A 72,089-nucleotide genomic window follows, 5' to 3' on the forward strand; every position below is an offset into this window, starting at 1 on the left:
GGGCCAATGAAATAAACAGTAATATAGTGACATCACACTATCAGCCCCTCCCCTAATCCCTCCCCCTTTATCATACAACTACAGCTGTAGGTGCGGCTTCAGTTCAGGTGGATCAGCACCCATCAACACCCACCAGGCAAACCAGGCATACTTAATGAACTGGTGGGCGTGCCCACATAAAAACAACCTTTTTAACAAATACTGTACACTTTTTTGAAAAAATGATACTTCCTTATATAACAATAAGACCTGATGGTCATGTTTTAGGGTGGAAAAAAATCACGGCACTCAATCTTTAAAAGTCCACAGATTTGGCTGCCATTCGATTTCTAAACAAACATTAACAGTTCATAGACTTCAAATTTGACGTAATTTCAAATGCCATGCAAAGGATAGGCTAGCGCCCCTCAAATATATTTTAAGTAGAGATCAAGTAACTAACTCTAACTAATAATAAGGAATGCAAGGCCAAATAGGAGTAAAATGCTGACTGAGCTAAAATTAAATAGTTTCACTATCAAGGACCACACCACCAAATGAGGACGTTTAACAGATTTTATTAACGGAAGATGCATGAAACGATGAAGGAACATAATGAACAGAACGAAGTTGACCCGCGACGGGTCTGGCCATCCAGCTGGACATCGGGTCATTTAAGCTGAGGTGGGGAGGCTCCCGGGCACAACGAACCCCCCTTAGGGACCTGTTTTTTTGTTATATTAGTTTGTTTTTTAAAAATGTAATGTTTTTTTTTTTGGCTTTCGCCTTTTGGACTTAACTTAAGACCTGGAGGTGTGGTCAATGCTGTTTGGCCACTCAGAATAGCCAAATGGCATTGATCACGCCTCCAGGTCTTAAGTTAAGTAATAAGACCTGGTACTTAAGACACGCATAATACTGCCCTTCATGTTTGAGTGATCCTGATCTTTCATGCTCTCCTGTCCTGTTGTCTGTCTAGATAGACTACTGGTGTCTGGATCCTATGACAGGACTGCCATTCTCTGGGATATGAACACGCACTGTCATACACTCACTCTGAAGGTATGTCACTATAACAGTATTTCCCAAATATTAGGCATTTTGTGTCACAGACCCATTCGAATTTGGTTGCGAGTAAAATCCTAAACATTGAAATCTTCACAAAATAATAAAAACGAGCTTATCAGCTATTTTCCACTATCGTTGAAATAGGGCACAAGTGATTAATTTAATAATTTGTAATATATTTTTCTGTGTTTGGATCCAGGGCGGATACCAAATGCCTCCTTTGGGTTTTTGGGAACCCCGACATGCACTACTCCAAAAGTTTAATTCCTGTGTCTACATACAGCCAATTGGCGCGATGCGAGCGAAGGGACTTTTTTTTACCAACGCTGACCTGCCAAAGTGAAGCGATTGAAGCGACTGGAAACATATATATACAATATATTTGCGCAAGTTTAGTATTCAAAATGTAACGCACTGGGCACCCGCTGGCCTTGTGGTCTGGGCGCATGCCACATATAGGCTCTGGCCTGACAGCACGTTGCGTGTTCGAGTCCCGTTCATGACGACCTTTCCTGCATGTCTCTCCCCATCTCTCTCTCTCTCCCTCTTTCCTGTCAGTCTCCACTTGTATCTATCAATAAAGGCAGAAAAGCCAAAAACAGCGGGGACACGGTGGCACAGTTGGTAGTGCTGTGGCCTCACAGCTAGAAGGTCCTGGGTTCAATTCCCGCTCGGGGCGCTGTGGGGGCTGGCGGCGTGTTTCCTCCTCCGCGTCATCAGTGCCCATACCCGAGGCGGGGTTGGCGAAAGGGCCTTTCTGTGTGGAGTTTGCATGTTCTCCCCGTGTCCCCTAGGGTAGGTACCCTCACAAAAAACATGCAGTAATCCTGGTCTCTAAACTGCCTCCCCCTGGCCAGCCGGGGCGCCTGATGGAGGGGAAAGGAACTGGTTGGAATAACGTGTTCCTTCCATGCGCTACGTCCAACCAGGGAAACTCCCCCCTGTCAAGTGTAAAGGAGCAACTTGGACACTCAGGCATGAAGGAAGCATGAGTTCAAGTCCGTTGCTCTCCCCATGTCCCCCATGCTGTATATGGGGACTAGGTTGGCGGAGGGTGTGTAGAGCCCAGGATCACATTAGATAATTGACACAGGGGTGAAAAATGGGTTACAAAATCGTGGGATAAAAGTTATTTAAAAAAAAAAGAAAAGCCAAAAACAAAAACAAAATCTAAAAAAAATAAGAAAAAAATGTAACGCACTATTAATAATATGAACACACTCTATACTCACTCACTTTCATTCCTACTTGCAATTCACAGGTGTTACAGAATAACATTGAATCTCAAGTATCGATTTTTGAATAAATAATACATTTGCATTAAAAATTGTCTTCATATTTTGCTTCCTTGGCGTTTCCCCAGGGCCATGGTGATTGGGTGACAGATGTGTCAATCAGCACTGACAGGAAATGGGTGGCCTCAGCCTCCAAGGTCCGGTACACTTCACTACGTCTTCAACTAACCTTTACTCACAGTCACAGCAATGACAATGAAGTTCTCTGTCTCTCTCCCTGTCTGTCTTGACTAATAAAGTATTCTGTCTGTCTGTCTGTCTGTCTGTCTGTCTGTCTGTCTGTCTGTCTGTCTGTCTGTCTGTCTGTCTGTCTGTCTGTCTGTCTGTCTGTCTGTCTGTCTGTCTGTCTGTCTGTCTGTAGGACTGTACAGTGAGGCTGTGGAACATAGAGTGCAGTGAAGAAATCCCAGAGATAATAGAGAAGAGAAGGGATCAGGGGATGGGATTTCACGTCATCAAGGTTGGACTTGTGTTTTTTTTTAACGACTGAAACCCTACACAGTATAACATATATACTCATTCATTGACATATATTGACTATATACTTGGTTAGTGGAAAAAAAACACTGGTAAAGAAACTCAGCTCTATTGGTTTATTATTGATTCAACGTTTGGATCACTAGGATCTTCTTCAGGAATACTAATACTACTCATAGTTAGTTAGTTAACTAACTTTCTGAATACTAGTAGTAATACTACTAGTATTTCCTCCTGTACCGTTTCTCCATTCACTACCTCTATCTGCTTGGTAAGCTCTATTTTCCCCCTGTTCAACAAAATGTATTTGCTGAAAATAGCCAACCAAAAGCTCACAGCGCAACACAACGTGCCGCGTTTTTAGTTTGTAGATCTGCTATTTTCGGTGGCTGCTATCCCCTTTTCACCAAATGTTCGCCTATTATGAGGGATGTGGTTGTCAGAGATTCTACTCGTTCTCCTGCGATATTACATGTATCTGCATACATTACATATAACATTGTGTGTTCTGTGACATGTGATTCCCGAGCGCGGCACGGCTGTGCAGCTCACCGCTCCTTGGCTGCGGCTCACCGAGCTCCAAGAGCCTGGTCAAATGCGGAGAACAAATTTCACTGCGGTAACGTGTGTGACAAATCGTACGACTTTGACTTTGACTTTGATGTGTGTGTGTTTCAGTGTGAGGAGTGTGGGAAGCCGTTCTCTGTGTCCAGACTGGAGACAACGGACCTGCTCACCAAGTGTGTGTTCTGTCGCCTCAAATCTCCCAACTCTTACAGACCAATCTGCTGATTGACTCGTGTTATTGGCAATGTACTGTGCATGTGTATATATATGTCTTATGAGAGTAAGAACTAGACATTTGTACAAGATGGAACAGAATATGAAAATGTATATATGCTCTAGTCTAGACAATAGAGTCATAGACTAGCTCACAATGTCACAAATTCTGTGTTGCCCACGAATACAGAGCCCATTTACTGGAATAACAACAATATGTATGTAAGACAATAGGAAGTGAAGTATTTCAAATACTTCACTTCCTGCATGCATGATCTGTATAAAGAGTTATTAACCCATTCTTGGCGAGAACCCCTTTTGGTGTTAGCATTATGTTATGCTTTAGCTATTGAGAAATAGCAGATCTACAAGCTCATAGCGCACCACCGAGTGGCGCGCTACGAGCTTGTAGGTCTGCTATTTTTGAAAAATCGAAGAACGACTGACATAGAAACATAGATTTTTCAGAAAACTGTCAGGATGTAGAAGACATTTTTAGAATCTGATCTCAGGTCAAAATGGGTTAATTACAAACAACCTGTTTACCTGTCACAGAAAACCATTATCTGCTGCAGTCAGCAGCGGATGCAGAATGTGTCTAATGCACCTGGAAAAATCTAGGTGGGACAATTTTGTTTTATTTTATTTTGTGGCATACATATTTCAATGAACGATGGATAGGAACACTTTTATTTTTTTGTACTCTTTTGAACCACAAGCAGGTGATGAGATCAATCAGAACATGTCATGGGTCCGTGTACCTTTAGGAAAAACCAACTGCCAGAAGGTACACAGACCTAGCCTCGCGTTGCGATGCTAATATACCACTGCGCTGGGCCGCCTCGGGGCATATGCATATGCAATAGGGGCGGGTGAAGTGTGGCTGCGCCAGGCTAACCAGTATTAGCCTGGCTAATAAGCCAGACTCAAATCACACTGTCGTGTGGTATTTGAGTCCTGAGATGCTGTGTATGGATCTTGTTTCCCGGGGGGGCGGGTTCAAACATTTTATCTTTGACGCAATTGGTCAGAGCTACTGTCAGTCAAAGGTCTCAAGCATTGGACGTCACTGTACCAAAGCCCGCCCATATTGCATACCGTGTCCCGATTGGCCAGGTGTAGGAAATGGGCGTACAATTGAGCCTCTCCAGACCGTAATCCGCCGGCAGGCAATTCTTTTTTGCCAACGGCTGATTCGGTCTGGCTTATTAGCCAGGCTAAACCAGTATGAGACTGACTGCCTTTCAGCTCGGACGACGACGTCGAAATCCTCAGTGGTCATGCACAAAAATTACATTTGGTAGCCCGGAACAATGGCTGATGAAGAAACAGTGGAGAGGCATGTTGTCTTCGGATGTTTTCAAGGACAATTTAATGGGGATTGTCGTGGACGAGGTTCACCTTGCATGGGGCATATGCATATGCAATAGGGGCGGGTGAAGTGTGGCTGCGCCAGGCTAACACAGACCGTCATGGCAGGCAATGCAAATTAAACTTGTTAACCCATTTAGGCCTGACCTCGAAATTTATAAAAAATCTTCTAAATCCTCCAGTTTTCTGAAATAAATATTTTCACGAAAAACAAACTTTGACTTTGACTACAGAGTGACGTAACAAACAACGTGGCGGCCGAGTTATGCCGCCGCCGGCCCGAATGTCATCCATCTCGTCACCTCGCTCTTTCCCTATACAAACTTGGTAGACTACATGTATAACATGGCTGGCAAGCATACAAAGTTACATTATTAACATGCAAAATAAAAAGCTTGTTTGAATTCTATTTGTTGCGGAGAAAAGTCTCTCAATGCTGCAGGATGTTAGTGGGAGGCTATGATGGCCCTCAATAGCCCTCATATTTGGAAAATAGTCTGCAGGGCAGCTGTCCAGTACTTCAATTAATGTGGGGAATTTCTCCTGATCCATGTTCCTTTTCATTTAGTGTGACCCGAGTATGGCAAAATATTGTGCAACAATGTGAAAACCTTGGGGCAGAGGTTCAGCTGTGGCATTCAGGGAGTGTGTGTGCAGAGTATGGCTGCGATCAAGCCAACGGTGCCGGAGATTAGCTGTCCACAGACGGACGGACGGACGGACACACGGACAGACACACACACACACACACACACACACACACACGGACAGACGGACGGAGTGCAAAATCCCCAGTTCCTCCTCAGTGTCCCCCCAGTGTCTTCCCAGTGCCTCCCCTCCTCAAATGATCTTGCCGTGGGAGGTCGGCAAGAGTACATTTAAAAAATATTTAGCAAATTCGACAATGTTAGCTTTGTGATTTATTCTTTTATATACATACCGTTATTATTGCCTACGATGTAAATTGTGAAATGACTTTACTGTTGAAATGTAAATGAATGTGATTGCTTTTGGAACCTGTAAATTACAACAAAACAGACTAAGGCACTGGTGTGGTACTTCTGGTTTTCCGGAACGGGGTTCAACTCCCTGTAGTGCCCTCAATTAGTTAATTTTACATTATTTATTTTTACTTTCTTCTCAGTGTGTTGCCTTTTCATAGATGATAACCCCCAGGTTCTTTACTGTGATTGTACTCCCTACAGTTAGGTTTAGGTTACCAAGTCTATTTATTAAGGAACCAAGCCTGAATTGACTTTGATCAAAATGACCGAAAATGTCTACACAGGAACTTTGGACCCATACCTCAGTTTCCCCGCCATTTTAAGCAGTTAAAAAAAACGCTTAAACCTGATTTCTGCCGGGATTTTTCAGCAATTTGCGTGAAATGTTTTACAATCTATGGGTCATTATCTAAAATCCCAGTTGAAGAGACGTTTATATGTGAAAATTTGTTTTAAAAAAAAGAAAAAAGAAGATAGCTGCAATGAGACAGAACATTGCCCATATGGTCAAAAACTACATATGTCGTTTTTTCCTGACTTCGATTTCGGAGGTTTTGAAAAAAAGGTGAAAATCACGGAAAAGCGACAGGCTATAGTCCATCGTCTCGGAGCGCATGCTATAGGGTTACATTTTTCTCGATTTCGGAGGTTTTGAAAAAAAGGTGAAAATCACAGAAAAGCGACAGGCTATAGTCCATCGTCTCGGAGCGCATGCTGAACCTAAATAGGTTTGAATGGTGTTTCTAGGTGTAAGTATGTAGGACTAGTAGTATGCCAAAGTTTGTACTATTGCCATTGAGAATGCATTGGGCATTTAAGTTAAATAACTCAGAAACTACAAAACATTTCAAAGTAAAAAGTTCCAACATGTGTGCCCACAGTAAGCTGAATTATAAAAAGTGTGAATGGAGTTTCTAGGTGAAAGTGACTTTTTGACGTGCCATAGAGCTGCCATTGAGCCCCATTATAAATGTCTCAAATTTGAAAGCACTATATTTCTAAAACGATGAAACATTTCAAAGATTCCTTTTCAGGCAAACATGTCCACCGTAAGATGAACCTAAATAGGTTTGAATGGGGTTTCTAGGTGTAAGTATGTGTATGACCAATAGCAGTGGCGTGCACAGATAGACACTAGGGGGTGCTAGAGCACCCCATGCCCTTTTGGCAATGTGCCCTTTTGAAAAAAAAATATTTTTCAAAAATAGCAGACCTACAAGTTCATAGCTATGAGCTTGTAGATCTGCTATTTTTCAATAGCTAAAGCATAACATAATGCTAACACCAAAAGGGGTTCCCGCCCAAAATGGATTAAGGCAACCGGCCGGTTCCACGCGCTGCACAAGGTGCCCTTTTTTAACTTGAGCACCTGCCCCTCTAAATGTCTGTGCACGCCACTGTTGTTTACCCATGGTCTCCTACGGTTTCAAATGTACAGATTGGTATTTATGGCATCATGTCATAAATAGCTACACAACATACCGTCGGCAGTGTTCAGTGTTGACCTGGTGTCCTATAGTTTCTAAACTGTCTATAGTAAGGTGACTAATTATCTTGTTAAATATAAATGCCTAGAGTTCATGTTTTTTTTCCCCCATGTCGTACTTGTAAGTCGGTCTGGATAAGAGCTGGTATAGTCTGCTAAAAAATGCCTAAATACGCTGAATAATTTTTCAGCGTTTTTCAGCCCAAGAATCCCTTATAGATGAGAGAGAGAGAGAGAGAGAGAGAGAAAGAGAGAGAGATGTGCTGCAGATTAAACTTTCTCATAGATTTCACAGCTAAGCTTCATAGACTATATCAGTGTTCATTTCTAAACGTCTAAAATCGTAACATTTTCAGCAAGCTGTCCGGATCATCGGGGGTCTCCGGCGAGGACGCCCAGAGTGCCATGGAGAGGCTGGTGGACGCCAGGATGGGCGCGGCCCGCGCAGAGATCCTGGCCGGGTTGGAGAGGCGCGTGGAGAGCGCCGAGGAGCAGTGCGAGGACAAGACGGGCGAGCTGCGGCGCCAGTGCCAGAGGGAGCGTGGCGAGGGGCGGAGGAAGATGGAGGAGGAGCTTAGCGGAAGCACCTCCCACCTGAGGAGAGACCTGGCCAGCATGCAGGTATAGGGGGCGCTGCTGTGACGGTTTTCACGTTTTAGATGCCGATTAATTGTCGCACAAACGGATCGGTCTCAAAATTATTCACTTTTGTTATGTGTATTTCTAATGTTTGAAGGCAGCATAATCTGTATAATATCGGAATCGGTATCAGCAGATATGACCTTGCAAATAATCGGAGATCGGATAATAATAATAATAATAATAATTGTGTCGTGCAGGCTCAGATTCACGGCGTGGAGGCCGCGGACAGCTGCTGTGGACGGACGTCCGGCCTGGACGAGAGGGTCAGCCTCCTGGAGCAGTCTGTGTCTGGACTCAACCAGTCCCAGCTGCACCTGGCCAAAGAGCTGGGTGGACACAAGGTTAGTAGTGACCATGCTACAGTTACACACTTATTCCACCAGAGAGAGCAACACACGCACGCACGCACGCACGCACGCACGCACGCACGCACGCACACAAAATCAATCTTAAAAAAAGAAAAATCAATCAATCAATCAATCAATCAATCAATCAACCCATTTGGTTCCATTTGTACACTCTCAGAGTTACAGACCCATAATGGTCCATTTGGCTCCAAACTATCATTTAGCTGGGGACTCCCTCAAGGACCCCTGGGGGTCCCCGGATCCCACTTTGTGGAACTATACTGTGCTAAATGTCTGAATTGTGAATTGTAAACCCAGGACCACATGGATGGCATGGTGGCGGGCAGGCTGGAGTACATTGAGGCCATGCTCAACCTGACGGAGACGACGGAGACCAGCGGCGGCGCCCCCGGTGGCCTGGAGGCCCACCTGGACGGCAAGCTGCGGGTGCTGGAGAGCCGCATGCTGATGGCCGTGGAGGAGCTGGTGGCGGGCGGCGGCAACGCCACCACGCTGGAGGGCCACGCCGTGATGCCCACCGACCTGGAGAGCCTCCGGGGCCGACTGGAGATGGACGTGGAGCGCGTGCAGAAACACCTCAGCGACCTCGAGGCGCGCTGCCTGGCGCACTCTGCTTCTGATGTACAGGTGAATAAATAGTAATGTAACTAATAGTATAGAATCCTTCTGATGTACACAGGTGAATACATACTCATGTGATAAGTATAGAATCCTTCTGATGTACACAGGTGAATACATACTCATGTGATAAGTATAGAATCCTTCTGATGTACACAGGTGAATACATACTCATGTGATAAGTATAGAATCCTTCTGATGTACACAGGTGAATACATACTCATGTGATAAGTATAGAATCCTTCTGATGTACAGTTGAATACATAGTTATGTAACTAATAGTATAGAATCCTTCTGATGTACAGGTGAATAACACTAATGTGATAACGAGGGCGGTCAAACAATTACAATTTTTAATCAGCACAGTCTTAAAACAAGGAACCGAGTTGATCAACTAGAATAAATGATTGGTTATACTGCATCGTCTATTTCTCGCTTAAAATGTCACAAACATTTTTGAGAGCAACGTTTAGCTGCAAATGACATTGTGTGTTTGTTTACATGGCTGTCATGTTGACTACAGCAGTAAATCAAGCTGCGCAGCAGGTGCTCTGAGCCTTTGATTAGCCAGCGGTCCGTTATAGAGCGGATCGGTCTGTTATAAAGAAATAACACGCCGCTGAATTCAGCGACTGACCAATCAGAATCAAGCATTCAACAAAGCCGTGTAAAAAGCTTGTTTATAAACTGATAAAGTCTTAAAACCAAATGAAAAGTGGTAAACTCTAATGACCGTAACGCTGTGTCCATCCACCAGGGGGATGCGGGCGTGTCGGGCGAGGTGGATGAGAATGCCCGCATGGCGCTGGACGCCCATGCCGTGCGTCTCAACAGCCTCAACGCCACGCTGCAGGCTCTGCTGAACCAGCGGGCCCTCAGGGGCCTGCCGGAGGGCCAGGAGGGAGGCCCCTCGGTCCAGGGAGAGCTCACCATCCTCAGGTCAGTTCCAGGAAGAAGTATATACTCTTCTAGGTGCCACTCGGTGGCGCGCTATGAGCTTGTAGATCTGCTATTTTTCAATAGCTAAAGTATAACATAATGCTTAGTTAAAACACCAAAAGGGGTTCCCGTCCAGAATGGGTGTTTTGTAATAATATAAAATACGTAAGTAACTAGTAGTGATTAGAAGAGCCTTTCAAATCACTCCCCTCTGAGATGTTGTGAAACTTTCACTACTTTCACTTTCACTGTGAACGAGCAGGAAAACTGACAAGTACATCAACTCTACTCAATTACTGTCTGTAATCTAGTAAATGTACTTAGCTACTTCCTACCTCTGCCCAGGTTCATAGTAAATGTACTAAGCAACTCTCTCAGGTTCATAGTAAATGTACTTACAGTAGCTACTTACTCAGGTTCCTAGTAAATGTACTTAGCTACTTACTCAGGTTCAGAGTAAATGTACTTAGCTACTTACTCAGGTTCAGAGTAAATGTACTTAGCTACTTACTCAGGTTCAGAGTCAATGTACTTAGCTACTTACTCAGGTTCAGAGTCAATGTACTTAGCTACTTACTCAGGTTCAGAGTAAATGTACTTAGCTATACTTCCAACCTCTGCCCTCCTACAGGTTTGACCTCCAGAGCGTCAACACCAGCCTGACGGGGCTGGCGGGCTCGGTGGGGACGGTGGCTCAACATATGGACCGCGTGAACAACACGTGGACGGAGAGAGAGGGCCGTCTGGCCCACCAGATGAGAGGCGTGGTCCAGCTGGTGGGGCGCCAGGCGTCCATGCTGGGGGCCGGGGACCGCAGGTTGAACCGCCTGAAAGGTATACAGTCACCAACGTCATTTTTAGTTTGCTTTTTGTGTTGTAGATTTGGCTATTTGCATTACTTTTGAGTGATACTAAAAAAAACTTTTATTTACTAAAATGGAAATAAATATGGAGATAAAAAAACGGTTTCTATACCGAACATCAAGGATGAATACCAGGGGTGTAACTTTAGGGTTGTCCTGATCCGATCGCGTGATTGGAAATCGGGGGCCGATCATGTCATTTTCAAATGATCGCAATCGGATAGGGAATGAATGAATGAATGAATGAATGAATGAATGAATATCGCTGTAAAAATGTCACACCGCCTAAATTAATTTGTTTTGTTCATCCACATTATTTGAATATTATCCAGCGTTTTAAAAAAACTAATCTGTTGCCCCCGATGTCTTTTTGAAAACAGCCGAGCTCGCGGGCATGAAGCGGAGGCTGGCCGGGGAGCTGCAGGGCTGCCGGACCACCGCCCTGGGGGTCCTGCAGGAGGTGGAGGAGGTGGGGGGCCGCGTGTCCAGCGTGGAGGACCAGTGCAAGGGCCTGAAGGACATGGAGACCCACCTGGAGAGGGTGCGCGTGGAGCTGGAGGGCCAGGCGGACTCGCTGCTCTTGCTGGTCAACGGGACGCTCAGCAGCCACGCCCAGCAGCTCTCCGAGCTGAGGACCGGACTCCTGAGCTGTGGCGCCAACAACAACAACAACAACGACAACAACGACGACAACGGCACCACGACGAGGCCAGAGCCGGAGCCCATCCTGGACATCAGCGTCATACTCCCCACCTGTACCGACGGCGGGACCACCGGGCCAGCGCCGGAACCCTGCACCCAGGATACCGTCCTACCCCTCAACGGAACCACCGGTGGTACCTCCGGGCCAGAGCCCACCCAGGATACCGTCCTACCCCTCAACGGAACCACCGCTGGTACCTCCGGGCCAGAGCCCACCCAGGATACCGTCCTACCCCTCAACGGAACCACCGGTGGTACCTCCGGGCCAGAGCCCACCCAGGATACCGTCCTACCCCTCAACGGAACCACCGGTGGTACCTCCGGGCCAGAGCCCACCCAGGATACCGTCCTACCCCTCAACGGAACCACCGGTACCTCCGGGCCAGAGCCCACCCAGGATACCGTCCTACCCCTCAACGGAACCACCGGTGGTACCTCCGGGCCAGAGCCCACACAGGATACCGTCCTACCCCTCAACGGAACCACCGGTACCTCCGGGCCAGAGCCCACCCAGGATACCGTCCTACCCCTCAACGGAACCACCGGTACCTCCGGGCCAGAGCCCACACAGAATACCGTCCCACGCCTGAACGGAACCACCGGTACCACCGAGCCAGAGCCCATCCAGAACCCTGAGGTCTATGGGGTGCTAGATGGGTCCATAGTACAGCCGAACGGTACCATCCAGAACCCCGTAGTACCCCTGAACAGCACCACCAACGGGACCTCCGGGCAAGCTGAGCCAGAACCCATCCAGAAGAACCCGGCGGTGGTGTATGGGTTGCTGGATGGGTCCGTTGTACCCATGAACGGTACCACCACCACCGGGCCGGAGCCAGAGCTCACCCTGAACGGAACCACTGGCGGTACCACCACCACCACCGGGCCAGCTGAGCCTGCAGAGTCCATCCAGAACCCTGTGGTCTTATATGGGGTGCTGGATGGGTCCGTTGTACCCACCGGACAACCCACCCAGCAGGATACCGCCGTACCCCCACCGCCCCCGGAGACAAGAGGAGACACTTTCACCCTGATTTAATACACAAAATAACTACGTTCTGTTTCTCTCATGGGACGATCTATGGATATGGAGACGAAACAGTCCGTTTCCCAAAACCCCATTTGTGGGTTAGGCTCGCAGACCGACTTTTTTTTTTTAGGTTTTGTTTCCTTTAATACATATTTTGTTTGTACTCATTATTTCAAAACATTTTCCAAAAATTATCTTTCATAATTTAGGCCCTTATGAGAGATCTGCTATTTTTCTAGTTTGGGTTTTCAGGGAGACATAAAACTTCTCTTTTGGGTCTGGAGCTCAGGAGTTTTAGCTGCTGTGGAGTTCAGTAGAGTTTTTATTTATTTTTTAACTTAAAAGGAAAAGTAGAAATTTACCACAATGTAGAAATATTTAGTCAGGAGGAAAAGGCCTGTATTTAAAATGTGACTTTGAATAGAATCACAAAGGTATCGGCAACATAACATACTTAAAGTAAAAGTGCTCATTATGAATGGATGGATGGATGGATTTTTTTCACAAAAATAGCAGATCTACAAGCTTGTAGATCAGCCATTTTTTGAATAGCTGATCTATATAATAGGTATGTTTTGCAATAATAATCAAAACATTCTACAAAGTAACTAAAGTTTTCAATGAATTGTAGTGGTGTAGAAGTACAAACATGTAAATACTCAACTAAAGTCAAAGTACCTTTAGTATTTGAGTAAATGTACTTACTCTCCACCACTGTGAACTAGTAGAATGAACGACGAGTACATTATGAGAGGTGTGTGATTGACATGACAATATTATATTACAGTATATATGCTGTAAGGTTTAGAACCAGCACTGAAAAAAATTACAATGATTTTATACTTTACTCGTTTTATTTTGATTTATAGAATGAAAAATGAAACCACAAATGGCAGCTCCGATGCAGCGTGTCAAAAGTCAAAGTCGTGTCACACAAACGCCACCGCAGTGAAATTAGTTCTCCGCATTTGACCCAACTCTTGGAGCGGTGAGCCGCAGCCAAGGAGCGGTGAGCCGCAGCCAAGGAGCGGTGAGCCGCAGCCAAGGAGCGGTGAGCCGCAACCAAGGAGCGGTGAGCCGCAGCCAAGGAGCGGTGAGCCGCAGCCAAGGAGCGGTGAGCCGCAGCCAAGGAGCGGTGAGCCGCAGCCAAGGAGCGGTGAGCCGCAGCCAAGGAGCGGTGAGCCGCAGCCAAGGAGCGGTGAGCCGCAGCCAAGGAGCGGTGAGCCGCAGCCAAGGAGCGGTGAGCCGCAGCCAAGGAGCGGTGAGCCGCAACCAAGGAGCGGTGAGCTGCAGCCGTGCCGCGCTCGGGAATCATTTTGATTAGTTGATTTGACCCCCCAATCCAACCCATTGATGCCGAGTGCCAAGCAGGGAGGCATTGGGTCCTAGCCTGGTTTCCAGCCCACAGACCCCGCCCACTCGACTGAGCGCACTGGTTCAAGAGCTGGAGGCTCTCAGAGTCTGACAATCAGGCTAATTGGGTCCCATTTTCTCAGTCTTTGGTATGACCCGACTGGGGATCGAACCCCCGACCTCCCAGTTTCAGGGCAGACACTCTAACCACAAGGCCACTGTCTGGACAATGGTCATTATGGTGGGACCCCCGGGGACCGTGCAGTAAGGGTCCATGGGGTCTCCAGACAAAATGCCTGAAATTTCATCTTTATAATAATACTCTTTTTTGCCCCGAAGGATACTCATCTTCACAGGTCTGTTCAAATACCCACAGCAACACAGTACAGAAAGCACAACACCAAGACAATACAAAAACATGAGGTCCCCACTGTGTACAGAGCCGTCCTATCGGCGAGGCAGTTTGTTTAATGCCGTGATGGATGATGGGACAAAACTCCTCCTAAAACTGACCTTTTTTGACACTAACCCAGGAGGAGGAGGGGAGCTGCATGGGGGTCGAACCGGGAACGTTCCCCTTCCCCGAGCAGCCAGCCGCTAGCTTTGTCAATTTGGGGTTCCTGGAAATCACTGCAATGGTACTAGACCAAGTAGAAGCCAGGAGCATGGAGTCAGTGTTCTGAGCTTTATACTTGGTTGCACAGCATAGATAGGCTCATGAAATAGCCTGAAATTAATCATAATTAGACTATACGACTGACTTGTGTTTAGCAAAAATGTTTACATGTTTAGTTTTTGTGTACCATTTTCTTTCTTTTTCTTTTTTTTAGCACATAGTAAATGTGTAGAATAGCAGCTAGTGTCCAAGATACCGTTTTTGTTGTTGTTACTGTTTCCCGTCAAATAAACTTTTTGTATTTCTAATTATTTTTTAAATAATGTCATTCACATACATGTATTGTGCTGTCGTTTTTGTTGTTGTTACTGTTTCCCGTCAAATCAACTTTTTGTATTTCTAATTATTTTTTAAATAATGTCATTCACATGTATTGTGCTGTTTTAAATTGATATTCAAATAAAGCAGTAGTTTCTTTACCACTGACTATGTTGTCTGTCTGTCTGTGAGCACGAGGAGTCAGCTATGATGATGAGTCAAGTGGCTCACATCAAAACCAGGCCATCTTTCTAAAGTTAACCAACCTATAAGGGTGGAAAACCACACGAGGGCAGCAGAGATCTAATTTCGTTGTGTTGGTTTTGTGTTTTTGACTGGTCATGTGTCACGTGAATATCCATCCGACCAATCAGAGTGGACTATCACACCTGCTCTCCATTCTGCTAATCAGTATTTAAACCCTGCTTTGTAAGCCCTCTGTTTAATTTCCTGGTTTTAGTGTTTCTCTCTGTGCCAAACCTTTTTTTAGCTGGAGGTTTCCTCCCCCCTGCATGGACCTCATGGACTTGGTAAAGAGCTGTAGTTTGTATAATGTATGTATAATCATTGATTCTTACTTTGACTGAGAGGTGTTCTTGCAAATTCACTAGAGTTGCAATACATTCTTTGAGAAATGGAATGGATTAATGGATTAGTAAAAACAATAAATCACCTTCATCATACTTCATTGACTGGGTCTATATTAGGGATGAAAATGGCCAATCTACAAGCTCACATTGCTTGTGCTCTCACCAACCTGCTAGCTATACCAATACAACAAATCTTATCCCCAATCCCCATGATGGAGGTTCACAATGTGGCCAATTAAAGCTGGAATGCCCATGATGAAATGAAATGAAATGAAATGATTACTATATTTACCCAGGGTATCTGGGCTAAGCTCAAGAACTTGTTTCCAGCCAGGCCCTGCTCATAGAACACATTTCATCGTAGTGGTTCAATGCCTTGTTCAAGGGCACTTCAGCGGTGGTAATTTTAACGTGTCGGACCGCTGATTCGAACTGGCGACCTTCCGGTATCAAGACCGCTCTGCTATCCGTTCGGCCACCGCTGCCACTGATCCTATGAGTTCGAAAGATAATGTCTTGTTTGATTTTCTACATCACAAATAAATGGTAGCCGTTTCAGCTTGACAGCCATCAGTGCCACATAAGGCTGGATGGCTGAAATGTACCATTTAATTGTGATGTAGAAAATCAAAAAGTTAAAATCCATCATTTGATTTCCAAATGCTCTGCCAAACAATGAAATGTAGAAGACCTTGAACTGTGACCTTTGCACTAGTGACCTGAGACATTAACACACAAACTCTGCATGATGAACTGAACTGGTGACACATGAACTGTTTCTGTTTAATGCTGTTTTTTTTAGTCGTGCAATTGCTTTTTCCCCCTTTTTTTTGCACTTTAGGCTTTTATGAATTTTAGAGTCATTTTGATTTTAGCCACCAGGACCTGGGTGAACACATGTCCTTCTGTACTTTGTATGGAATGACAATAGCCTAAAACTCCTTGAACCTCAACAACCTGATGGTGTCAAACAGTACGCTAATAAAGAGACCACCTGATGTTCAGGTCAAACAATAAGCTAATAACGAGACCACCTGATGTTCAGGTCAAACGATAAGCTAATAACGAGACCACCTGATGTTCAGGTCAAACAATAAGCTAATAACGAGACCACCTGATGTTCAGGTCAAACAATAAGCTAATAACGAGACCACCTGATGTTCAGGTCAAACAGTAGGCTAATAACAGACCACCTGATGTTCAGGTCAAACAGTAAGCTAATAACGAGACCACCTGATGTTCAGGTAAAACGATAAGCTAATAACGAGACCACCTGATGTTCAGGTCAAACAATAAGCAAATAACGAGACCACCTGGTGTTCAGGTCAAACAATAAGCTAATAACGAGACCACCTGATGTTCAGGTCAAACAATAAGCTAATAACAGACCACCTGATGTTCAGGTCAAACAGTAAGCTAATTACAGACCCTCTGATGTGATGTACAGGTCAACGTCCAGATGCAGCTGCTCGTGGAGCAAGCTCAGCTCACCGACGCTGAGAAGAACGTGAGAGGGATGGTGAGGGAGCATCTGCAGGACTTCTTCAGTGTCTACCTGCCAGGTATATTCACTCACTGCCCAGCAAAACGCACACACACACACACGTGTGTGTGTGTGTGTGTGTGTGTGTGTGTGTGTGTGTGTGTGTGTGTGTGTGTGTGTGTGTGTGTGTGTGTGTGTGTGTGTGTGTGTGTGTGTGTGTGTGTGTGTGTGTGTGTGTGTGTGTGTGTGTGTGTGTGTGTGTGTGTGTGTGTGTGTGTGTGTGTGTGTGTGTGTGTGTGTGTGTGTGTGTGTGTGTGTGTGTGTGTGTGTGTGTGTGTGTGTGTGTGTGTGTGTGTGTGTGTGTGTGTGTGTGTGTGTGTGTGTGTGTGTGTGTGTGTGTGTGTGTGTGTGTGTGTGTGTGTGTGTGTGTGTGTGTGTGTGTGTGTGCATGCACAGTGGTGTAAAGTAACTTAACCCATTTAATTTAGACCTGAGCTTGATTCTACAAAATGTCTTCTAAATCATGACGGTTTTCTGAAAAACCTGTGTTTATATGACTAGAATTATATGTAGCCTATTTGGCCTCTGACACCCATCTCAATGTTGTTCCAGGGACCCGCTAGAAGCAAAGATTTGAGTTAAAAATGTTTGCTCTGAAATAATATATATTTTTCAATGGCTAAAGTATAACATAATGCTTAAAACGCCAAAATGGGTTAAGTACATAATACTCGAGTACTGTACACTTTTGAGGACTTTTTTTTTTACTTTACTGTAGTACAGATTCAATTTCCAATACTTTTTTTTTTTACTTCTACTTCTACTAAACATTACATTTGAAAATATCTGAGCTACAAGCTTGTGTAGATCTGCTATTTTCATCTGCATTTTTTTATACATTTTGAAACCTGTGACATGGACAATATTCTGCAAAATGACTAGGCTACTTTTACTTTCAGTGCTTAATATTGCAAATACCTTTGTACTTTTACCTGACTACATTTTGAATACCAGACTTTTATCATTTAATTGTAACAGTATTTCTACATTGTGGTATATACTTCCACCACTAACAAACACACAGAAGCTCACATCTAAATGAAACGTGTGCATGATAGTGTCTCATGTTCCTGATGTAGCTACAGTAATGCCCTTTTATTAAAAACAAGACCTGCAAGATGACGTTTATTTAAACCAAAACATTCAAGATGTTTATTTGAACTAATCTGCTTTTATACTTGGTTGACTGCAGTTCCCCATAGGGCTCTATGGTAAATGGTGCATTTATATAGCGCCTTTATCCAAGGCGCTTTACAGATTGTGCATTACATTCACCCATTCACACACACATTCATACACCGATTGCGGCAGAAGCCATGCAAGGTACCAACCAGCACATCGGGAGCAATTTGGGGATCAGTGTCTTGCACAAGGACACTTCGACATGTAGACAGGAGGAGCCGGGATTCGAACCGCCGACCCATGGATCATTGGACGACCTGCTCTACCTCTTGAGCCACAGTCGCCCCCTTACTAATACTAATACTAGGCCCTTCCATGCGTTCACTCTACACTTTATTATTGTTTCCAAAAAATGGTTGATCTACAAGCTCAACAATGCATCAGTGTGGTTTAAATGGCAGAGATGACGTTTGTCCTTGTCTTGGTTTGCCAGGCAGCCGGTTGGTGGCGTTGGGGTCTTCTGTCAACACCTTCGGGGTCCATTCCTGTGAGCTGGACATGACTCTGAACCTGGACCACACCCAGAACTACCAGGGCCAGAGACCCCCTGTACGGCTGTCTGACCCCACCCAGGGCCAAAGACCAACCAAGGTTCATGTTCTAGATTGTTATTAGAGAAAGTAAAATATGAGTGTTTTTATTTATATTTTCATTTTCATTTGCTGCTTTCTTTCACTTTAACGATTTTAGATGTTTTTGACAGGGGGTGGGGGCATTCGAACTAGTGGCTAAATAATAAATATGTATTTATTTTTTTTGCAAAATTATACAGCGATTTCTTTGTTATTATTTACTATGGTCCTACTAGACCCCAAGAAATTACATCTGGCCACAAAAGATCACAGGTTCTACTGAATGTGAAGGGGGAGGTGTCAAACTGACATATTGAGGCTATATGACACACAGTATGGCAGCACCCCAGTAGGCTACCTTCACATTCAGTAGATCCTGTGATCTTCTGTGGCCAGATGTCATTTCCTGGAGTCTATTACAGTAGGACTATAGTAAATAATAAAAAAGAAATTGCCATAATATTTTGTAAATAAATACTTAAACCCTCAATACTATAGGTAAACGTGATCTTTGGCTCTGTACTTGGTCTGCTCTTTTCCCCTCTAAAGCAAATCTTATCTCTTTTCCAAAAATTAGGTCAATCTAAGATTTTACCCAAAATAAATTGCAATAGGCCTAATCATTCAAGGTTTTCTATGATCCTCAGGGTCGTCCAAATAACATATAAAAATGTGATTATTATATAAATTGTGGATCAGGGTAAATTCAGGGGTTGAACGTACCATTGAAAACAAAAAAAAACATCTAATTTGAATTATGCTTTACGTAGCATGTGACATGTCAAACTAGGAGTTATTCATGATTCTGAATCAATTCCAAGCATTAGTTTTGCACGAAGAACATGCCATAGCCGTGTGATGAGGTCGTCACATTTGGGCTATGGCCGTTTTGTATCGTCCCTTAAAGGGATAGTTCAGATTTGTTTTAATTTAAGCTGTATGAAATACTTGCCATCAATATAGTGGTTGCAACTGTGGTGGGAGTTCTGCTCTAGTTTTGGTCACAAGTAGTTCCGGTCATTTTGTGGGGGGCACTGGGGCCACGCAGTAAAAGTAAATTAATTCACAAAACTAACATCATTTGTATTGTTGACCTATTTCTAAAATATTAGTGCAACTTTCGTTCAACTTTGACCCCTCTATCACATGGAACTATTTTTGGGCGTAGTGATATGGACACAAAACATAGTTCCGTGTGATAGAGGGGTAAAAAATGAACGAAAGTTGCACTAATATTTTAGAAATAGGTCAATAATGGAAATGGTGTTAGTTTTGTGGATTAATTTACTTTTAATGCATGGCCCCAAGTGCCCCCAAAAAAATGACCGGAACTACTTAATATTGACCAAAACCAGAGCAGAACTCCCACCATGGGACTCGGGCAATCAATTAATACAGTTGCAACCACTATATTAATGGCAAGTATTTCATGTTCAAAAGTTCAAAAAATCTGAACTATCCCTTTAATTCCTCCATCCATTATCTCACTGTATTGCTGAACATGCTCTCTGCTGCCCCCACCAGGCTGCGGGGGGCACGTCGGACGACTCCATCCTGCTGTCAGACGTAGACGTGTCGGCGGCCTCGGCGGCCGTGCTTCTTGACCTGGTGGCGGCCATCTTGAGGAGGCGTGTCCCCGGCGTGCACAGAGTCCAGGTGGTCTGCGTGGCTGGAACTTCCCCCCGCTTCCCCGCCATAAAGTTCCACCACCAGCAGCGCAACGTCCGGGGAGTCATCACCATCAATGACAGGTGAGTCATCGGCAGTGTTGTTCAAGTTACTTTTAAAAAGTAATTAGTTTCAGTTATAGTTACTAGTCTGAAAATAACTAATTACTTTACTAGTTCCTAAATTATGAAAGTTACTAGTTACTTTTTTTTACTTTTTTTACTTCGTTTGTTTTAAGCTCTACTCTAAGAAACAGGAATAGAACAAAGCTTATGCCAATAGTACAATATCCAAAGTCACAGACAATATCCAGTCTAATGATATGGATATAATACTGATGCCCTGCCCATGCATAGACAGGCCTAAAGTAATTACCCTATGTTGACCAATCATCATCATTATGATGACGTTATGCCCTGTGGAAGCCACGTTCTCCTTCTCATGTGGAATGTGTTTCACTCTGGGAGCACACTCGGCGCACCATGTCAGTTTACATGACAGACTCTGCACTGGCAGGAGAAGGAGACGGTTCTTTTGGATTACATTACGTAACGTGGGCAACTACTAACTCACCCATTGAAATCACAGTATTGTGATATATTATTGTGACAGTATTTATGTAAAATGTTATGTTATATTGATATTATATTGGTATTTAATTGTCTATATAATTCAAATAGACAACTTTTGATATGTATAATACTAGAATTTCGCGGGCCTTCGGCCCGCTCATCCCAGAGTTGCGTTGGCCCGCGTTGCGATACAGAAGTCCACAGATACAGAAGTGCACAGTGACACGCGTTGTATGCAGCTGTTTTGTGTTGCAGCGCGCGTGTAGTGTTGTTATCCATATATGCGCCTCGGTTCGTCCCGTTTGTTCCACGCCAGGTGTCGACGCAGTCGTTGGCGCAAATTTCTTATTATTTTAACTGTGTATGTAATTGCGGCTAGTAGCACACATGTTTTTTTAGGAGCACGATGAAAAGTTATGAAATAATGTGTTTGAGGGCCCTCCTATATACAGCTTTAGTCCCCACACGTCTCAATATTTGCCATTGACAAAGAACAGAGAAATTAGGTCGAAATGCCGCTAAATATGACGTAAATTAAAATGTATTATATATATATGTTTTTTTAATTGAATGTAAATACTTTACTTATAAAAAAACCTGGCAACCCGCACCCCGCGGTCATTTTCCGCTAACCGGAGCGGTGCTCCCTAGCCTGCTGGAGGGGTTCACATCATCCCATGCAGCCTCGAGAGGAAAAAGAAGGCAAATAAATGCAGCCTTGAGGCTACCTCCCAATGTGGTGTTGTGGAGCTTGATCACCTCCTCGTCCTCCTTTTCTCCCCAAATTGTCAATGCCACATTTTTTTTTAGGAGCACGATGAAAAGTTATGAACTAATGTGTTTGAGGGCCCTCCTATATACAGCTGTAGTCCCCACACGTCTCAATATTTGCCATTGACAAAGAACAGAGAAATTAGGTGGAAATGCCGCTAAATATGACGTAAATTAAAATGTATTATATATATATGTTTTTTTAATTGAATGTAAATACTTTACTTATAAAAAAACCTGGCAACCCGCACCCCGCGGTCATTTTCCGCTAACCGGAGCGGTGCTCCCTAGCCTGCTGGAGGGGTTCACATCATCCCATGCAGCCTCGAGAGGAAAAAGAAGGCAAATAAATGCAGCCTTGAGGCTACCTACCAATGTGGTGTTGTGGAGCTTGATCACCTCCTCGTCCTCCTTTTCTCCCCAAATTGGCAATGCCAATAAATGCAAAAGTTGCCTAGTGTGAATACTTCCACAGCCTAAGTAGTAAAGGAGAAACTATCAGTCTTCTCCGAAGTCGGTCAATGTTTGTCAACTCAGCACGTGTTGACAACGCATATTAGTAAACAGAAGCCGTATGTGTGTCACACCAAAAGTGGTGACCTATAGAATCCTGTACATAGAAGCATCACGCAATCGTCTCCCTCCCTGTGTGGGTCACGTGGTGGGCTCTGAGCAAATGGGAGAGAGAATGTAGTGTTGCCAGGTCCGCGTATTGTAAGCGAGTGGTAGTGTGTGTAAGTAGCGTGTTGAATGGCATTTTTTCTGTGCTTGTTTTCATAGACGTGGCAACAAATTAGGCGGGGGTGTCGGTGCTTGTGGCGTGTTTGTGTTTATTATTGATATTGATATTGTTTGCGAGTGTGGACGGGAGCCGGCTGTAGTGGCAGTGCGATGACAATTTTTACGCGGCTGGTGTCGAGTGTGGCCGTGCGGCGCGACATGAGGAGATAGGGAACCAACGACGCGGAGGGTAAGTGTGTGACGTGTTAGTGTGTTGTTGCAGTGTGTGTTGCAGCGTGTTGCAGCGTGTCAGTGACGTAGTAGCTGGTGCCTTTTGTTCCTGTGCGTGCTTTTGGGCACATGTTTTCAATTGTAATATAGGATGGATGTATGTGTGTAAGTATATGGGATAGCACAAAATCCAGCGAGTAATTTCAGTTATAGAGGGGTGGGAGTTTATACGTTTTTACTTCTTCTCACTCCTTTTCGGATGTGCTTAGATTTTCCTTTCTTTTTTTCCCCCTTTTTTTTCTTCTTTTCTCCTTTTTTAACTATTTATTTTAATTTGCTTTTCCTTGTGATGTGAAATACAAGGAATTGTTTCTGTTTTATTGGCATATTCGAAATAAACATGACAAACAAACAAACTGTCCATTATTCCCAGACTGGCAGTGAGGAACACCCGCTTCCTCCAGCTGTGTTCAGAGCTAGACGCCAGGCTCAGACCTCTGGTCTTCACCATCCACCACTGGGCCCAGAACAAAGGGCTGGCTGGTAAGAAACATACATTTTTGAGTGGTGCACCAACTCTCTTACGGAGCTGGGTGGGTGGGTGCGTCTGAGCACGAAAACAGCATGGTTGTTTTTCCCCACCAGTGGGTATTAACTGTATATATATATGGTGATTTCGGGTGTGCCAGTACAGTAGAGGGACCCCCACACGGTAACTTTGTCATTGCTCAACCGTTTCGGACGCGGGGCGGCTTGACAGAATCGGGCCGGCACCCTGGGTGCGTTCCTGTGGGTCTGGAACTCCTAGAAAAGGTAGTCGACAAACATTTTTTGTCTTAGTTTTAGTCGATGAAATCAACCTGCTCCATTCACCAGGCTGGTAAGAAACCTCCATTCACCACCTCACAGTCAACATGTTTTAGTAGTAAAAGTATCAATATTGTATTAATAGAACTACTTTTATTTGTCACAAGTAAAAGTCCGGAATTCAAGAACCGCCACCGCCGCCCACCCCTGAGCCACCTGGCATAAAGTCCACAGTGGGCTACTGTGGACTTTACGCCAGGAATGTGGAGATGAGAATACCATCGGTTTAAGATTTATGTCAAGGACTAATTTATTCCAGCCAGCAGAGGGCAGCAGTCACATTTTGATTTAGTCTTTGGTACCCGAGGAAAGCCTTTTTTTCTTTTTTACTTGAATGCTAAAATTTCAGCCTTTGTTTTAACTTGAATGCTATGATGATGAAATCAATTCTCCACCTGTTTAGTTGGTCCTGGAAGTGCTGGTGGTCGTGGAAGCGATGCTGCCGGTCTGCTGAACAGCTACGCTCTGAACCTGCTGGTCATCTTCTTCCTCCAGAACACGGACCCTCCTGTCATCCCCTCGCTGAACCAGCTGAAGGACATGTCCTGTAAGCAGAGCCGGACTTACCGTTGGGCTAGGGTGGGCTGAAGCCCGGGGGCTCCCGACTAGGGGGGGGGGGGGGGGGGCCCCCAAAAAATAATAATATATATATATATATATATATATATATATATATATATATATATATATATTTATTTTTTTTAATTATAAAATTGTAAAGTGAAATCCAATTCAAGTGAAATGTGTGTATTGTTACTGTATTTAGTTGTATTATGGTTAAACCATTGAGAGCTTCTGCCTGCCTGCCTCTCTTTTTAGGGGCCTGGGTACCCCAAAATGAAAACAAAATAGCCCAAAAAAAATTTGCGGGACCCGCGGCTCTGCCGCACGCCCCAAGGGGGGCCCTCAACTTTGCTCCAGCCCGGGGGCCCTCAGCAAGGTAAATCCGGCTCTGCCTGTAAGTCGCGGCACTGTGTGATGGAGTACTTTCTCATCTGCAATACCTGGCATGTCGTAATAATGGCCCAACATTCGGCGGAAATGGCCAATCTATACATTTGCGACGTAGCTTGTTGGCTATTTTCGGCAAAGGGATTTGTCGTAGTCAGAGAGAGAGGGGGGGGGGGCTGTAATCACACATTATACCAGATTTCTGTATAAAGATTTGCACACATGTTCAGGATTAAAGAAAATGGCGGATCTACAAGCTCATAGTGCGGTATATCTGCTATTTTGAATAGCTGAAGTATAAGGTCGGAGTTCAAATAAAAAATGTCACAGATGCTTTCCTGGTTAGAAATGGAGTGCCGTGATTTTTATAGTCTTTTCTGTTTTTGTATGAGTCTATGGAGTTACTCTAATAGACCCCCAGTTGTGTTTATTATAATCAAATATGTCTTCCCTGTGTTTTTGGTTTCTTCCTGAAAGCCTTTGAGTCAAAAGGCCCAATCGAAATGCGTTTAGTGATCACAATATCGTCCCCTCCCCCCCTAACCCCTCCGCCTTTATCATACAAGCTGTGGGTGCGTCCTTTGTTCACCACTCGCCTGAAAACCAGGCATACTTAATTAACTGGATGTGGCCACATAAAAAACATAATTTTAACACTTTCTGTACACTTTTGAGAATCTTCCTAGATGGTCATGTTTTAGGGGGGTTGGTGTGTGTGTGGGGGTGGATCACGGCACTCAATCTTTAAATATAACCTTTTTCACGCCCGTCTTCAGGTGAGGAAGAGCAGTGTGAGATCGAGGGCTGGGACTGCACCTTCCCCAGTCAGCCACTGGCCGTGCCTCCCAGCCAGAACGGACAAGACCTCTGTAAGTAAGTTAAAGTAACAATAACTGCATTCTATCAACTTGCTTAGTCAGGCAATTATTAATTATCAGAACAATATCCAATCTGGGAATAAATTCCTTACGAAGAAATGTGTTTGTAAAGGTGTCTACTAGTAACCCATCTCACAAAGACTGATTCAGTTTCCCTAGGACAATCTGTGACAGCTGTGCTGAAAGTTGGCGTACCATTGATAACCTTTATGCAGGAAAAATTTACAATTTTTCATTCTGCTTTAAGTAACGTGTGACGTGTCAAACTAGGAGTTTTTTTCATGATTCTGAATCCATTGCAAGACGCTTTTTTTTTTTTCCTTCTGAAAAGGGTAATATAACACGACTGCACCCATTTCACTTTCCCTCTATTCACCCTGAGAGAATCCAGTTTGTTGGTGAGCTGGTGAATTGAATCGCTATACTCTTGGTTCCTTGACCTCAGAGCACAGAATGAAGTGACACAAAGTAACAGAACATTTTGGAAGTTCAACATGTGCTCTTGGATTTTTTGCTGTCTCTATATCCATGCAGGCACTCTGCTGGCCGCCTTCTTCGCCTTCTACGGCCGGTTTGAGTTCCACAGCAGAGTCGTATCCCTGAGGGAGGGCCGTGCGCTCCCCATCGCCCCCTTCCTCGGTCGTCGGGAGACCCCAAAACGGGTGCCCTGCATGATTCTGCTGGATCCTCTTGAAGGCTCCCACAACGTGGCTGCGGACCTGACCTTCGGCACCCAGGCCGACTTCCAGCGAGAGTGCGTGACGGCAGACCTCAAGTATCTGCGGTCTGAGGAGCTTCCCTCCCCTCAGTCATGGGGCCTGGCCAGCCTCCTCACCTCAGTCGAGGTAGCCGGAAACAACGTTGTTGGTGACCCGGAAACCCCGACCCAATCGCCGTCTCTTAGTGTAACGTTTCGGCAGAGGAGAGGCAGTCAGGCTGAACCGGATTTGCCCGCATTTGGCGAGACTCGGGAGGAGGAGGCCGTCATCGCGCCGCCCGCGAGGCCCAGGAGAGGCGAGAGGAAGAGAAAGCGGGATGTCCTCCCGAGTCCAGCGCCTCCTGAATCTGCCGACGGCCAGGACGGAACTCGTCGGCACGCAGAAAGGCAAAGGAAGCGTGTCAAAGAGGTGGCGGAGGAAGGAGCGCGCGCCCGAGAGGAGAAATCGGCCGATGTTCCGGGTGCCAGTGCTTCTTCCACTGCCACGGAGATGCCGGTCCTGCCGAAAAAGAGAGGCAGAAAGGCCAACCGGCCTCTGCCCGAGGACGTTCAGATTCCAGAGGTGAGGCGATGCGAGGAGGCCTCCGTCGCCCCGGCTGCAAAGCGCGGCAGGAGGAAGGCGACGGGACAAATCGTGGCTCCAGTGCCCCCTGAGTCGCGGGTCCAGGACAAGGCGCTCGTCGCCACAGCGAAGCCCGAACGGGTGACCACCAGGGCCAAAGTGGGACGTGTCGTTGCGGAAGCGGAGACCCCGGACGTCGTCCACCCCGCTGCGAAGCCCAGAAGACGAGGGAGGAACTCGAAGGAGGACGTCGAGACTTCAGGGCCTCCCGACTCGTCCGAGGTTCCCCAAAAAACGCTCCCCAAACGAGGTGTGGCACTCGATGCTCAACCCGCTTGTTCGTCCACCACGATCTACACGTTCGAGGAGATGCAGTTGCCAGGTAGGCAACAATGTCACAATTATTACACAATCGCCTAATTGCAATTATTTTTGCATGATCGTCAATCGTTTCCATGTTAAAATGTCCATACGTGTTGTAAGCGTGTAGAATTGTAGATCCAACTATTTCTGCCAATTCTTTTAATTTTGGGGAAAATCTTTTTTTACCAGCTGATACGAAGTATCGGCAGGTCTACATTAGGATGGGAAACTTGCAACACTGCTTGCAACACCGTAGATCATTCTGCTGAGTGTTGCCAAGTCTGCATATTTCCAGCCAAGTCTGCATATATTTCCATCCAGCCTAACGTGGAGGCTGCTTAGCTTATTTCTGTCACGACATTTGGCAACACTGGCAACCACACTGCCGAGTACTTCTTGCTGAGTGTTGCCAAGTCTGCATATTTCCTGCCTGCATATTTCTAGCCTAACGTGGAGGCTGCTTAGCTTATTTCTGTCACGACAGTTGGCAACACTGGCAACCATACTGCCGACTACTTCTTGCTGAGTGTTGCCAAGTCTGCATATTTCAAAAGCCCACAAAAAACACCTTTCAACACACTACTTACACACACTCCAACTCGCTTATAATTCGCGGAGCTGGCAACACTGCCTCCCCTCGCGCCATTGGCTCAGACACACACGCACACGCACGCACACACACACACACTCACACACACACACACACACACACACACACACGCCTGGAAGCCACCGCCCACTGTGATCTCTCCTCAGGAGAAGAGAAACAGCGGAGGAGGAGGAGGAATTGTCGCCTCACCATTTCGCTTCTTCCTTCTAAATCTCTGTATACAAAATTTAGCTAACTCATCGAAACTCTTAGTTACATCAATATTGTTCTTCGCCAATAGTTGGTTTGTGCCAAAGTATTACGAGTATAGAGTTCGCATTGGCCAATTCCATTGCCACGCACATTCACAGCCATTTCCCAACGCGGTGGTTTGACCCAGAGCCAACTCATAGAAGAGTTACGACATTGAGGGGGCAGAAACCGAGCGCTCGAGCGCTGTTCATGCAGGCTGAACTGAACAGTTTCGGGAGACAAACACAGCAGTTACTTTTGCACCATGCTAATGCCTGCTAAAGCTAATGTTGACAGCCTGTGTGTGTGTGCGTGCTTGCAGCTATGGCTTGCAGGAGAGAGAGGCAGGCGGAGCGGAGGGGTCTCGTCTCGCGCAGCGTGTGTGTGGAGTTTATGCGTTGACAATTTCGGCCCTCTTCCATGGCATTTGCAACACAAACAACATTCTCCCATGTTGATAAGAGTATTTTGAAAAGCACTAAAGCAGTGGTTCTGAACCTGTGGTCTGGGGACCACAAGGTGGTCCCCAGCTACATGATGGAGACTTGGTAACCAAATGAACCCTTAGAGATCTTTAACTCTTGCGAGTACAATTCAACCAAGTGGGTCCTTTTGGTTCCATTTCACACTCTCAACAGTTGAAAAATTGTTAAACATCTGCATTACTTCTACACAATTTCAGAATGTAGCAAAATTATTTTGATCAACATTGGCCTGTTATCTCTCCTAATGGTACCAACATCAATACACTTCTTTAGTTTGGGTCTGGAAGGCTAAATGTCATCAAATGGTGGTCCGTGGCTCAAATGCAGAATAAATAATGGGCCTTGATATGACAAATCTTGACAACCACTGATTTAAGGTCTATTTAGAACGGATAAAAATATGCGATTAATTTGCGCTTAACTATGGACAATCATGTGATTAATCGCGATTACATATTTGAATCGATTGACAGCCCTATTATTATATAACACAGAGGCAACAATTGTGCAAATAGCCAATCCACAAGTTCACAACGACCTTGGACATCTGCTATTTCACAACATTTATCTGTGGAACCATTCTGTTGCTTGTCTGGGTGGGGGGGTCCCCAGTTCAAATATGATTACTTTGGCGGGTCACAGCCTGAAAAGGCTCCTAAAATTGCTAGCCTACCACCTTCATATTACCAAAACTAATGTTGTAACTTGTTGCCTTATCTAACTATTCATTGATTCACTCCCAAAATCCATTTGGCAAAACAAAAAAAAAACACACCTGTGTGGGGCGCTCACTTCGCATTCTCTCATGTTGGGCTAGTTGGTGTCAAGGTGATGTCTGTTTGCTCAGCAGTTGCTGATGTCTGCTCAGGAGGTTTGAGTGTTTACTCAGACCGAAAACAAATTAGAGGGAACATTGCCGCGGACCACCGCACCAACCTCTGCAGGGACCCCCCTTATATTAAACACACATCTATACGGAAGCTGCTGGTTTTTATTCATATTGAATCAATTCTTGAATTGAATTGATTGAATATAAGGGGGGGCCCTGCGGAGGTTGCTGCGGTGGTCCGCCGCAATGTTCCCTCTAATTTGTTTTCGGTCTGTTAAATCAAGCTACAGACATTCCAAATAACCTCCATTTCCTCTAATGACTTGATAGTCACCAATGTTTGGCTCCATTTTGTACTAGGCTACACTCACCTGGACAGATCCTGTTGTTGTTTACACACACACACACACACACACAAACAGACAGATATATACATTTCAGATAATAGCACAATTCTGAAGATTGTAATCAGCTGGTAATTAATTGATTTGAATCAATTGTTTACTATTAAATGTTCCAGTGATTTCTTTGTATTTAAGATATTTGTCATATCTGTCCTGTGCAATTGATTACGAAGCCTAAAAGGCAAACGGATATACAAATTGTAATGTTCCAATGTACAATGCAAAAAAAAAACACTCGTTTTTTTTTTTATCGTTAATCGCAATCATTTGTTGTTGTTAATGGTCAACTTAAATGTGTGATGGTGACAACAGCCCCGTTGCCAGCTCCGAGGAAGAGGGGGCGGCCCAGGAAGGCTGAGCTTCCACAGTCTCAGCAGGAGACGGCCGTCGTCCCGGCACCAACGCTCAGGAGAGGGCGGAAGAAGTAAGCCTGGCTGTCACATTATTGCAAAATCTCCCTACTGGCAATTATTTCAGCTGAAGAATGGTTTCCATTCATTTCCGTTTTCAAGTGAGCGTGTTGAAAAATGTGCTGACGTTTTTCAGAAACTGTGGAAATGGCTGATCTACAAGCTTCCGTGTCGAATTGTTCAAGCTTGTAGGTCAGCCTTTACTTAAATGTTGTACTTTTGAAAGTATTGTTTGTGGCCAATTTCAGTTTACATTGTAACTTATTGCCATAGATTATTTTTGTTTTATTATTATTGGTAGTGAACGTTGTCAGTGATTATCATGACTACCCTGTGTAATTGTTTACAAAGCCTGAGAGGCAAACGGAAATGTAATTTTTCGTTGCTGTCGGGAGGAAACCTCATAACTCAATTTGAGGTTTTTGATCACCCATTGAACCAATGGAAAGTAGTAAAAAGTGCTTTGGACAAAACCTCAACTCCATTGGACCCTCAAAATGTCTGCTAAAGCAACTAACTCCACCACCTCTCCCCCTCTCATGGAAGTAATTGACAATATATAGTTACAACATCAACTTTGAAAAAAAATAGGAAATATTCTTAATTTCCTGAAAAATGTACATTTTGGAGTTATGAGGTTTCCTCCCGACAGCAGAGATATACAGTCAGATATACAGTGTGAGGGAAAAAAACGCAATTAAATCTTCTTCCATTGCAATTATTTGTATGACAGTTAACGTCATCATCTATGATTTCCTCTCCAGGACTCTGGCGCCTCCTGAACCGACCCAGGTTCCGGCCGGACGGCTCGCTGTCGCCTCCGAGAAACCCCAAACGCGACCGGGCGGCAGAGCCAAGACGAGGGCGCTCGCCAAAGAGCCGGAGAAACCCAAACCGGACGAGCATGTTAGCCAAGATGCTCCGTCTCATGCCTCCGCCTGCTCTGCCGGTGAGAAGATGGACCCGCCAGTCGTCGGAGGCAGGAGCAGGAGGATGGGCAAACTGCCCGGGTCCGAGGTGGTCGCCACAGAGAAACCCCAAACGCGAGGCAGCAGGGCAAAGACGAGGGCGCTCGCCAAAGCACTGGACATACCGGAACCGGTCCCAGAGCATGCTGCTCCGTCTGCCTCCACCTCTTCCACACCCCTTGTGAAAACGACGGGACGAGGGCGCAAGGCTCGGCTGCCTCCTGCCAAGGAGGTGGTCACTGAACCACCGGCAGAGAAGCCCAGGAGAGGAGGGAGGAAGAAGGCTAATGCCTATGGCCTCATGAATCTAATGTAGAATATGCTCCCCAAATGCTTTTAACTTTTAACATATTGTTGTATTGAATAAAGATGTTGTTAAACTGTTTAACAATTGTAAAATGTATTTTCTTTTCCATGTTGCTGTCAGGATTAAAGTCATAGTGACTACAGACGTCAAGGGAATTGTAGTCCTAGATTTAGTGGACTACATGGACCATATACAAGTGTCCATACTGTCTGAGATAGGGAAACATCACATTAGATAAAATAATTAAAATTTAAGCTGACATGCAATGATGCAGATGTCAGGCAGTATAGCCATTGATGTATCTGAACCATGAGAGCCCCGGAGAAAAGTTGTGACACACGGCAGACAGCAGAAGCAGATCCGAGATGATGTTGTTTATTTCACAAGTACACAGCGCAGCAATGCATACAGGTTAAAGCTCACGCCAGCCAGAGATGGCCTGACGTGCATCCACAAGGCTCGCGCCCGACTGACAAAGAGTCCCATCTTGGTCAACCTTTTAAGCAGTTTACATGAGTGTAGGGTGTCAACAGAAATATGCATACATTTTAGTGACAAGTCCTTTGATCAATCAGTCTGTTCCTTCATGTCAACAAACTCCTTTGTCATACAAATAGCCACAGGAAGGCACATAGCAAATGGCCAGGCCCTCACCACATGGGACCGGGTGTGGGAGCCTGGCGTGGAAGACGGTCACAGACACCCTACAGACACCTCCAAATGAAAGTCAAGATGAGCAGAGTAGCACACATTACTAAGAATTATGAATTCCAGATTCATCATAACCCCCCTTATGACCGTCCAAAAGACTGTCATACTAAAATATGGAATCATAATTCTTACCACCCCCCTTGATCCTCAGCTGGACGGTACATTCAAGACACCTAGAAAATAGCAGCAGTACAGTAGGAATTTCCCCAAAATGGTTTACAGACATTTAAGATTACAGCTTGTCATAAATGATTATATTACATTACATTTCATCTTCGATGTGCTTTTAGGACTCTCTCTGTGTTACTTTAATCTTAGGCTAAAACATAAAAAAAATAAACACTTACAACATTCACTTCATGACCCCTTAGGTCATGGACGGACCAACGCGAGACCTGACCACCTCTTTGTGATTCACACCCACGGAAACAACATATAAAAAACTACATTTTAGCTTAAAAACCACAGTAAAAATCCCCTTTACACCTCGATAACTCAGCTGTCTGTAATTCAAATCATTTTTCTGACAAATACCTAATCCCAAACAAAGAATAATGGTCAAATGATTAGTACAAATAATAACTGACATTTAACAGACGTTGCCGCTTTCAGGAAATTTAGGACATGCAATAACATATACGTTAATGCTTTGAATAAAACTCTGCTCTACTAGGGTAGTACATAATAAATGACGCTGGACCCTTGTTAACCAGCTAAACAGTAATAAGAAAAGATAAAAATACATTAACAGGCCAGAGTTTAAGCAATATTCAACTTAATATTCTCTTCACGTCTCGAGGAAATTACCTAATTGTTTCATAAGTAGGCTACTCATGACTCAACTTATCTAATTATACGACAAAAACATACAATCAACACGAGGCCTATTAATTCATGTTGAAACAAACACGACGCACAATTTGTAATCAGAGAGAAGGGAAGTCCATCTTCGCCTCTGATATATGGACAAAGAAAAATCTTCTGTTGCTGCTCTCCTAGTTACCTCAATGTTCGCCAGGCCACGGATCAAGTTGTGAAAAAGTTCACACTGTTTTCGCTGTCCTCATCATCATCTCAACTCCCCCCTCCCAACTCAGAACTCATCAGAGTTGGGAAGAAAAAGGCCGTTGCGTAACTTCATCACAGACGCCGCGTATGACGACTGCAAGGCCCTCAGCTTGTGTTGGTCAGTCGGCCAAGGAAAGTGAAAACCACCGCCATGCCATGCGTCGAGTGGTCGCCTCTCCCCCGGGGAACCATGGGGTCCCCGCCGCCGTGCTGCGCTGCGTCCCATCACCTCGTCGTCCACCGCCAGCGCGCTGATGCAAAGACGATGGTCCCCGCCAACCGCAGCCGCACACCGCTCACCGTCTCCCCGCTGTCGATGCGACCGCTCCTGTCCATCCTCTCGCAGGGCAGGGTCGTGAGGCAGCCCGTAGCCGGTGAAGGCCTCCATCTCCATGTAGACGCACTGAACGCTGGATCACGCGTCCCCGTCGTTGCTCACAAAAACTCCCCACCTCGAATTAGACTGAATAAAAAAGCCGCCGGTTCTGTTTGTCTGGCACATAAAAATGTCCAATGACAACGGATTTCGGACACCATCTGATGTATCTGAACCATGAGAGCCCCGGAGAAAAGTTGTGACACACGGCAGACAGCAGAAGCAGATCCGAGATGATGTTGTTTATTTCACAAGTACACAGCGCAGCAATGCATACAGGTTAAAGCTCACGCCAGCCAGAGATGGCCTGACGTGCATCCACAAGGCTCGCGCCCGACTGACAAAGAGTCCCATCTTGGTCAACCTTTTAAGCAGTTTACATGAGTGTAGGGTGTCAACAGAAATATGCATACATTTTAGTGACAAGTCCTTTGATCAATCAGTCTGTTCCTTCATGTCAACAAACTCCTTTGTCATACAAATAGCCACAGGAAGGCACATAGCAAATGGCCAGGCCCTCACCACATGGGACCGGGTGTGGGAGCCTGGCGTGGAAGACGGTCACAGACACCCTACAGACACCTCCAAATGAAAGTCAAGATGAGCAGAGTAGCACACATTACTAAGAATTATGAATTCCAGATTCATCACCATCATCACTGTTTATGCCTGAAGGACTGCAGTAGCTTGAAATAAACAGAATTAAACAGAATTGAGAGTGCAGTTGCTGCTTTTCTCACGTACTGTATGATTAAATTCAGCTCCATCACCTCGCCTCAGTTTGTTAATGGATAAGTATTTTCACCTTCTTCATGCCCATGGTACTTAAAACGAGGCCGGGGGCACTGGTTGTACATGGGTTTTTGATCATTAAATTGGAAAGCTATACATTTTTATGTATAGGCCTACATTTGATTTGTAACCAGAAATTCCTAAAACAAGTCGAAACATGGGTTAATTATTATTTCAGTGGTGCTTTAGAACCTCCCGCTTATTATAAGAATGAATGTCATTTTTTATAGCGCTTTTCCAAGTGCTCAAAGCACTTTACAACGGTCCATTCATAAATTGGGAGGTGATGTGAAGCGGCGAAGTAGTGCGAACAGTCGACGCCACCTTCCTCACTTCCCACATTCACACACACCAATGGTGGCAAGCTCATACCGCGACCGACGCATTTAACAATATGTATTACTTGCATTTTAGGTGTCTAGTTAATTGTTCACTGCTCATTATGTTACGCACAGGTGGCGAAAGCACACAACGAGGTGGTCTGTATGCAGTACAGGAACATTTGAGGACATTTGTTCCTCCTTTGTGAACAACACTACAAAGCCCTCAACACGTTAGGGCATTAAGCAACTAGTCGACTAGTTTACTAGTCGACTAGTCGACCTAGTTGACCTTGTTTTTTTCCCCCTGATTTTGTAGGCCTCAAGATCAGGTAGATTATAGTTTATAGTCACCAATGTACAGTTTTTAAATGTACACTTTTTTTAATTCTTTTTTTTACATAATAGGTAGTTGAACAACTAGTCGACTAGTAAATTAGGCAACTAGTCAACTAGTAAAAATGACTAGAAGTGAATGCCCTACAACACGTCACAGCTTATTAGCTACCTTAAGATCAAAGGGTATTCGAAGTGGTCAAACTATAGCGATTGAATCGAGGAGTGTTTGAGTTGGTCAAAGTATAGCAGAATAGGATGTTCAGAAGCATCTTCCATAAAATCCTAATGGTCTTCTAGGACAGTGGTTTTCGACCAGTGGTCGCCGAGGGGCTTGGTGGTCGATCCCCAGCTAAATGATGGAGAGTTGGTAACTATGATGGATAATTTGGAATTATTAAGATTTAATTGTTTGTGGATTTGTTTACATGTTCCCAATGACTTAAATCTTATGCCCCATGCCCTGCAATAATTATGAATCGGTACATATGCCCTATGCCCACTGATTTCGGTTCTCACTTCTCCCAAGCCGGCGTGCTGATAAAGAATTGTTTTCTCCTGTTTGCCATAACACTATCGGCCCCTTTGTGACAAACATGTTTTTGCCCTTGGTATCTATGCGTCCAGAGCAGACAAGTTGAGACAATCTGTCTCCTAATGTTTACTAGTAGCCCGTAACTTGAATTATAAACTACAATTCACCCTTAAACTACATATCCCATGCATTATGCTTCCTGGTTTGGATAGGAAGTGACAGTGTGTACATCTCTTGGTTGTCTGACACGTTGCTCTATGTGCCTTCTCAAATCTTGATTAAAATGATATACTGTGTCCATTTTGTGACACGGTAGAGAGACATTTTGTAATTTGGCTGTATGTGGATCTGTTCTGTTCTCTCCGAACTAAAATTAATTGACAAAAAACATATCTGCTCCTGACTGGACCTCTTTCTTGTGGATTAATTTATTCTATTGGGTATTTAAAGGTATTTTTTCTAAAGAGTATTTCCTGCTTAAGGTAACATTTGGATATTGATCATTCTCCTTTAAAGTATTCCTGTTAAAGCTAATTCTTACCTTTATAATCTAAAAGGTTTTAAACCATTTTAAAGGCTCTCTGCCTAGATTTGTATTTTTTGTACTCCGATTACTTTAAAAAGTATTTTTATAGTTTTATAGTTTCAGCTCTGCTATCGAAGTAATACAATAATAGTCCTTTTTATTAGCATTATTAATTAGGGTAATTAAATGTATCTATTAAACCAAATGGAGCCTTATAGATCTTTAACTCTTGAGAGCGTTTTATTACGTTTGCCCGTTATCTCTCCACATTGCCACATGAATACAGCATGGAAATGTGGACAAAGTCTTATCCAATGATGAGAACAACATATTCTATGTTTTGGGTCTGAGAGGCTAAATTACATCAACTGGTGGTCCGTGGCTCAAATGCCGAATAAATATGGATATAGCCTATGGTTCATTTATATATTTATACATATGTTCCTCAATCTGTGATTTCTTCTACTGCTTGTCGTGAGATTTTACTTTATTTATACATTTAATGTGAACATAGGAGCTTTAATTAGAACATCAGAACAATACAAGAGCCGCACATAATATAAAATACATTAGGCCGCTTTAATGAGGCGACCATATGATGTAGAGAAAGGAATATATCTTGAGTATAGTTTCTTATGAACGTATTTATATTCAGCAACAAACCATATAATGTAACATTCATTAGACATAACCAATCATTAGCTTCATATATAATCTAAGATTCAGACAGCTTCATATAATCTAACATTCATTGAACAGCTTCATATATAAGATTCTGACAAATTCATATAATCTAAGATTCAGAGAACTTCATATACTCCTTGTGCTTCAACAGGATCTAACATTCATTGGTCAGCTTCAACGAGGTGTTGTGCTTCAACAGGATCTAACATTCATTGGTCAGCTTCAACGAGGTGACCTTGTGCTTCAGCAGGATGATCTGCAGGTGAAGTTTCTCTCGTTCCAACAGAAGGTTTCCCTTTTGAAGTTTCAGCACTTCCATCTGCAAGCTCTCTGCTGGAGATCACGCATGCACGCACGCACACACACACACACACACACACACACACACACAGTAATATAACAGAAGTATATTATTATTCAACCACTTTTTTTTCCTTTTTTTACTATTCAAAAAGTTCCAAAACCTGCGAAAAAATATCAGTTCTACACGTTTGTGAGCTTGTAGATCGACTATTTTTGCCATTCATTCGTCACATGACAAAGTATACAGTAGAGTATAGGGCTGAGGTGGTTCATCTCACGGGTATTATTATTTTACTCAATACTTTTACTTCATCTACATTTGACTGAGAGTATAATAGAACTAGCAGACAAAAAAAATCTATAGTCTTCAATGTTTTTCAGGCCACCCACAAAGGAAAGACGTGTTGAGCGTGACCCCACAAACAGAAATCAGATCCGGTTGCCACTCACACTATACACCCGAACACCCCCCAACAAAACCGATCCAGGGACGACGCCATCGCTACAGCACTGCACACCACCCACTCACACCTGGAGAGAGACGAGTCCTATGTGAGAATGCTGTTTATAGACCACTGGTTGCAGCCACGTGCAGAGAGTGTTACGCCAGGGCTCCACCGGACGCGTTGCGTCTCCGTTGCGTGCGTCAAAAAACGCACCGTTTCAATTTTAATAATGCACGCGTCACGCAACGCGGGCAGTGGAGCCACCCTTCATTGATTAAAAAGGGAACATTCCCTGACGGTGACGGAGACGCGACGCTGACGCGCCCGGTGGAGCCCTGGTGTTACGGCCGGGCTCCACCGGGCGCGTCAGCGTCGCGTCTCCGTCACCGTCAGGGAATGTTCCCTTTTTAATCAATGAAGGGTGGCTCCACTGCCCGCGTTGACGGAGACGCGACGCGTGCATTAAAATTGAACCGGTGCGTTTTTTGACGCGACGCGACGGAGACGCAACGCGTCCGGTGGAGCCCTGGCGTTAGAGAGGCAGGGGCTGAAATCCCATGAGAGGGCACTTTTGGCCCAAAATAGCGAAAATAGCAGATCTACAACCACAACGCGTCGCGCTGCGGCGCGTTGAGAGCTTGTAGATCAGCTATTTTCGGCACGCAACCCTGCACTCTTTATCTACTGGAGATGTGGTGTAACGACATGCATTTCGAAACAAATTAGTTCAATGCAAAATGCTGCGTTCAAGTTCAGGAGACTTTGGGGGAAAAAAAACTATTCTCCTGAATGCTGCCTTCCGGCATGGCATTGGAAAGGAGTGGCATTTGCATTTCTTTCACCATGTAGTAAATGCTGCATTCGTGGTCTGGAGAGGGCAGTTGTTTTACAGACGGGTAAAAGGGCAGGGGGCTCATGTCCCTTTTGACGTCTATGTGTGCATGACACGTCCCTGACTGGTTGTCAAAGTAGGTGTTGTGGCACCCTATAGCTCTGGTCCAGCAGTGCGTTAGCGAGTCTCTCTCACTAACACCCTGACTGGAAAGCCTCTGCGCACAAGGGTAAATTCCACTGCTGTGCGAGCGGTCCAACTTTTTACCGAAAATAAACAAAACTACTCCGCTAATCACCGAAACTATGCCTGTTTTGTGTTGGTGAAAGTCTGTTCTCCAGGCTGGGAATAAGTGTCTCAGGTCCACAGCTTCTCTCTAAAATGCACTTTGTGCCACTTTAATAAAGTAATGTCCCGGACAGAGTAACTTCTTCTACTACTACATTAATGAGAGAGACTCGCTAATGCACTGGGCCAGGGCTAGTGGCACCCTATATGGTGCTCATATTTGGAATTTATCAATATCACTTTAGTTTAACCACTTAGACCCCTCTATACTTCGTAAGACGGACCACCAAACCTCCTCGGCAAAACGTTGCCGATCTGCTATTTTGGGTGAATATACTGTACTCTCCCCAGAATAGGGATGCTGGGGTTCAAGTGGTTAAATGTATGAAGTTATGTCGTAATGGAAACTGCCATTCTCTCAAGTTTTCCTTATACACATTTACGTACCGCAATGTGACATAAATGTAAGGTTCTATAAAGTAACAATGTCATTCAGGGGTGCCTTTGATGAGAATCGTATTTGCAGGCGTGACCTAAGTCACATATATCAGTGTTTGACACCATAATCCCCCTGAAACTAGACGCCAAGCTCTCTAGAGCCTAAAGGCCAAACCCCAGCCATGAGTTCATGTCAGAACTATGCCATGTGGTGTGGATGGCAACACAGACTGACCGTCAGCACGTATATGGGAGCCCCACAGGGATGTGTTCTGAGCCCTCTTCTCTACTCCCTGTACAATACGACTGCGTGGTCATGCACATGTAGCCCCCAGCCAAGACCCAGCCCGCAACAGCCCAGCCAATCAGGCTCAGCCCTATTGGCACGACAGGTTGTGCGTTGGTCTGGCGAGTGGGAGGCCCGGGTTCAATCCCCGCTTCCGCGCAATGCTACACACAGTTCCAACCAAACCTAGTTTATGGACGACACCACAGCGATATATATATATAGGCCTGATCGCAATGATGAGACAGCCTTGAGGAGAGAAGTGGAGAACCTGCCACAATGCTGCCAGGAGAACAACCTATAGCCTTATTGCAATGATGAGACAGCCTTGAGGAGAGGAGTGGAGAACCTGCCACAATGCTGCCAGGAGAACAAATGAAATTAAATTAAATGATTACTATATTTACCCAGGGTATCTGGGCTATGCTCAAGAACTTGTTTCCAGCCAGGCCCTGCTCATAGAACATTTCATCGTAGTGGTTCAATGCCTTGTTCAAGGGCACTTCAGCGGTGGTAATTTTAACGTGTCGGACCGCTGATTCGAACTGGCGACCTTCCGGTATCAAGACCGCTCCGCAATCCGTTCGGCCACCGCTGCCACAACCTATAGCCTTATTGCATATAGGCAGCCTTCATCTGCCTTTGCAATGCATATCGCCCCCAGGCAGATTAAGTCTGGCCCCTCTCAATTGTGGGAGGACTTCACGGCCGAAGTGGTGACGACGAGCCAACCAGATTCGTCTGGAACCAGGTTATAACCAACCAGGGCCCAGTATGCAAATATGGGGCGGGACATTGCAGGACAGAAATCTAACGCTGAGAGAGGGACGAGACTGATATACCACGCAGTGATATTAGCATCGCTACGCGAGGCTAAGAACAACCTGCCTCTCAACGTTGACTAAACGACCCCAAAGAGCTAATCTTGGACTACAGGAGGCCTCGACAAGAGAGCACTCTCCCATCCAGAGCGTCGGTGCGCTGCATTGGAGAGTGTCAGAGAGTTCACATTCCTGGGGGTGAACATCACTGATCTCACCTGGCATGTGCAGACAGAGTGGGTATAGTGAAGAAGTCACAGTAACGCCTCTAACCCTGCAAGACCCACCCGTTGCAAATATACTCATTGCTGCCATTGCAATGTCATTGGTTATGATATTTGCATATAAATACCCGCCACAGAGGCAACTTCAAAATCTCTGGACAATTTTTAACAATTTTTAACCTATGACCTTTGACCCTGATAAAAGTAAGTAAAATGCCTGTTTTTGTGATCATTAGAATATCTAGAACATGTTTTATTTATTATTGTGAAAGATATCCCCCAAATGTAAATTGTGAATTTATTATTTTAATAATGATTATAAATGTGCATTTTTTTATTATTTTTTTAACATAATTTCCTAGTCCTAGTAGTACAAGTAGTAGTAAGATTGAAATCTCTTTTTTGCAAGTAGAGTCTTGCAGGGCTAAAGTCCTTTCTACAGGTGTCACCGAGAGCTAACGTTCTCTCACGGACGGACTCGTATATTTTAGGTCAGCCTCAGTACCCATGGCTTTTATTTCCGTTCGCATTCGGCAGGTCAAGAATGAGCCTGTGACGACGCAATGTGACGTAGCTCTGTTTGCTGTAGGCCTACCCCCTCTCCAACTGTATACACACACTGGTACTTTCCCCATTTTCAACTGTTTTATTATATTTTGACACTCGCTTTGACAATGTAAACCTATATGTATTCTCATGCCAATAAAAGCTAACCTGACTCCGCCAGATGGGGCAGCAGAGAGTACACTGGGTTCCCCCCTCCTGCTCCCATCTGGGAACTCTCAGGCAGACTTGATGCCCGGCCACAAAACGGCCTGGCCAATCAGCAGCAGCTATCCCGCCTCTAGCTGCTGCTGATTGGCCAGGCCGTTTTGTGGCCGGGCCAATCGAATTGAGAGAATTGAGAGCATTGTGACTGGCCGCTTCACTGCCTGGTATGGTCACTGTACCGGCCTCAACCGCAAGCTGTGCATTCAATTCAAAGGGCTTTATTGGCATGAGAAAACATACGTTTACATTGCCAAAGCAGAAAGCACAATACAACAATACAGCAATACAATCAAAACTAAAATTATGTACATTTGAAAGTCAGAATCTTCAATAGAATCTTCAATTTATATGTACCAAGATCACTGGATGCAGGTATAGTGCAGGAATATACACAATGGTTAGTCTTTAGGGTGGTTGTGTTCCGTTTGATATCCTTCTATCACAGCAACTCACGAATCTTGCTGCTGTGTTTGCACATTGTTGTATACACATACAGCTGATGCCCCTCTAATCCAAGTCATATCCGATGAAAGCTGTGTCAGCTATAGCCCACAGAATCATCATAGACCCAACGCCTCAAACATGGACTGTTTCAGATGCTGCAGCTAAGCAGTCTCAGGGCAAAAGCTTCCCTCGTAGTACAACCACGATCTGACAAGAATACAAATAAACCAGGCCAGAAGAAAACGCTAACCAGCCTAAACTATACCTAAACTCTTATATAGAAGGTACTGTGCAGTTAGTATAGTTTATAGGTACTGATAAATGCTGATGGTGTTTTGAATAGGTCAAGCTTATACATTGTACACCCACAGATCTATTTGTATTATCTATTGTTTTTTTGTTATGTATTTTCTTCTTATTATTATTATATGTACCTAATGTATATGCTGCTATGTTGCCTGAAGGAAGCCTGACCAAAATAGGTTTTACACTTCTTTACCTTCTGTGCACAAGTCATACAAATCTTGAATCTTGAAGATGTTATTCAGTTATAGAAACATAACATTATAGAAAGGTATTTATGTATGAGGGAGGGGCATGTATACAACACGTCTTTGAACTTTAATTGTCCTTTGTTTTCTACTTTCTCCCCATTTCTTATACGAGTTAAACTGAAGCAGTTAAGTTGATTTACAAGAAAACGTCAAATTCTTAGCATTCCTTCTCAGCAGAGACTCTTTGCTGCTCTTCCATTAACGCTGCACTGTGCACACTGTACTGTATGACCAGAGGCTATCTTTGTGAAGGTGCCGTAAAAAAATATTCAACTCTTTAGTTTTAGTTTATTTATTTCGGTCATTTTTAACCCGTTTAGACCTAAGGACGATTTTAAAAAATTCTAAATCCTGACCTAAGTTTTCTGAAAAACTTCAAATGATGTATTCAGAAATTACAAAAATGATGTTGCTATAATACTGTACAGAGAACAACCCAAGGTGAAAAACCAAAAAAAAAGGTGTTCCCGTCCGTAATGGGTTAAACATAAAACAGCTGTTGAGCATGCAGTACAACTTGACTATTGACAACAAGGTGACTCTTTATATGAAATGGTATGGGCTGAAGACCAAGCTTATTTGCCCACCTTATATTATAAAATATCACAGTAGCATAATAGAAAATGTAAGGGTATACAGCAGTGGTTCCCAAAGTGAGGTCCGCGGACCCCCATGGGTCCTTGAGGGAGTTCCAGGGGGTCCCCAGCTAAATGATAGTTTGGAACCAAATGGACCCTTATGGGTCTGTAACTCTGAGAGTGTACAAATGGAACCTAATGGACCCTAACGGGTCCATTTGGTTACATTTGTACACTCTCAGAGTTAAATTAACATTGATTTTACAATATAAACTGGGGGTCCCAGAGATAGAAATGCCATTAAATGGGGGTCTGTAGACTAATGCATGTCAAACTGGGGGTCCTTGAAATTAAACGGGTTGAGAATTACTGCTAGAGCAGACCTCTTATTGGGGGTCCCTGGCATATGTTTTTCAAATCTGGGTCATAAGTGTCAATTAGGGGGTCCTTGGCATGAAAAAGTTTGGGAACCACTAGTAAGCAAATTAACTATCATGAAGCTTCACATGTTATACAGACAAAACAAAATAATTAAATACTTTGTATTATATTTTACATGTTTGTATTATGTCACTAGTAGCATTTGTACCATCACTATCTAAAATTATCATTGATTAGTTTGTATTTGTTATTATCTTAAAATCCCTAGGTTATATATATATATATATTTCTTTTTAATTATTTGTATAATTATTTATTTCAGAGGAAAGTTACATTTTAATACTAAAAAGACTAAAAACAAACAAAAAAATGCATTCAAACCTTGAAAAATGATTGAGCATTAAATAGGAATACTGTGTTTTATATAGTTTATATAGTTTATATCCAGCGGAACACAAATGATTGATTGATTGATTGATTATTAAATCAAGAAAATGCACACAACATTCTCTGAGCATGTGACAGATTTAGTGGTCAGGTGGGTAGATGGCCAACACTTCTGAGATGTCCCAGTGGGCCCTCGATCCGCCCTGATCCAGAAAAGGTTGAGAACCACTGCTTTAAAACATGTTTTCCTCTTTACCTTCAGTGGCAGTACTGTAGTGTGTCAGAGGGGATGGTGTTATACCTTCAGTGGGTGTAGTGTGTGTCTAATAAAGTCTGTTCACTAGTGTTCTTATGTAAAGCGCTTTGGGTATTGTAACATATGTCCCAGGACATGAGACAGTGGTTTCAGTTATAAACTTAAATCATATTAAATATGTTTTTGCTTGTGCAACATTTATGATCATTACTTGGATAAAATGGTTGATTTCATTATGAGTAAAATATAATTAAAAACGACAATAAATATGTCAAAAAGGTTATATCACAAGGTAAAAATGTACCCTTTGGAAGGGAGTCACATGATCAGAGTGTCACGTCACTCACGCGTGATTATGAATCCCACCAACGTTCTAGGGTAGACCCGCCTCACCATGTGTCTGATTGGCTCCCGGGAAGGCATAGTTTTACTGAGGTTAGGCCGTTCGGGTTAGGTTTAGGGGGGTGCATACTTACTGTAGTTAGACATGGGTTAAGGTTAGGTTTAGGTGTGCTGCCCCGTGGGAGGTTAGGGTGAGGGTTTGAGTCGAGATACGTAGGTTGTAGTTGTAGGAGTAATGACTGGTCGCAAAAACGAGAACTGTCAATCACGAATACTGGCCAATCACAGCAGGGCTTTCCTAGAACGTTGGTGGGATACATAATAACGCGTCACCTTGTCAGTAAGGGTCAGAGGTTGAACTGCAGTTCCTGGAGAGAAGTTGTATATGTTTTGGGAACGTCAGAGAGAGACAATTATAAGTCATCTGCACATTATGGTTCAAAGGCGCACACGGTACATATTCTTCATTGTGTTCTTTTCATTGTGATGTGCTTGTTGTGGATTGCTTAAATGTTGTAATGTCGAACTGCAGACTTTGTTTGTTAAATTGGACGCACATGTGTGGACTCGCACACGACTAGAGGACTGCTTATATTATGTGTATGGACTCAAAAACTGAACAAAATGCCTTTGTTTCTTTATTCTAGTTGTGAGAGCCATATTTAGAACAGAAAATGTCTATATTAGAGTATCTGAGTAATTTCATTGTGTGTACTATATTGAAGGACATTTCTTGATTACACATTTTGTGCAGCTTAAGTCTAACTGAGTTAATAGAGCAATTAAGAATTCAGCCTATTGGAGTAGAAGCCAGCAAGCCAGTTAATTCAGTGTGCATTATCAGCAGCTTTCGCAGTGTCTTGGTGACTGGAGGAGTTGAAAGTCCAATATCAGACATCTGTATGATGTGTGGACATTCTTGAACCTGTACAGCGACAGGTACTTAGAAAAGCGCTATATCAATTTGAGCTATTATTATTATTATTATTATTATGGTGTTATATACCTTCAGTGTCAGACTCAGTACAGTGTGTCAGAGGTGGTGGTGGTGTGTGTTCTGGCTCAGCAGCAAGGCGTAACTCCACCTCGACGGGGTAGTGGTCACTCACTTTCAGAGCCTGTGAAGTATGGGCGAAACAATTTAACAGTTGCGTGCATATTATTGTAAATGAGGAATGGATCACAATGGAAAACACGTTTTTTGTGTTATCTTTTTTTTTAGCATTATTGTACCGCTGTGGTATTTAGCAAACTGTTCTTATAAAGTATTCAATCAATCTATGCAGGCTATAGTTCTACGAGCCAATGCAAAAACTCATAGAAGTTGCTCGTTTTGTAACTGGAACAGAATTAAATATTAACCACGTGAACCCTAGCTGGCTGGCATCCATATTCTGGCCATGTCATAATAACAGGCAAATATGTGGTGGAAAAAAAGACGAACATTCTGGAAAACAGATATATAAGCTCACAACTGTCACCATTTGTGAGCTTGCATATTAGTGTTGCATTTTTCCTGCAAAGAGATTTGGTGTAGTGTGAGAAGTGCATTGTACCATTTAGACCACTGGGGGGCAGCAGTACAGCATATATATATAGGGTTCAAGAGGTCAACATGATATCAACATTTCTTAGTGATGTGAAATATATTGCCAAAAAGATGATTGGAATCGACTTCTCCTGTCCATCTTTTTATTTGTCAGGCCAAGTGTTATCTATTCCAGGGGTTCCCAAAGTGGGGTCCGGGGACCCCCCCAGGGGTCCTTGAGGGAGTTCCAGGGGTTACCCAGCTAAATGGCAGTTTGGAACCAAATGGACCCTTTTGGGTCTGTAACTCTGAGAGTGTACAAATGGAACCAAATGGACCCTTATGGGTCTGTAACTCTGAGAGTGTACAAATAGAACCAAATGGACCCTTATGGGTCTGTAACTCTGAGAGTGTACAAATGGAACCAAATGGACCCTTATGGGTCTGTAACTCTGAGTGTACAAATGGAACCAAATGGACCCTTATGGGTCTGTAACTCTGAGAGTGTACAAATGGGGAAACTACAGGATTCATGTGATCAAGTCTTAGCCTGGTTAATAAACCAGACCGAATCAGCCGTTGGCAAAAAAAAGTTGCCTACCAGCGGATTACGGTCTGGCGAGGCTCAGTAGCACGCCTCTTTCCTACAGCAGAGAACAGGTCGGACCAATCGGGACACGGTATGCAATATAGGCGGGCTTTGGTACAGTGACGTTCAATGCTTGAGACCTTTGACTGAGAGTAGCTCTGACCAATTGCGTCGAAGAGAAAATGTTCCCCGGGAAATGAAATCCAAGTGGAGCCAGCCCAGACTGATATACCGCGACAGTGTTGTGTGATATTAGTCTGGCTTATTAGCCAGGCTAATCAAGTCTCACCCAAGGTGTGTGCAGTCAGTCAGCCAGTCAGTCAGCCAGTCAGTCAGTCAGTCAGCCAGCCAGCCAGCCAGCCAGCCAGCCAGCCAGCCAGCCAGCCAGCCAGTCAGTCAGTCAGTCAGTCAGTCATATCACATCTAGAATATATAATGAGAATTTCACCTTTTGTTCTGTCAGTTTGAACGCTGTTTGGAAATTGAAAGGCTTTGCTGAGTGTGGAACAATGGCTTCCAACATGTCCTGTCCATACACCACAATCCTACCAGGGAGACACACACATTATTATTATTATTATTAGTAGTAGTAGTAGTAGTAGTAGTAGTACGTTTGCAAACTGTCATGTCGGTTTATTGTCATTGTTTATGTAAACTGTAAAAAGTGTCCTGTAAATCCATATGGGCTGGGAAGTATGACACTTAAATAAAGAATTAATCAATCAATCAATCAATCAATCAGTAGTAGTAGTACTTTTGGTCTTTTTAAGCCATTGATGCCATAGTATGTGTATATTGTGTGGTATTACTAATTTCACTTGAGTTAAAACATGTGAGTACTTTCTTCCACCCGGCTTAAATTCAAGCCTCGAGGCAAACCAAAAACAAAACGTGAAAATCCTCTTTTCCGACCCTTGGGGCGCGAGTGGGATGCCGCTAGAAGTACACATGCAATGCCTGTCTGTCGTATAAGGTTGTGTACCAGCAGCCAGTGGCGTGCACAGATAGACACTAGGGGGTGCTAGAGCACATTGCCCTTTTGGCAATGTGCCCTTTTGAAAAAAAAAAATATATATATATATATATATATATATATATTTATTTTTTATATATTTTTTTAGTGTACAGTGTACAGTATGTAGACCATGGTTACATTGATCAATTCTTGATAAAAAGCTTCTAATATATTATTTATGCCCCAAAATCTATAAATCTCACACTAAATTAAGGCAACCGGTCGGTTCCACGCGCTGCACAAGGTGCCCTTTTTTTCACTTGAGCACCTGCCCCTCTAAATGTCTGTGCACGCCACTGACCAATAGCATGCCAAAGTTTGTGCTATTGCCATTTAGAATGCATTGGGCGTTTAAGTTAAATAAGTCAGAAACTACAAAACATTTCAAAGTAAAAAGTTCCAGCATGTGTCTCCACAGTAAGCTGAATTATAAAAAGTGTGAATGGAGTTTCTAGGTGAAAGTGCTTTTTTGACGTGCCAATATCTGCCATTGAGCCTCATTGTAAATGTCTCAAATTTGAAAGCACTATATTTCTAAAACGATAAAACATTTCAAAGATTCCTTTTCAGGCAAACATGTCCACCGTAAGATGAAACTAAATAGGTTTGAATGGGGATTCTAGGTGTAAGTATGTAGATCTAGTAGCATGCCAAAGTTATATTTTTTTTCGGACGGCATACTATAGCATGTCGTTTTTCGTGATTTTGGAGGATTTGAAAAAAAGATGAAAATCATGAAAAAACGACATACTATAGTCCATGGTTTGGGACAGCATAATATATTATGTCATATTTTCATGATTTTGGGACACTATGTCAGAGCCAGGACTTGAACCTGCAGCCTCCTGATTCCCAGGCAGGCTCTGTACCCAGTGAGCCACTGTGCATGCTGTTCTTAAAAGGCTGAAAAGATAATGACAGAAGAGCCAGAGACTTAAATAAACAATAGACAAATCTCCTGTTATTTTATTTTTTGTATTTTATTTTTGTATCAATGTTGTACTCAAAGGGCAGGGCAGGCTCTGGTCAGGCAGAGCCTGACCAGAGCCTTAAAACGGGTGCTATGACAAGTTGACAACGGGTATTATTAGGTTCCCAAGCTGCATTGTTCCCAAGTAGGCCGGTGGCCGACGGGCACGTACAGGTCTAGTGGCAATCAATTGGCTGAGGCAGAGGCTGGGAATTGCACAGGTGAGGGGACTTTGACTCATTATGCCCACTGGCAGAGCCTGACCAGAGTTTTTTGTGGTGGTTCTGGAGAACCGTGTGTCCGACCGACTCGAATTACCGGGCACTGCACTCCCTGTGGGGGTGTGGAACGCGTGTGTCGAATTTGAAGTCAGTGGGGCAAACGGTTCTCGAGTTACGTGCATTACAACCGCACACACACACACACACACACACACAGAGGCGTGGCACATTTATAGTAGGATAACTCAAAAGCTATACAAAACATTTCAAAGTAAAAAGCTCCAGCATGTGTGCTCACAGTTACAGTAAGCTGAATTAAAAAAAAATGTGTGAATGGAGTTTTTAGGGGAGAGTGTTTTTTTTGACGAACGCACCCTAACTCTGGGGGAGCCCGAATCGAACCGGGAAGCTCATGGTTCCCATCCGCCTGCTCTACGAATCTCATTTTCATGTGTCTTCTCTGCAAAAGACAAGATACAAGACCCAGGCTTGGGTCTTTATCATAATACAGAAAAAAGTGGAATGTCCACAGATTCCGCACACGATATAATTCTGCTCCCCGTCCTTTTTATTTCAACCCAAATACCTAACCTAAACAACGTTTCGCCCCTCCAGGCTCTCTCAGGTTGAAATAAAAAGGACGGGGAGCAGAATTATATCGTGTGCAGAGAGGGTGGGTGGGGGTGGGGGTTGCACCACTCAGTTCACACAGGTGTGATTTTTCTTCATTTGGTCACTTTTTGGGTCGAGCACCGTATTCGGAAACTGGGATGTGCATATCCTTTAAATAATCAGAATACCTTATCAGAATACATTTGATAGTGTTTCAATTCTGTCCCTTTCAGTCCGGCAGCCGACAGGCTTCTTTTGTTTAAAGTGGGAAATTTGGTATAGGCTATAGTCTTTTTTATTGGCCTAAAATATTGTCTATCATGAATCCACTTGCTGACCGGCTGTTAGTATTGGGCAATTTGTTTTTTCATTAACATCTTATGGCAGGCAAAATTGTCAAAAATATCAAACTTTCCTTATGCTTTAAGTAGCATGTGACATGTCAAACTAGTTTTTTTTTCATGATTCTGAATCCATTCCAAGCATTAGTTTTGCACAAAAAACTCCTTGGACTAAAAACGGCCATAGACGTCATGACAAATGTGATAGCCTATGGTCAGCACAAATGTGATGAGGTCAGCACATTTTGGGCAAGTTAATGGTATAGGGTCACAATTAAGAAACCCCTATACAAAAATGGTCCCACCCGTCCACCTCGGCTGCCGGACTATTTCCATTTTGTCTCGTTTCTCAGTTTAATTAGTTTATCCTGCATCCCGTGTGAGTTCATTCTCTCAGGAAAGCATCACAGGGAGACGATTAGTATCGCACTGATTGTGACGGGTGAATAAACAATCACTACATCAATAGTAAATCTTATATCTTTATTAAATAAAACAACTATAAAAGCACAGTGCTGACATATTTTAAACATTGTTCACTTCGCATCCAGGTGCGACCAAACAGGCGCTGATTTCCAATGTGTACAGCTTAGAGTATTTATATTCACAGACATTCAGAATAACGAAAAACAGGCCTGTGGTTCTGTTGTTTCATTTTAGGTTTAAAAATAAAACATGATATTTTCTTGTTTTCTCAATTTTATTTTGAAGAGAAAAACTAATTATACGTTAGTACCCGGACCGACAATAATATATAATTAATATTCAGATGGTACGATAATGTGTAGTACCATCATAATGTGTATATCCTGTAGGTGGCAGTGCAGCTCTTAGTTTGTGTTCTCTTTGGGCATAGATAGATGATTGACAGTGGAAACTCATAATTCTGCAGGAGTGACTTTATTTATAGTGATTTATTAAACAGCGTTTACAAGTATGTTTTTTGTATTGACCTAATCTAACAGCCAATAAAGTAAAGTCAATGGATTTCAGTTGTCCTTTCTAGTTCGCTGGTGAATTGTTGCCCAATTTGTTGATGAAGGTGTCTAAACAGGATATAGGCGTTCTGTACACACGGATTATGACAAAACATACTATATATGTCGATGGTATTTATGGTGTAACAAGTGTCATGTCTTCTATACTTTATTGTACATATTGTGGTACGGTACGACTCTTAGATTTGCTATAATAAATGACTTCCACAGAAAGGTTGAGTGTAAATAAAAAGCATTGTGAGCTTGTAGATCGGATATTTCACAATGTTTGCCTCTTTCTTATATCATTTGACAATTTGGCCAATGTCTGACCAGTTTCTATAGTGTAGTTTGGTTGATTACTTTTGATGCAGTAGGCTAATGGTATTTTGTCTTTTCTTTCTTTCTTTTTTTGAGGCCTTGAAAAGGTCTCAAAAGTGGCTTAAATTGTCACTTCACTGTCATCTGGGGACAGTGAAGAGAACAGCTACTTCTACTGCAGTCCCTTTATGCAAATCAAGAGAACACAAATAACACATGAACTGACACGTAACAATCTATTTAATAGACTGTTGAAGTGTGCCTAGTAAGCACAACATATCTCTCACCTGTTAATAGATTCTATCAACAGATGAGAGATGTTGTTGTGCTTACTATAGGCACTTCAGCTGTGAATAGAAACCAGTGGTGGAAAATGTACTCGCATTTTTTCTTCTTTTTTTTAAAGTATCAATTCTGCAATGTAGAAACATTCTCTGTTACAAGGAAATGTCTGGAATTCAAAATGTACTTGAGTAAAAGTATCAATGGTCTGGTCTGGTATCAAAATGCACTTAAAATTAAAAGTACTCAATTCAATTCAAAGGGCTTTATTGTCATGATAAAACATATGCGTTTACATTGTCAAAGCAAAAAGTGGAACAATACAATCAAAACAAAATTCATGTACAATTGAAAGTCAGACTCTCCAATAAATCAATTTATATGTATCAAGATCACTCGATGCAGATAGTGGAGGAATACACACAATAACTCATTATGGAGAATATCCCATTTGGCCATTTCTCAGTTTAGTAAAAAAGTAAGTATAGTAAAAAATATAAAAGGAGAAAAAAAAAGAAAGAAAAGAAAACTATGTTAAACATTTTGAATATGCTGATTATAAAATAGTCTTTTGTTGGTGACATTTCAAGTCAGAATCCAAAACTCTTCGATCTGGAGCGATGTTGTGTGTCCCCCTCTAATAGATGAATAGATGAACTTGATACAAACGTCTCTGAAACAAGATGCGTATATTTGTATAGCCGATTTCAACAATGTCAGAGCATTAGGACAGTTACATAAATCAATGACAATTAAGAGTACAGCACAGAATAAATCACAATACTGTTTTTTGTTTAAATTTGGTCCTGTCAACAATTAAAACACACATGGGCATTCTAAGCGGAGAGAAGCTATTAATTGAATAAGTTAATTTATATGAATAAGTTTAAATATCACAGTAAATGACTTTGGTCTGTCCCCGCCACCAAAAACATAAAAATGAGAGTAGCAATCAATCAATAAGCAATAATATAGCACTCCAACTTATACCAGGACCAGGAGCTTAGTGAAATCACATCAAATGTAAAAACGATCATCTGTATTTAAGCCTCAGTTATAGTCCTATACTCATTTCATTCATTGGGCCCTGATGAAGGTAGGCTTCACAGCTGAAACGCGCAGGTCGTAAAAAAACAAAAAAACAAAAGGCTATTTAAAGTAAACTGAGCGGAGTGCTTTGGACTTTCTTTGAGTTCAACACTTCTTTTTTCCCTTGGATGATTGTCAGCCCACTACCACAGGCGAAGAAACTTGAATATGTAGGGAGTCCTTTTGGAGAAGATTTGTTTTCTACCATAGCCATGATTACTTTTTGGGGAGGAAACTGGCTCCTTTTTCTACCTTAGCCATAGTCTCTGCCTTTTCTCTCATTTTTGTCAGGGCCTTAATGCGATCCTGGTAGCCTGACTTACATTCAGACTTCTCTCCCTCAATGAGGAGGTCAATGTACTCTGGGGTGGAAAGGGGATTGGGCTTCAGCGCAATCTCTTTCAGCCTCGCTAAACAGCTGGCCGACAAGGCGATAAGGTTTACCACCGTCAACTGCATTTGATCGTAATCATCCCTTAATTTAGAAAGCAGTTCCTCAACGGACAGTTTAGCCTGTGAAGCGCTTTGATATTTATCGTGTAACTCTTGCACTGTGCGCTTTTCGGTGACCGGTTGATAATCCCAATTGTACTTCTGATTAAAATGCACATTCCACACGCATTTGTTTGGGCACTGATTGCAATTGCCATCAGAACCCATTGCCCAACATTTAACTTTATCCTCATCATTGCCATAAGCACAGGGGAAGTGGCATGTGGTGTTGCACTGCTGACAGTTGGTATTGAACTGATCGTGCTGTATCTGAACTGGCTTTTGGATCGTAACCTCAAATTCAAAGTTCTCGTTGGCAGTGACCTCGGCTTTGTGCGTATCGATTATCATATGTGTTTGTCTTATCTCTTCTATCTTAGCCAACCCAAGGTTGACCTGCTTCTGCAAGTTTTCAACGGTGACTTCAAGCTTCTGTCGTTCTCTCAGGACTTCCTTTGTTAAGGTCAAACTTTTTGTGGGAATTTGGGGCAATTTTTTGAAGAACCTCTTCATGCTTGTGATACCCATGTCCCAAAACATTTGATCAAATGAGCTATCACCACCATCCTCATCATCATCATCATCATCATTATTATCATCACATGCACCTGCACTGTGGGCGCCAGATGATTTGGGTGCAAACAATGCTGAATTGTTGAATTTGAAATGAAGTGGCTGCCCTTTCTTTGTTTTGGGACATGGGACCCCTGAGACCTTGATTGCCTCCAGGACTGGTGGGGCCTGACCATCTGCAAAGGTCACCAAAACCCTGATGTTCTCTTCTATGTCTTTGCCAAAGATGGAGAGCACAGAGTCGAACACATATCTCTGTGTAGGGGTTAGCCGTGCAAGAGAGGCCTGAGCAACGAAACAAACTGCATCAATTTCAGAGACACCGTCTTTGGCAGTGAAAAGCTCGTTCAGTTTAACTGAGATCAGCTTGTCTCTCTCTATTCCTCGAGTGTCACCAAAACCTGGCGTGTCAATGATGGTCAGTGAGTAGTCAACCTGAAACCCTTCTTGATGGTTGAGTTTGTAGGCAATAACTTCACTTGTCTGACTCTCCGCTTGAGATTTGGATTTACCCTCATTAACTAAAACAAACCTAAATGGATCGTCCCATTTGACACCAAGGATGTAGTTGATCATTCCATTGATGAGGGTGGACTTTCCTGCACCAGTTGCCCCAATAACCATTATGGTGTGATTAGGTTTAGGTGAATCAGCACCAAAGGTAAAGCGCTTGCATCCTTTTATGTTTACATTTTCCTCTCTCAGGGGAATTGTGCGAGTAACAGGTACCCCTGTATGATCTTTTAGATCTATTCTCATCTTTTCCATGCATTCTTGCACTTCTTTTGGACCCCAGATGGATTCTGAAATCGTTTCTTTGATTTTCTTTGTCTTTTCCCCCAACCAGTGACTCATTTTCACACTGTATACTCTGTTTACATTTACAGAACAACGATTAAAACATGCTTCGTTTTACTGGTCAAATCTTCCTGCCGCGCTGCAAGTCTTCTTTGTGTGTTTTTGGAGTTCTCCCTGGTCCAATCTGCAACACACAAAACATGTATTAGCCGGGGAGCCACAGGCCCAAAAGCTCAACGGTTAAAGGACCACTTCACCACTTTTCAACCTATCTTCATATAATAGGTCCTTACTAATAATCATGAAAAAATGGCGCAATTTTTTCTACTCAGTCTGTGTCTCATAGGAGGGCTGTGGGCAGTTCAGAAACCGTCTTCCAGTGACAGCATCGATGGGGAATACAAGCTAATAGAAACTGCAGGCTTTCGAGTCCTGAAAAGTTGCAATGCGAAAATGGAAGCCATCGTTCTCACGATAATGAAAATCTTGTTTAAAAAAAGAATCTGCCTAATGATGATGTCACTGGAAGACGGTTTCTGAACTGCCCACAGCCCTCCTATGAGACACAGACTGAGTAGAAAAAAATCGTGCCATTTTATCATGATTATTAGTGAGGACCTATTATATGAAGATAGGTTGAAAAGTGGTGAAGTGGTCCTTTAAAGATTAACCTCTGATGTCATGCCGTACTTTTCATTTGTGTTTTCTCTATTTACTTGGTCATTAAGGTCCACAGAATGAGAGGTCTGCTCTGCCGAAAACATCGCGAAAAAAAGTTATGGCCAGGCCCATTTTTGTATACCACAGCATAGACAACCAATATAACGGCAACATTTCCTAAATTTCATCATGCTTTAAGTAGCATGTGACAATTGTCAAATTGGGGGGTTTTCATGATTCTGAATCCATTCCAAGCATTTGTTTTGCACGAAAAACACTCCTTGGCCTAAAAACGGCCATAGCCGTCATCACAAAATGTGATGAGGTCATCACAAAATGTGATGAGGTCAGCACAAATGTGATGAGGTCAGCACATTTGGGCACATTTTGGCAAGGGGCTATGGCCGAATTTCGGCCAAGGAGTGTTTTTCGGGCCAAAGTAATGCTTGGAATGGATTCAGAATCATGAAAACCCCCTAGTTTGACATGTCACAATTGTCACATGCTACTTAAAGCATGATGACATTTGGGAAACGTTGCCTCATGGTTGTTTATGGTGTGGTATACAAAAATGGCTTTTTTTTCGAAATGTTTCCGGCAGAGCAGACCTCTCATTCTGTGGACCTTAATGACCAAATGAATAGAAAAACACAAATAAAAAGTACGGCATGACATCACAGGTCCTGTCCAATTTTGGGCCTGTGGCTCCCCGGCTATATTCAAATTCAGATTGTCTGGCAAACAACAAATGTATATGTCATCAATGGAGCAGAACATGTCCCAATATCAGAACCCATTGGCTAATAATATAATTTGACCTTTTTATGTTTTATCTTGCGTGATTAGCCCCTTAGTGCAGTGATTATGAGGGCTAAAACTGGATGTTCTATAGTCATGGCCACTTGAGGAGCATTCATTAATAAATAAATTAATGTATTAATAATGTTCTGCATCAAAATTATGAAATTTGTGACAGTAGAAAAAAGTAGACAATAATCTGAGAATCTGACATATTTAAGCATTGTCACAATTATCTGTGACAATTATCACAAGATTGTGTCATCATTATTTTCATTCTACTGTAAGCTTGCGCTGTGAAATACAGCAGCATGTGCTTTGCTGGAGAAATAGCACATTTGAAAAACATGTTTCTAATTGACGTCGAATTGACTGAACGTAGTTTAAAAGGACAGTGTGTTAGTGAATATCATCATGTGTGTTTTCACTGAGCGTAGTTTAAAAGGACAGTGTGTTAGTGAATATCATCATGTGTGTTTTCACTGAGCGTAGTTTAAAAGGACAGTGTGTTAGTGAATATCATCATGTGTGTTTTCACTGAGCGTAGTTTAAAAGGACAGTGTGTTAGTGAATATCATCATGTGTGTTTTCACTGAGTGTAGTTTAAAAGGACAGTGTGTTAGTGAATATCATCATGTGTGTTTTCACTGAGCGTAGTTTAAAAGGACAGTGTGTTAGTGAATATCATCATGTGTGTTTTCACTGAGCGTAGTTTAAAAGGACAGTGTGTTAGTGAATATCATCATACGTGTGCTGGCTGTTCTCAGTTCAGTTGTTGAGCTCTGGAGTCAGTTATGGTTGTAACTCTAAATGCAGGTCATGGACATCAGCAGTGAAGTCTTCAAATCTCCTATAAAAACAAAAACAATGAGCACATCATGGTATGCATGAGAGCATGGTGCAAGATAACTATGAACATACAGTTTGGGAACCATGCTGTGATCTCTATACAAATAATTAGCTCAAGTTGGTTGGCTGTATAGTGATTTGTCGTTCCCAAACGATTTGTTTAAAAATAAATAGTTATTTTTCTTAGATGCACAACATAAACTACATCACTTTATGAAAATATATGTTAATAAATGTTAATTTGTTCTATTCTATTCAGTAACATTCCTTAAACGGTTAGTTCAGATTTTTGGACTGTAGGGAATATTTGCCATTAATATAGTGGTTGGAAATTGTTGTAAAAGGTTCTTGACCTATTTCTACTGTTAAAAGCAGTGGCGTTGAGTGTGACAATTTCATATCAGGATGGTATTGATTATAAATATCATCTTATTAACTGCTGTAATGTGTTCAAAATACAAATGACAAAATGTGCATAATCTATATTGAGCTACACAATGTGTTCATATCCCAGTGTTAGTGTGGTACATGACTCAAGTGCAAATGTTCTTTGTCAGATAAGTAAAAGTTACGGCCCTGGCAGAAGCTCTGTCAGAGGTGGAACCGTTAAGTGGTAGGCCTGACCTTAAGGCCTCAATTACACCTATACATCTAGCATACAACAATGTTGCATGGTAGATGTAAACAAGTTGTAAGTGTCATGGCCGTCCCAATGCATTTCCAATGGAAGTCCCATGGTTTAATACAACATTTTTGTTTGACACAGCCATCAAACAAAAATGTTGTATCAAACCATGTGACTTCCATTGGAAATGCATTGGGGCGGCCATGACACTTACAACTTGCTTACATCTTGCATGCAACATTGTTGTATAGGTGTAATTGAGGCCTAAGGCTTCACTCACACCTGCACAACAGATTGTTGTATAGCTGATGCATGAGACTTGTTGACTGATGCAAGCTCGCAATTCATTTCCAATGGGAGTCACATCGTTTGACACAACATTTTTGTTGTATGAGGGGGAGGGGGGCAGTCGAAACACAGCCGAAAGCCGTACAACAAAAATGTTGTGTCAAACCATGTGACTTCCATTGGAAATGCATTGCGAGCTTGCATCAGTAAACAAGTCTCATGCATATAGCATCCAACATCTGACTGCATCTACATTGCAGTATTGATACTTCGATGTGTAAGTAAAAATAAAATCACAGTGAAGTGATTTTACTGTAACAATTTATATTATTAACCTCTTACGTCGTCATGTAGTGTCCCTAAACAAACATCAAAGTCCATAGAATTGTCTGGAAAACGATTCATAAGTGCTTTAAACAACTCCCATACACTTGGCTGCCATGACCGTAATCTATAGAAACCATGCATTGGAGGGGCTAGCCTATAGCGCCTGTCAAAAATGTACTTTTTCTACCACTGGACTTACCAAGAGGTGAGGAGGCTCTGTTGAAGGAGATGTGAGGAGGCTCTGTTGAAGGAGATGTGAGGAGGCTCTGTTGAAGGAGATGTGAGGAGGCTCTGTTGAAGGAGATGTGAGGAGGCTCTGTTGAAGGAGAGATGAGGAGTCTCTGTTGAAGGAGATGTGAGGAGGTGCTCTCTGCAGCCTCTCTTTATGAAGCCTGTCTGCTTCCTGCTCAGAGATAGCCTGGATCCAGCCCAAAGACCCCGCCCACTCTCTGAGTGGACTGCAAAAGCTACAGTCTTACTCAGAGAGGAAAACCACTCCTCTTATCATAAACAGACCAATCATAATAACCACGGTGTCAAGGCAAGCGGTAATAATGAAACCGCAACTACAAGTATGACCACACACACACACACACACACACACACACACGTGGGTGGATGATTTCCATGAAACCATGTGATTTCAAGAGAATAACCGTCCATCTTACATTTTCGTTCTGAGAGGCTCAATCTCATCAAATTGTGGTGGCTCAATTGCCGAAAAAATAATGGGCCTTGACATGAAAAAGGTTTAAAACCACTTCCCTATAGTACAGCGAGACTATGGAGAATATACCATCAGCATCAACAGATTGGACTCATATGTTTTGGTCATGTCCAAACCTGGTGGATTACTGCAGGTCTGTTATTTATGTATTTAATATTTGTATTAAGGTTTTGCAAAAAAAAGAACAGACAAATAGGAATTGAAAAGAAAAAGAGAGAGAGAGAAAAAAAAAAAGAGAGAACGGGGCATGATTTCAAATCAATGAGTTACACTGCTAGAGACTAGAATATATCATATGGAAAGTGGAGGACACACAGATGCTGCATGCAGACTAAATGCTAAGTGGGATCAGTGAGATATTTGAGCAATGTGTTCTAAGAATTGCTGCCAAATCGCATGGAACTTGCTTGAATTATCCATCATAACATAACACATTTTTTCCATGTGTAATATACAAGTCAGTTCAGATAACCAAGCCTGGTTGGAGTGAGGTCTGTTATTTCTGAAATACTAGGACTGGATGTGAGGTCTGTTATTTCTGAAATACTAGGACTGGATGTGAGGTCTGTTATTTCTGAAATACTAGGACTGGATGCAGTGGCGTGCACAGACATTTAGAGGGGCAGGGGTTGGGGGTCAGGGGTCAGTGTCGTGCACAGACATTTTGAGGAGCAGGTGCTCAAGTGAAAAAAGGGCACCTTGTGCAGCGCGTGGAACCGGCCGGGTGCCTTAATAGTGTGACTGAGATGTATAGATTTTGGGGCCTAAATAATATATTAGAAGCTATTTTATCAAGAATTGATCAATGTCACCATGGTCCACATACTGTACTGTACAAAAAAAGCTTTTTATGCTTGTCCTCCAACAGCATATCGTTAGGCTCATTAAAGGTGTAATGTCATGCACTTTAATGTCTAGACTTTGAGCTTCCTCCTTTTTGGCTGTGGGGGAAAGCAGGTGACTGACACACACACACACACACACACACACACACACACACACACACAGCTTATCACTCTAGATAACTTACAAAGGGACATTGGGGTCAACTTTGACCTTATTTACTGTGTAAAAATGAAACTAATAAAACTGCTTTTCATTCATGTGATTAAAATGATAAAACAATATATAGATAAGGTTTCACCCTGCTATCAGTTCAGAGTGATACAGAGAGAGGTGGGAGGTCAGGAGACTCAGGACACCACATCATGAAACTGAAAGTGTTTTTATCTTTTATAGTAAGTAATAACAGGTAGACACAGCAATGCTGCTGAAGACCTTTCTGTCTGCCGTTAACCTTTATTGAGTTTTATTGGAATTTATTCTGCACTGTAATTGTATTCCCCCCTTATTTTGTCTTTTAATATATGTTTTTTTCTTTTCTTATGTTTTAAACATAAAATGTCCTTTTATAATGTGTCTAGTGTTCATGCTTAATGTGTTAATGTGAAGAACTTTGAATTGACTCGTTGTTGAAATGGTAAATTACATTTATATAGCGCCTTTATCCAAGGCGCTTTACAGAGATTGTGCATTACATTCTCACACACACACACACACACACACACACACACATCATCGGCGGTCACTTGTATCCGAGTATGACTGTCCTCCTTCTTGGTCCTTGTGGGTCGTCAGGTGGCGATGGAGGGCGATTCTGGACCCGATTACTCTGGTGCAGTGTGGACAGGGGAATATAGTGGTGGGTTTGGGTTGGACCGGTTTATTGGATGCTCTCTCCTTTCTGAGTCTGCGCTTGTCCTGTGCAGCATGGCGGAGGTCATCATCATATTTTGCAGCACCCTCACGGACAAGGTTTCTCCAGGTCGTCCTGTCTGTTGCCTTGTCTTCCCAAGCTTTGAGGTCAATGTGGCACTTCTTTAGATTTGTTTTAATGTTGTCCTTATACCTCTTCTTTTGACCTCCCGGGGCCCGTTTCCCTTCTGACCCATACAGAAGGGTGGGGAGCACCACAGCCTTGTATAAAAAGATTTTGGTCTTTGGTTGGAGGTTGCGGTTCTCAAAGACTCTCTTCCTTAGCCTTGAGAAAGAGCCACTGGCACAGCTGAGGCGATGGTGTATTTCATCATCGATGACAGCATTTGAGGATAGGAGGCTGCCGAGGTATGGGAAGTGGTCCACATTTTCCAGTGTCATGTTGTCGATGGAGATGTTGGGGGGTAGGACAGGTGTACTGCTGTTTGGTTGTGGTTGGTGGAGGATTTGGGTCTTTTTTATATTAATGGCCAGACCAAGCTGTTGGTATGCTTTCGCAAAGGCGGAAAAGATGGACTCTAGGTCCTCTTCCGAGAGGGCTACAAGGGCGTTGTCGTCCGCATACTGCAACTCCATGATTGATATGGTGGTGGTTTGACCTTTAGCCCTGAAACGGTTGATGTTGAGGAGTTGACCATCAGTCCTGTACATGATGTCGACTCCCTGGGGCAGATGCATGCTTGTGAGATGGAGGATAGCAGCAATAAAGATGGAGAATAGTGTTGGAGCGATGACACATCCCTGTTTGACTCCTGTGTCGACCCGAAAGGGTTCAGTTTCGTCTTCCGCTCTTCCGCTTCCGCCACTTCCGCCGTTGGGGTCTTTGGATCGCACTTTGTCTGGAACCTCCCCCTTGACCTTACCGCCATGGGTGACCCTACCAGGAGCTAAGCTAAGTGGGGGGGGTTCCAGGTGGTCCCCAGCTAAATGATAGAGAGTAACCAAATTGACCCATATAGATCTTTAACTGAGTCCTGAATGGTCAGTTGGTGCCACGGCTGCTTTCCCTGCCACCGCTGCAGGAAAGGACACATGGAGTGCATTGAAGCGTGCAGTTGTAAGAAACTTGGTAACACCTGCCAGAACACTGAGGATGACTGGGACTAAGTCCATGTGTCTGCTGCATGCAAATACAAGTCAGAAACACAAATTAAGGCTTGAAGCAATTATTCATCATAACAAATAATAAAAAAACATTATTAATTACTAAAGAGGCCAATTTTCACAATATAAATGATATAAAAGTGGTTCCTTCACAATTGATCTTAAATATGAATATGTCAATGTATTCCCCATATATGAAAACATAAAAAATGACATTTCAGTCTATTTTCTACCTTATTTAGTCAAACATATATAGTTTTATTATGTTTCAGCATTGTGGTGGCCGCCATCTTTAAATGGTCCATTTTGAGGGCTTAGCTGCCATTTTTGAGTTATACAAATAGCAGATTTGGATTCAGCAGACCTGATACCCCTAGAAAACATGTATGTCATAAATTAACACGATTTTCCTTCGGGGTTCATATTTTTGGGAAACGGACCCAGTCTAAATGTCCCATTTCAAGTTTTCAAATGTATACAAAATATTTTGAAAGTAGTACAAGTACAAGCTCACAATCCCTCACATCATCATAATAATAGGTTCATAATAATTACTAAAATGAATTAACTTATAATTATATCGGTATCCCTCATGGTGGCGCTATAACAGCCCACTTTACGTTTTGGCTTATAACTCTTGAACCATAGGTTCAATTTCACCTAAATGCCCTATGTACCAGGGTCAACTCACATAAGTTACCCAAACCTAAAAGTCTATGTACGTGACCTGCCTCGTCTAGAGGCGACACCCAGGACTATGTGAGCCATAGCCAGCTCCGTCGTCGTCCAGGTTATAGAATCTTGCAAAAAGTTGATGGAGATGACCAACTTGCAACCATACACACATGAGTCATGACACATCCTGTATTGAAACACCCTTGAATAGTGCCCTGTGTCCTCAGGCCTTCAGGAGGCTGCAACCCTGTACTAGCATAAGACAGTTGGATGGCCTCCACAATCCACCGGGAAAGCCGTACTTTAGTAATAGGGTTTCCTTTAGCACCCCATGTCACAAATACCCATACCCTTCCTGAGGGGAGATGTATTGGTCATGTACAGTCTCAATATTTCATATCAATGGTCTTTTGTCAGGTGTGTGCTGTGAACAAGTGTGACTCAGCCTTTTTACGTTAAATCTTTTCATTGCTCCGTCTATATCCCTGTTTATTCAGGTTCAGTTTTGTTAATGAGGTACTCAGCAGCCCTGAGACCCGTAACAGAGGCTTGTCATGTCAGCTGTCAATCACTCAACTCAATGAAGGCCAATGGAAGACGATTTGGGCTGTAAAACAATCTGCCCATGTTGACCTATTTTGTTTTTCTTGCAAATATTTGATGCTGCTGCTTTAGATTCTACCAGCATATAAACACAGCAGAGTGGGTGCCACAGGCACACGGTTTCATTCGACTATGAATGGGCTTTTTGCGCCATGACACAGTACGTGCCCTCTTGCCCGAGGGTATAAATGCACGTATACTCGCCATGCGAAAACTTTATATGCCTTATATGCTCCAAGGGCTAACTGATGTTCCTTTTCTAAGTTTCACAGTGTGATAAGCTTGAAAGATAACAAACATGTGACAAACAAACTTTCAGTTTCATTATATCGTGTCCTGACCTCCCCACCTCTCTCTTTATCACTCTGAACTGACAGCAGGGTGAAGCCTTATGGTTTTATCATTTGAATTCATAAAAAGAAAAAGTAGAGTTTAAAAAATAAGAATCCAAAAGACGTTAAAAGACAAAACAAGAGTCAAATCACCAGAAATGTTCAATTTGAAGCTACAGTCGGTTTTGAAAGGTCATTCAGTGGTGGAAAAAGTGCTCACATATTTTACTTAAAGATGGAGTGCCACGATTTTTTTCCACCCTAAAACATGATCATCAGGTATTATTATAATATAAGGAGGAAAAACCTTTTTCCAAAAAGTGTACAGTATTTGATAAAATCATGCTTTTATGTGGACACCCCCACCAGTTAATTAAGTATGCCTGGTTTGCCTGGTGGGTGGTGATGGGTGGTGATCCACCTGAACTGAAGCCGCACCCACAGCTGTAGTTGTATGATAAAGGGGGAGGGGTTAGGGGGGGGGCTGATAGTGTGTTAATACACCATTGTACATAAAAACGACTCCAGGGTGTCTAATGAAGTACTGTCACCTCATAGACACATGAAAAACTGGAAAAATAGAAAAATTGTGGCACTCCATCTTTAAGTAAAACTATCAATACTCCAATGTAGTACAAGTAAAAGTCAGGAATTCAAAATGTACTATACAAAATATTTGGCATCAAAATGTAGGCTACTTGAAGAACTGCAGAATTAGGCTTGATTTCAGAAAATGTGCTTATTTAAAGTGCTGAAGGCAAATCGTGTTAATTTATTACATACATGTTTTCTAGTGGTATTAAGGGCTGCTGAATCCAAATCTACTGTATGTATAACTCAAAAATGGATGCTAAGCCCTCAAAATTGACCATTTAAAGATGGCGGCCACCACTATACTGAAATATATTACATAGCATCTTTTTGACCAAAAAAGGTATAGAAACTTTTTTTAGGTTTTCATATATGGGGAATCCAATTAAATATTCAGATTTCAAATAAAGTGTGAGTAAATTGCGTACAACTCATATATGTTGTTAAAATTGTCATTTATTGGTGAATATTTTTGTTGTCGCATAACATTAACCTCTGTTGTACTTTCACAATTAGATCTGATAATCTGATATCATCATGATGTGTGACTGAGTGGCATAATTTACTCCCCTGTTAGTTGTGTAAAGTAAAGACTCAAGAGATAAGAAATGTGGGTGGATGATTTCCATGAAACCATGTGGTTTCAAGAGAATAACCGTCCGATACACAGCTCAGCATATTTCCTGTCAGTAGGCTGGGGTGCAAAACCCAAACTCAATTGTACTATACACCATGCCATACATATTAGGGATATTAGTGATACCAGTGGTCCTTGAGGGGGTTCCAGGTGGTGGTGGTGGTGGTGATAGAGAGTAACCAAATGGACCCTTATAGACCCTTATAGATATTGTTTGTTATCTTTTATGAAGTAATAACAGGTAGACACAGCAATGCTGCTGAAGACCTTTCTGTCTGCCGTTAACCTTTATTGAGTTTTATTGGAATTTATTCTGCACTGTAATTGTATTCCCCCCTTATTTTGTCTTTTAATATATGTTCTTTTCTTTTCTTATGTTTTAAACAGTACTAAAATGTCCTTTTATAATGTGTCTAGTGTTCTGCCTCTCAATGTGTTCATGCTTAATGTGTTAATGTGAAGAACTTTGAATTGACTCGTTGTTGAAATGGTAAATTACATTTATATAGCACCTTTATCCAAGGCGCTTTACAGAGATTGTGCATTACATTCTCACACACACACACACACTCACACACACATCATCGGCGGTCACTTGTATCCGAGTATGACTGTCCTCCTTCTTGGTCCTTGTGGGTCGTCAGGTGGCGATGGAGGGCGATTCTGGACCTGATTACTCTGGTGCAGTGTGGACAGGGGAATGTAGTGGTGGGTTTGGGTTGGACCGGTTTACTGGATGCTCTCTCCTTTCTGAGTCTGCGCTTGTCCTGTGCAGCATGGCGGAGGTCATCATCATATTTTGCAGCACCCTCACGGACAAGGTTTCTCCAGGTCGTCCTGTCTGTTGCCTTGTCTTCCCAAGCTTTGAGGTCAATGTGGCACTTCTTTAGATTTGTTTTAATGTTGTCCTTATACCTCTTCTTTTGACCTCCCAGGGCCCGTTTCCCTTTAACAAGCTGGGAGTACAGGACTTGTTTTGGGAGGCGAGAGTCAGGCATGCAGACAACATGGCCAGTCCATCTGAGCTGGTTTTGGGCAATGGTGGCAGTGATGGTGAGAACGTTTGCCTCCTCCAGGACGCTGGTGTTAGTGCGCCGATCCTCCCAACTAATCCTGAGGATTTTACGGAGACACCTCTGATGGTACGTCTCAAGTGCCTTTATGTGCCTGCTGTATGTGGTCCAGGCTTCTGACCTATACAGAAGGGTGGGGAGCACCACAGCCTTGTATACTAAGATTTTGGTCTTTGGTTGGAGGTCGCGGTTCTCAAAGACTCTCTTCCTTAGCCTTGAGAAAGAGCCACTGGCACAGCTGAGGCGATGGTGTATTTCATCATCGATGACAGCATTTGAGGATTAGGAGGCTGCCGAGGTATGGGAAGTGGTCCACATTTTCCAGTGTGATGTTGTCGATGGAGATGTTGGGGGGTAGGACAGGTGTACTGCTGTTTGGTGGTGGTTGGTGGAGGATTTGGGTCTTTTTTATATTAATGGTGAGACCAAGCTGTTAATATAAGATAGGTCCTAGATAGGTCCTCTTCCGAGAGGGCTACAAGGGCGTTGTCGTCTGCATACTGCAGCTCCATGATTGATATGGTGGTGGTTTGACCTTTATGTCCAATCCATCCCAAATCTGAATCACATGTCGAGGGTGGCTTAATCAACGCAGAGCCAAAATCAATTCCATTTTCATCCATAGGGGGCGCTACAATTGCAAAAACAATTAACCGTTTGTTGCAAAAACATGCTTTTGGGGGGGAAATCCCCTCCGAATGACTTACGCATGATCACGAGGGTGACTTGACATTGTAATTGGCTGGTAAAATTACCGGGAGGGGCCTCTATCAGCCAGTGAGGCAACCACACTTTGCAATTTCCCAGAATTGCTTCTTTCTAGTTTCATTTCATTTCACCAACAGCAGTTCTGTTAAATTAAAAGGGAAATTACACCCACACCACAGAACTGCTGTTGTTGAGGTCTTTTATCATGCTTATCACACTGTACAACTTAGAAAAGGAACATTGGTCAACTTTGCTCTTTTACCTTGTACTTTTACTGTGTAATTATGACGATATTTCCCTTTTCATTTCACCCACACCACAGAAGTGCTCTTGTTGAGGTCCTTCCACACTGAAACACACCCAGTGACAGAATGGAAGGTGTTATCCTGGATCTCAACACAACATACATTAATAATAAATAATAATAATGAATGCAGCTACTAAAACTGGTCTCAGTCCTACTTCATTGACTGCGACTACTTTGTGTCTATTGGTAAATTATACAACAGTGACATGCAGAGTTCTGCAAGGCTCCATTCTGGATATACACAGAATCGCAGACACACACACACACACACACACACACACACAGACACACACACACACACACACACACAGTAGGAGGTGCTATAGGGAGTGGTTTTCTGGTGTGATCAGAAACAGAAAGCAAACGGGCAGAGTTCAGTGTGTTCAACCAACTCAACAGAACCTCCTCGTCTCTCCTCTCGTCACAGAGCACCGACACAAACACGGTAAGCCACTAAAGAGTTCTCACACTGTACAGACATCTGATCTTCAGGGGCGGCAACCTTTTTGACATTAAGTGCCACTAGACCTGTACGTGCCCGATGCAACTAACGATGCAACTAATGATATACGTTGTCATAGGACCCGTTTTATGTGCCTGTGTGTGAAGACTGCAAACTGAAAAGTGTACTTAGCAATCAATTCGGCCCACTGGCAGAGCCTGATTGGTTGAGCCTCAATTGGCTGAGGCAGAGGCTGGAAAATGCACAGGTGAAAGGAGTTGGCCTCATTAGGCCCACTGGCAGAGCCTGGCCCAGGTGAAAGGAGTTGGCCTCATTAGGCCCACTGGCAGATCCTGACCAGAGCCTTGTGGTGGTTCTGGAGAACCGTGGGTCCGACCGACTCGATACCTGGCACTGCACTCCCTGTGGGGGTGTGGAACGCGTGTGTCGAATGTGAAGTCGGTGGGTCAAACGCTTCTCAAGTTACGTGCATTACAACCGTACACACACGTACGCACGCACACACATGTACGCAGAGACGTCGCACGTTATATGCTATTAGATGCTATACTAAATGTTCATATAAGGATATGTGCTAAAGATAAGGGCGACACACAAAGTATACATTCACTGACAGCGTGGAGGAGTCAGGTCAGCTGATAGATTGACAGCTGCAGTTCATTTAGAATGAGCACATTGGTGAGAATGCTTTGCTGACTAGTCCTTCAATGACTCAATGGAAGGCAGAGAAATACACAATAATGCATATATTTGGCAATGTATTTGGCATTCTAAAATATCCATTACACCATATATGCTACAATCTTTAGAAATAGTTAGATCTTTCACATCTGGATGTAATGTCATTAGACTAGCAATTATCTATAACCTACCTATCTCCCAGACTGTCCCAGACCCACACAGAGTTAGGTGTTTGGATGAGTGAAATATGTACAGGATGCTATTTGTACATCTTACTTAATTTAACTGACAAAACATTTTTAGATTTATTTTGAATAAAAAAAAGAAAACTCTCTCTCAGGTATGCCAGTGATCACCCTCCCCTGTGCCAATGTTGGCATCTGTGCCGTGCCTACGGTTGCCTACCCCTGCTGTAGTTAGATCACTGCAAAACATCCATCCATCTTCAACCGCTTATCCATAGTCGGGTCGCGGGGGCAACAGCTCCACCAGAGTGTTCCAGACTTCACTCTCCAGAGCAACATTAGTGACTTCCTCCTGGGGGAACCCGAGACGTTCCAAGGCCAGTGAGTCGATGCGTTTCCTCCAACTGCGCCTTCATGGTCTGCCCCAGGGTCCCCTCCCAGTGGGACGTGCCTCAAGGACCTCCCTAGGGAGACGCCCGAGAGGCATCCTAACCAGATGCCCGAACCACCTAAGCTGGCTCCTTTCCAGGCGAAGAAACAGCGACTACTCTGAGTCTCTCTCGTGCGACTGCAAAACATATGTTAGAAATAATACATATGTACTATGACAAATGACATCATAGACTGCAATTTACAGTAATGTAAAATAGCTCGAACCAGTGCTGGTTATTTAGTTAGGACCCGCTACAGTGGTGTTCGATACGAACTTAACCAGGATGTAGAAACCTCTACTTCAATGCTCTATGGTTGCTTACCCATTAGCCAGTTATTCTATCCCATCTAGAAGACTCGTGCCAAAGGTAATAGAAGCTATCCAAGGTATATGGGTTGTAAAGCCAGATACCTTGGTTCGTATGTGTTGACATGTTGGAGATACCGCGTGCGTTGTTTGGTATCTCCAACATGTCCAACAGGGGGTGGCTGTTGCGAAGGTTTGCACTTAGAGCTCCATATATGGGGATTCAAGCCTTCTTGATATTTTACATATTTCCATGGGAAATCTGGGGGTGGCTGTTGCGAAGGCTTTCACTTAGAGATCCATATATGGAGACAACGGCGATAGCCAGCGCTGACATCAGATTAAGGTGGAAAGTCCAAAGATGGATATACACAGTGGTGGCATCATCATGACACTAGACTTGCACAGGATAAAAGGCGGCTCCCATGGCTTCTAAACCTTAGATACCAAACAACGCACGCGGTATCTCCAACATGTCAACACATACGAACCAAGGTATCTGGCTTTACAACCCATATACCTTGGATAGTTTGGATTACCTTTGGCACGAGTCTTCTAGATGAGACAGAATAACTGGCTAATGGCTAAGCAACTCGTAGAGCATTGAAGTAGAGGTTTCTACATCCCGGTTAAGTTCGTATCGAACACCACTGTAGCGGGTCCTAACTAAATAACCAGCACTGGTTCGAGCTATTTTAGTAGTAGTTTCACTGTAGATGTGATCATTGACGAGTCTGTTTTCTGTTCAGGTGACTTCATTCATCAGAGTCACCAGCTGTGATCAACATCTGTACGTTGACAAGACCCAGACAGTAAGTAACCGTTTATTAATTATTTTGATTACAAAGTGAATCCTTCAGCAGGAATATCCGACCCTTTATGCCGAGTGCCAAGCAGGAACTGTCTTTGGTGTGACCCGGCCGGGGATCGAACCCCGACCTCCCAGTCTCAGGGCGGACACTCTAACCACAAGGCCACTGAGCTGTTATAACGTGTTGTATAAGGATTTAATAAGTGCCTTATTTAATATGAATGAATACTTATTATAGTATAATCAATCACACTACAAAAATAATTGCAGTAAGATAGGATGATGTTACATGTGCATTAAACTGTATTAATATAAGTAATGTTGAACACAAATGTGCTCATTGATTTTTAGGAGATTTGAAGACTTCACTGCTGATGTCCAGGACCTGCCTTTAGAGTTACAACCATAACTGACTCCAGAGCTCAACAACTGAACTGAGAACAGCCAGCACGTATGATGATATTCACTAACACACTGTCCTTTTAAACTACGCTCAGTGAAAACACACATGATGATATTCACTAACACACTGTCCTTTTAAACTACGCTCAGTGAAAAGACACATGATGATATTCACTAACACACTGTCCTTTTAAACTACGCTCAGTGAAAACACACATGATGATATTCACTAACACACTGTCCTTTTAAACTACGCTCAGTGAAAACACAAGTTAGAAAAATGTTTTTCAAATGTGCAATTTATCCAGCGAAGCACATGCTAACTATGAGGTCATGTGATTTTAATCATTAAGTATGGTTTCACTGCTAGAGCTTACAGTAGAATGAAAATAATGACACAAATAGAGCCACATGAAATTGTGACAATGCTTAGATATGTGAGATTCTCAGATTATTGCCTACTTTTCTTCTGTCACAAATTTTACATTTTGATGCAGAGCATTATTCATTCATTCATGCTCATCAAGTGGCCATAATATACCGCTAAACTAGAACATCTGATTCTAGCCCTCATAATGACCCACTGCACCAAGAGGTTAATCATGCAAGATAAAACATAAAAAGGGTCAAATTATATTATTAGCCAATGGGTTCTGATATTGGGCCATGTTCTGCTCCATTGATGACAGAGAGACATTTGATGTTTGCCAGACAATCTGAATTTGAATACATGTTTTGTGTGTTGCAGATTGGACCAGAGAGAACTCCAAAGACACACGAAGAAGACTTGCAGCACAACAGCAAGACTTGACCAGTAAAACAAAACATGTTTTAATCGTTGTTCTGTAAATGTAAACAGCGTATACAGTGTGAAAATGAGTCTGGGGGAATCCATCTGGGGTCCAAAAGAAGTGCAAGAATGCATGGAAAAGATGAGAATAGATCTAAAAGATCATACGGGGGTACCTGTTACTCGCACAATTCCCCTGAGAGAGGAAAATGTAAACATAAAAGGATGCAAACGCTTTACCTTTGGTGCTGATTCACCTAAACCTAATCACACCATAATGGTTATTGGGGCAACTGGTGCAGGAAAGTCCACCCTCATCAATGGAATGATCAACTACATCCTTGGTGTCAAATGGGACGATCCATTTAGGTTTGTTTTAGTTAATGAGGGTAAATCCAAATCTCAAGCTGAGAGTCAGACAAGTGAAGTTATTACCTACAAACTCAACCATCAAGAAGGGTTTCAGGTTGACTACTCACTGACCATCATTGACACGCCAGGTTTTGGTGACACTCGAGGAATAGAGAGAGACAAGCTGATCTCAGTTAAGCTGAACGAGCTTTTCACTGCCAAAGACGGTGTCTCTGAAATTGATGCAGTTTGTTTTGTAGCTCAGGCCTCTCTTTCACGGCTAACCCCTACACAGAGATATGTGTTCGACTCTGTGCTCTCAATCTTTGGCAAAGACATAGAAGAGAACGTCAGGGTTTTGGTGACCTTTGCAGATGGTCAGGCCCAACCAGTCCTGGAGGCAATCAAGGTCTCAGGGGTCCCATGTCCCAAAACAAAGAAAGGGCAGCCACTTCATTTCAAATTCAACAATTCAGCATTGTTTGCACCCAAATCATCTGGCGCCCACAGTGCAGGTGCATGTGATGATAATAATGATGATGATGATGAGGATGGTGGTGATAGCTCATTTGATCAAATGTTTTGGGACATGGGTATCACAAGCATGAAGAGGTTCTTCAAGGCATTGCCCCTAATGCCAACCAAAAGTTTGACTTTAACCAAGGAGGTCCTCAAAGTGCGACAGATGCTTGAAGTCTCAGTTGAAAACTTGCAGAAGCAGGCCGTGCTTCGGTTAGCGAAGAACGAAGAGATACGACAAACGGCTCAAATCCTCGAAACGCACAAAGCAGAGATGGCTGCCAATGAGAACTTTGTCTTTACGGTCAAGATCAAAAAGCCAGTTCAAGTTTCACACAATAAATTCAACACCAACTGTCAGCAGTGCAGCACAACATGCCACTTTCCCTGTCCATTTGGCAACGATAAGGATAAGTTTAAATGCTGTGCAATGGGACCAGGCGGCTATTGCACTAAGTGTCCACAGAAATGCCACTGGACTGTGCATTTTAATCAGAAGTACAATTGGGATTATAAATATGTTACAGAAAAGCGTGAAGTGAAAGAGTTACAACTCAAATATCAAAGAGCTTCTCAGGCTAAGAAGTCTGTTGAACAGCTGATGTCTAAGTTAAGAGCTGAATATGGCACGCTGCAGACGGATGAGGCTAAACTTGAGGAGAGGTCAGTGACGTGTTTAGACAGTCTGAAAGACATCGCACTGATGCCAAATCCACTTTACACTCCAGACTACATCGACCTGCTCATCGAGGGAGAGAAGTCTGAGCACAAACCAGGCCACATGGATCGCATTAAGGCCCTGCAGGAGTTGAGAGCAAAGGCACAAACCATGGCTAAAATAGACGAGAAAGGGCCCAGTACCCATCGAGGTCCGACCTCCCAACACATCTTACTCTCAGCTTAGCAGCATCGTCTTGTCGAGTTTCTGCAGGCTCCACTTCATCTTCATCATTCTGGTGAGTGAGAGAAGTCCGAGCAAAAACCAGGCCACATGGATCTCATTAAAACCCCCTTATGGCCACCCTAATTAACAGTGGATTGTGCCTTCTACCTGCACTATTCATATGTTTAATTCGTCATTTTAATGCCAATAGAAAAATCCGTGACATACACATCTCATTTTAACACTGTAATTATACCCAGTCCTGATGGTGGCGGTAACTTCACCATTATGCCAATTTTGACCAAATAGAGCTAATCTGGCGATATCACTTCCGGTT

At 43.1% G+C, this 72,089-nt stretch overlaps 3 protein-coding genes and 1 long non-coding RNA gene across 4 annotated transcripts in view; 3 read left to right on the forward strand and 1 right to left on the reverse strand.

Annotated features, from left to right (window-relative positions):
- The window catches only part of LOC306920638 (WD repeat-containing protein 88-like), a gene marked incomplete at both ends in the record, with an annotated part of 11,500 nt that extends 7,889 nt beyond the window's left edge, over positions 1–3,611 (forward strand). The window contains 4 exons of the mRNA XM_079497447.1: positions 959–1,041; positions 2,411–2,479; positions 2,704–2,802; positions 3,498–3,611. Of these exons, the coding sequence (XP_079353573.1) occupies positions 959–1,041; positions 2,411–2,479; positions 2,704–2,802; positions 3,498–3,611 (365 nt within the window). The remainder of the gene's footprint in view (positions 1–958; positions 1,042–2,410; positions 2,480–2,703; positions 2,803–3,497) is intronic.
- Positions 3,612–14,526: 10,915 nt separating this feature from the next.
- LOC306920639 (uncharacterized protein) lies at positions 14,527–31,450 on the forward strand (the record flags this gene model as incomplete). The annotated part of the gene is made up of 4 exons (XM_079497448.1): positions 14,527–14,613; positions 15,400–15,439; positions 29,969–30,080; positions 30,831–31,450. 4 exons carry the CDS (start codon positions 14,527–14,529, stop codon positions 31,348–31,350), a joined length of 759 nt encoding a protein of 252 aa, XP_079353574.1. The 3' UTR covers positions 31,351–31,450.
- LOC306920554 (speckle targeted PIP5K1A-regulated poly(A) polymerase-like) lies at positions 16,953–27,232 on the forward strand (the record flags this gene model as incomplete). The annotated part of the gene is made up of 8 exons (XM_079497367.1): positions 16,953–17,061; positions 18,658–18,815; positions 20,321–20,547; positions 23,192–23,301; positions 24,029–24,172; positions 25,353–25,445; positions 25,989–27,116; positions 27,225–27,232. The coding sequence occupies exons 1-8, from the start codon at positions 16,959–16,961 to the stop codon at positions 27,230–27,232; spliced, it is 1,971 nt and encodes a 656-aa protein (XP_079353493.1). The 5' UTR covers positions 16,953–16,958.
- Positions 31,451–36,390: 4,940 nt separating the features above from the next.
- LOC306920956 lies at positions 36,391–46,708 on the reverse strand. Its single transcript, XR_013789716.1, has 3 exons — positions 46,606–46,708; positions 45,047–45,158; positions 36,391–37,022 (listed from the first exon to the last, which is right to left on the reverse strand). It is a non-coding gene; the product is annotated as an uncharacterized lncRNA (long non-coding RNA).
- Positions 46,709–72,089: the final 25,381 nt, after the last annotated feature.

The sequence above is a fragment of the Electrona antarctica genome (genome assembly GCF_951216825.1).
Source record: "Electrona antarctica genome assembly, chromosome: 3".
Classification (NCBI taxonomy): Eukaryota; Metazoa; Chordata; class Actinopteri; order Myctophiformes; family Myctophidae; genus Electrona; species Electrona antarctica.